This window comes from Ammodytes marinus (assembly GCF_949987685.1).
Source record: "Ammodytes marinus genome assembly, chromosome: 16".
NCBI classification, from domain to species: Eukaryota; Metazoa; Chordata; class Actinopteri; order Uranoscopiformes; family Ammodytidae; genus Ammodytes; species Ammodytes marinus.
In genome coordinates, this window is record NC_137220.1 from 24,381,198 (window position 1) to 24,448,697 (window position 67,500).

The 67,500-nt window shown below is 41.8% G+C and overlaps 7 protein-coding genes across 7 annotated transcripts in view; 3 read left to right on the forward strand and 4 right to left on the reverse strand.

Moving 5' to 3' along the window:
- sdr42e2 (short chain dehydrogenase/reductase family 42E, member 2) overlaps nucleotides 1-9,678 on the forward strand; it is a gene marked incomplete at its 3' end in the record, with an annotated part of 11,095 nt that extends 1,417 nt beyond the window's left edge. Inside the window, exons 2-12 of the mRNA XM_080043563.1 lie at nucleotides 1-271; nucleotides 2,747-2,842; nucleotides 3,106-3,163; nucleotides 3,288-3,406; nucleotides 3,590-3,665; nucleotides 4,759-4,841; nucleotides 5,871-6,008; nucleotides 6,204-6,269; nucleotides 6,698-6,761; nucleotides 6,876-6,949; nucleotides 9,430-9,678. The exon at nucleotides 1-271 is cut by the window's left edge and continues 168 nt beyond it. Of these exons, the coding sequence (XP_079899689.1) occupies nucleotides 1-271; nucleotides 2,747-2,842; nucleotides 3,106-3,163; nucleotides 3,288-3,406; nucleotides 3,590-3,665; nucleotides 4,759-4,841; nucleotides 5,871-6,008; nucleotides 6,204-6,269; nucleotides 6,698-6,761; nucleotides 6,876-6,949; nucleotides 9,430-9,678 (1,294 nt within the window). The remainder of the gene's footprint in view (nucleotides 272-2,746; nucleotides 2,843-3,105; nucleotides 3,164-3,287; nucleotides 3,407-3,589; nucleotides 3,666-4,758; nucleotides 4,842-5,870; nucleotides 6,009-6,203; nucleotides 6,270-6,697; nucleotides 6,762-6,875; nucleotides 6,950-9,429) is intronic.
- Nucleotides 9,679-13,193: 3,515 nt separating this feature from the next.
- cdr2a (cerebellar degeneration-related protein 2a) lies at nucleotides 13,194-20,497 on the reverse strand. The gene is made up of 7 exons (XM_080044787.1): nucleotides 20,349-20,497; nucleotides 18,877-18,989; nucleotides 17,259-17,407; nucleotides 16,975-17,151; nucleotides 15,547-15,849; nucleotides 15,145-15,427; nucleotides 13,194-14,662 (listed from the first exon to the last, which is right to left on the reverse strand). The coding sequence occupies exons 1-7, from the start codon at nucleotides 20,425-20,427 to the stop codon at nucleotides 14,378-14,380; spliced, it is 1,389 nt and encodes a 462-aa protein (XP_079900913.1). The 5' UTR covers nucleotides 20,428-20,497; the 3' UTR covers nucleotides 13,194-14,377.
- A 500-nt stretch (nucleotides 20,498-20,997) lies between these two features.
- mfsd13al (major facilitator superfamily domain containing 13a-like) lies at nucleotides 20,998-28,741 on the forward strand. The gene is made up of 7 exons (XM_080043379.1): nucleotides 20,998-21,522; nucleotides 22,112-22,426; nucleotides 22,531-22,941; nucleotides 23,322-23,476; nucleotides 23,580-23,663; nucleotides 23,938-24,081; nucleotides 26,624-28,741. Exons 1-7 carry the CDS (start codon nucleotides 21,319-21,321, stop codon nucleotides 26,763-26,765), a joined length of 1,455 nt encoding a protein of 484 aa, XP_079899505.1. The 5' UTR covers nucleotides 20,998-21,318; the 3' UTR covers nucleotides 26,766-28,741.
- Nucleotides 28,742-28,914: 173 nt separating this feature from the next.
- On the reverse strand, nucleotides 28,915-31,836 carry LOC307263082 (immunoglobulin superfamily member 6). The gene is made up of 6 exons (XM_080044124.1): nucleotides 31,778-31,836; nucleotides 31,263-31,586; nucleotides 31,063-31,160; nucleotides 30,936-30,968; nucleotides 30,575-30,679; nucleotides 28,915-30,439 (listed from the first exon to the last, which is right to left on the reverse strand). The coding sequence occupies exons 1-6, from the start codon at nucleotides 31,827-31,829 to the stop codon at nucleotides 30,386-30,388; spliced, it is 666 nt and encodes a 221-aa protein (XP_079900250.1). The 5' UTR covers nucleotides 31,830-31,836; the 3' UTR covers nucleotides 28,915-30,385.
- A 1,142-nt stretch (nucleotides 31,837-32,978) lies between these two features.
- Nucleotides 32,979-39,087, forward strand: LOC307262333 (ER lumen protein-retaining receptor 2-like). The gene is made up of 5 exons (XM_080043174.1): nucleotides 32,979-33,206; nucleotides 34,980-35,080; nucleotides 35,187-35,345; nucleotides 36,002-36,254; nucleotides 37,684-39,087. Exons 1-5 carry the CDS (start codon nucleotides 33,116-33,118, stop codon nucleotides 37,716-37,718), a joined length of 639 nt encoding a protein of 212 aa, XP_079899300.1. The 5' UTR covers nucleotides 32,979-33,115; the 3' UTR covers nucleotides 37,719-39,087.
- Nucleotides 39,088-39,362: 275 nt separating this feature from the next.
- Nucleotides 39,363-42,086, reverse strand: LOC307262866 (lipid droplet assembly factor 1-A-like). Its single transcript, XM_080043872.1, has 5 exons — nucleotides 41,971-42,086; nucleotides 41,229-41,331; nucleotides 40,919-41,087; nucleotides 40,664-40,809; nucleotides 39,363-40,366 (listed from the first exon to the last, which is right to left on the reverse strand). Exons 2-5 carry the CDS (start codon nucleotides 41,295-41,297, stop codon nucleotides 40,304-40,306), a joined length of 447 nt encoding a protein of 148 aa, XP_079899998.1. The 5' UTR covers nucleotides 41,298-41,331; nucleotides 41,971-42,086; the 3' UTR covers nucleotides 39,363-40,303.
- A 17,918-nt stretch (nucleotides 42,087-60,004) lies between these two features.
- gpr139 (G protein-coupled receptor 139) overlaps nucleotides 60,005-67,500 on the reverse strand; it is a gene marked incomplete at both ends in the record, with an annotated part of 11,368 nt that continues 3,872 nt past the window's right edge. The window contains one exon of the mRNA XM_080043531.1: nucleotides 60,005-60,987. Coding sequence (XP_079899657.1) covers nucleotides 60,005-60,987 — 983 coding nt within the window. The remainder of the gene's footprint in view (nucleotides 60,988-67,500) is intronic.

Below are 67,500 nucleotides of genomic sequence, written 5' to 3' on the forward strand. Positions count from 1 at the left end.
GGCCTCTACCCCCACCGGAGCCCTGCGCCACAGGCTCCACAGCGCCATGGCTTCCAGCTGCAGCAACCCAGAGTGTACGGCCTCCAGACTGGGAGAGGAGGCCGCTGTGGGCCTGGGGGAAGCTGCCTCTGGGAAGGTGGTGGTGACAGGGGGAGCGGGATACTTTGGTTTCAGACTAGGGAGAGAACTGGCCGCTCAGGGGAAGACAGTTATCCTTCTGGACCTGAACAAGCCTCCCTGGGACATCCCTGATGGAGCCATCTTTTATCAGGTACAAGACAGTGGAGAGGGACATAATTTGGGACTTGCTTGTTTTATATTCTGTTACAATTAATAATTCTCTTCTTTTTTTTCTTTTCTTTTTCCCCTACATTTCACCCAATAACAATGAATGACGATTATCATTTTGAAAAGACATGTACATACCTTCGCTTCACTGTGCCAAAGAGCACTCTGACCTCATATTGAAGGCCTAGTACCAGCCACACGGTTTGGTTGCTGCATGCTGGATCCAAAAGGGACCAGTAAGGTCTTGTAATTATTTGTTTTTTATTATCAATCAGAAAGATGCAGGACAATTACTAACATTCACATAGTTTGTGAATAGAAACAGAATCTGACAAAATTGACAATAAAATAATCTTTCAATATCAATTTTGGAGAAAAATGATTTCAGTCAGCAAAAAGGACAAACTAACAGAGTCCAGGGGCCTATTTCAGGTAGCTGGTTTTACATACTCTGAGTTTAATCCTGCGCTCTGAGTTGGTCAACTCAGAGCGCAGGGTTGATGAGTAACTCTGGGTTTTCGGTTACAGAACAGTGGATCAGCGTTGGGTTAATCAACTCTGAGCGTGTTCACTCTGGGTGGAGCGTGTGCATAAAAGCCATCGTCAATGGATCGCTGATAACATGATTCACCATGGAAACAGAAGAAACAAATGCGTGATCCTCCCACTTCTCCACTTCTCAAAAAAAGAAAAAAAAACTTCTCTGCTCCTCCCACTGGAGTTAGAAATATTAACGAATGAGTTTATGGTAGCCTATGGAGAAGAATTAACGGGTATATTGTCACATAACTCTGATCTAATCTCCTCGGCAATTCAGAAAAAAACAGAGCAATCACTTCGCTTCCGTATGAGAAGCCATAGTCTATTTTAAAAAGTTACGCATATCAGCAGTAAAGTAATAAAGCTGGCGCGGCACAGCATTTCTGACAGTGTTTTAAATTCGCTGTATTTGGGAAGCTGTAGCCTAATAGCCCACTGTGCAGTAAACAGACTGTCGCTTCTTTTAAATGGGGAGTGAAAGACATTAACGTCTGACACATAAGGTGACAGTTTCCATTGAAGAGCCTGATTGATTTATTATCAGATCCATTTTCCTCAAGTGATCACAGTTTAAATTATTATACACTTATTTATATAATTTTTATATTCATATTAGGCTATAATATGAATATAAAAAGGGCTCGTCTGTGACTTTAGGATCGCACAAGTGAACAGTAACAATCGCGTGCAGCCGCAGCGTTACATGAATCCACCTGACATAAATCTGTTCAGTGGCACAGACGTTAAAAAGCATACAATACAAATAGGTTTATTAATCTGAATGTAGAGCATGTCACGATGTGTAAGGTGGCCGCCTATATGAACGGACCGAGGGCTGAGAACAAGGCTACTGATCAGATAAATGATCGGTCAAACGTAAAATCATCAGGAAATGATAAAAACATCCCGATGGAGATTTCTGTGGAGTGATTTTGCTTCAAACTGTACAGGGACGCGTGTGACAGTGACACTCCTTCTTCAGTCGGAGCTGCAGCGTAAAGTGAAAACAAACTCAGGGTAGGTCTAACCACCTATCCAGCAGGTTAGACCCACGGCGTATGTTGCCGCAGTAACTGACTCTCGGTCGCGCTGAACCTGCTACCTGAAACGGAAAACCCATAGTTTCCACTAACTCAGAGCGAACAAACTCTGGGTTGCCTCAAAACCAGCTACCTGAAACAGGCCCCAGATACTTAACCTTTTGGAATATTTTCCCCCTTTTCTTAAATTATGTCTTAAAGACTGAAGTCACAATGAATCCTTCATCATCTTGTCATGTCATGACATTTATATTTAGGTGGAGCTCATTGAAAATTCTTAGTGGGTCCAATTTCCTCTCCCGGCTCATTAATTTTCATTCTTATTCATATCTAATGTGTTTAGAGTGTAATATGCACACATAAACAAAATGCAAATGCACACGCACAGAGACACGCTTGGAACGTCATATTTATTATCTTTCATTAAATTCAAATAAAACATTCATTATTGGCTTTGGTCTTGCAGCAATATGTTGAACTTGTTGCTCCTAATTTGGCTTTTACATTACATGGAATTCATGGTGTGCGTTTCTCTTATAACTTACACTGCTGCGTGCCAACTTCACTATCAACTCTAGTATTTCCTCCTGCCTCACACAGCCAGCATCAGAGTGTCTCACAGGTTAGTCTGCAGGCCGGCTGGAAACAGACAGGCCAGTGATCCGCCTCAGAGCACCAGATGCCGACTGGGCTCAGACAGGGTGGAGACTATAGGTTCAGGTTTCACATGCAGGCTTCATCGCACACTTACCTTAATTACCACTGTCCTTTCATGGGAAGGTTATTCACTCACACTGACAAATGTAACTGACCGAATGTAATGATGTGTGAGTGAACCTGTCAAACTGCTAGTACAGTTGATTCCCTCTTTCTTACAGAGTGACATCCGGGACTATGCGTCCCTCTACAAGGTGTGCGAAGGTGCAGGTTGTATATTCCACACGGCATCTTACGGCATGTCGGGACCAGAACAGGTGATTGCCCCTCATGAGATTGTATGCTGTGAGAGACACTTCCACAACAGAAACAGTATTTCAGGGACAAAATGAAGAATTTAAATTCAATGCATTCAATGTCAATCACTGTTTATTAAGATTTCTATCATTATCCAATAACCCAAACTGAGGTGTACTTAAGCTGCATACAGCAGACACAGGAGGTGACATAAGATAGAAATATTTTTTTTAAATGAAAAGTGACATTGCCTTTTACATTGCTTTTTCTGTCTGTCTGCCAGCTGAGGAAAGAGCAGGTGGAATCAGTCAATGTCGGAGGGACCAATAATGTAATTAACGGTGAGGATACACGCGGCAATGATTTCAACACCAAGTATCCCACATTCACTACCATTTGAAATCCATACTCAATAATTGATGGGGAAAGGCCTCTTGACATTCTGCGTGTCCTACTGTATTTCAGTGTGTAAGGAGAGGAGCATCCCCAGACTAGTGTACACTAGCACCATCAATGTGGTGTTTGATGGGAAACCCATCGAGGAGGGGGACGAGGCCTCAGTGGCCTATGTGTCCTCTGAAGTAGTGAGTGACAAAAATAACAGCTGACATACAATGAAGATTGAAATGTTACCCATGAATTCCTATAAATCTGCCTGTTTATCAACTAAACTCAAATGTGTAAACGTCCCATACATTAGCCAACAATAAGGTATTTTCAGTACTAGAGAGGTTACTTTAATGTATGTACTTGTCTTCCCGCTCCAGCACATGGACCACTACTCCAGGACTAAAGCCATCGCCGAGCAGACAGTCCTGGCCACCAACGGTTGCTCCCTGAAAGGTGTGAAGCCATCAATGAGTTTACATTACACAGCGTGATCGTAGCCTGGCATCGCCCGCCTGCCTACTTCCGCTCAATTATCATTTCCCTTCAGTAGTCAGTCTTGGCCTGTGGTATATTAGTGGGTTTTCGCCGCCAGATTTTTGGGCGGTCCAATCAGCGAACAGAGGGAGTGGCTGAGAACAATGACGTGCGGCAGTTTCAGTTGTAGTCAGAAGCCGGCGCATGACATACGTCACAACCAAACGTTATGCGATTGGTTGGCAGATCCAGAGTGGCACTGGGCAGATCCAATAGTTTTAGACTTCAACAGACACCCGCCTTCTAATGAGTTAGCGGATGTCAATTGAGTGATTCCAGACCTTCTGTACAAATGAAATGAAGTACGAGGCTAGCGTGATCACAGGATTACATGAAAAAGGGGTTTACAAACCTGGCTTTTGCTTTTCCATGGTCAAAAATGAAGGAGACACACTTAGAGCATGGCTACAGCAGTTTAAATTTAGAACTGGAAACAAAAGCACCTGTTTGTGTTGGAGAAGACACTTGACACATGCTACGAATTTTCTTTAATGGGGTCTCAAGTTCCTCTTCATTCTGTACATTAACTGGCATGGAGCCTCCCGTTGCCTCCTTCAGTGTGACCCTACTCCCTATCAGCGGTATTCATCCTATACTTTTAATCAACCTTAGAGCTACAGGCTGCCTCATTATGCTGCAGGATAAAGTTCATGTATCTGCCATCGCAGGAGTTCTTTTTATTTTATTTTGCTAATACTTCAACCTCAAAGGTCTGGCGGTGTAAAGACAACCCACCAGCATTTACTAAAGTACATAACTTCCAGTCCGGTTTTTATAATCACAGTATTGGTCATTTTACATAGAAGGTCTGAAAAATTCTTCCACCAGTGCACCTCAGTGATGAATTATTAGTGTGAACAGGCTTTTACATTGTTAACCAGAGCCATTCACTTACATACTGTATTAATTTGATATGAAATAAACTTGGCTTAACCTCTTAAAGTAGCATCATGTTTTTAAAAAAGACAAACGTGCACATATTCAATGATGGTTGAAATCCTTTCTTGTAAAGGTGGAGGTGTTCTTCGGACCTGCGTCCTGCGGCCCAGTGGAATCTATGGACCAGGGGAGAGGAGACACCTTCACAGAGTCATGGTGAGACACTCACACAAGCCAAACATATAGTAACATGGTGGAGATTCATTGCTACATCTTGCAGTGTCTGAAGCCTCCCTGGCAGTACAGTTTACATTATTGATAGAGCTCTGTAGGCATCCAGTTACAACCATATTTTCTTCCACTCTGTCCCCCCAGACGAAGCACTGGATGGGGTTGGTTATGTTCTGGGTTTATGGTTGACTTTTATATACTGCCTATTATAGGTTGCCTTCAACCCTATCCACTACTCTATATGTTGGTTTTTCCACAAAAATGTGTCTAAATTTAATATGGTCATTCATGTTTTTCCCAGAAACTATTACGTTTAATTAAAGCAGGCCAGGAGCTTCCGTTTTTAAGAGAAAAGTATAAAAATAAACCAAGTTTCTATGCATTAATGTTTGCTGTTGTTGGGATATTTTCCTTTCAGCACAAACCCAGCTATAAGTCTGGCTATAAAGATGCCAGGGACCCAAAGTGCCTATAAAAACCTGTCATAATTGGTGAAATGCATTATAAACGAACAGTTCTAGATGGTAAATAATATCCTGGTACTATTCATAGAGCAGAAAAACATAATAGATACATTTTTAATACATTATATTCAGCTTGTCACCAAGATATAACACTATATGGGACTGTAAATAAATGATTTTCAGTGTATTCACAGATCAATAGACAAGTCATACTTGCTTGGGCTACTGATCTGTACAAGGCGTTCAAAGAAGCTCCAACATTCTTTTTAAAACAGTCAGCTGCTGAAAAGCTAGGCTAACTGAACAACCCTGGATGATGTCAAAGGTTAATAATTTTTTTTGTCAATGTTGCATGGCAAGACTTTAACCAAACAGCACTGGCAATGTTAAAGAAAAACATACAAAAAAATACACTTGTGGTCTGAAAACAGAAGTGAGTAAATATACGTGAAAGGGGAACACTTACCCGTGGTGGGGCTTATGAAACCCCCCCCCCCCCCCCCCCCCAGCAGCACAGATGAAACTGTCCACTGTTCTCTCTCTATCTCAGGTGAATGTGGAGCGTCGGTTGTTCAGTTTCAGGTTCGGTGACCCCCGTGCCAGGATGAACTGGGTTCATGTGGATAACCTGGTTGTGGCGCACTCGTTGGCGGCCGAGGCGCTCACACTGCAGAGGAGCTGTGTCGCTGTGAGTCAGAACAGAGTCTTGGGATCAGACTACTTCCTGCAATCAAACCACACAGAATATATATATATATTTTTTTACAATCAGTAACAGATGTATGACTTAACCATTCATGATGATTAGTCCCGCTAATCCTGCTTTTATACAGCATTTATTTTTGCCTACGTGACCCCATTGTTTCCTGTTCCTCTTTTGCAGAGTGGACAGGCCTATTTTATTAATGATGGAGTTTCAGTCAATCTGTTTGAGTGGATGACGCCGTTGGTGAGTTAAATGGCTTTTTTTGTATAATTTTTTTTAATTTAATTCCATGACTTCCACCATAAGGATTTACATAAAATATCTTCCAAACAAATACAACCTCATCATGCTGCCGTCAATACTTACTACACCCGATGGGAATTAATCTGCACCTGGTAAACCAGGTGCAGATTAATTGTGGTGTTCAGCTCTTTTAGAAGATTTACTGCACCTTTAAAGAAAATGAAACTATACATTTTAGAGGTTTACATCTTAAGTAGGAACAAATGGGCTCTAAGGCTGTGTGCTACAGACAGGATAGATTAAACAGTAATAAGAGATATGTTGGCAAGACAGAGAATAACACCGGCCTTATCCGAGGATATTTACACTTTAATTTGTCAGACGTTAATTGTCAATAAGTTCCCACTCTTTTGGTGTTGCCATTGCAGTTTGAAGGGTTGGGCTACAGCAGACCATTGATAAGCCTGCCTGTTTCACTCGTCTATTCAGCAGGTAGCTCATCTCTCTTTCTCTAAAATGTGTACAGCTTTTATTACAAATAGACCATATATGCTTAAAAAGCTGTCACTAACACCGACTTAATGTGTGCTTTTCTTCTTTTTTCAGCCATCTTGGTGGAATACTTGCACGCAGTTCTGAGACCTGTGATAGAAGTACCTCTCCTCTTAACCAGAAGCGAGGTAATAATGTGACCCTTCTGTCTCTTTGAAAAAAATTTAAATTAATTCTGTACAACCAAACCAAAATGTTCACAACTCTGCTTAAAAAAACTAAATATTTGATAGTAGGAAAAAAAGTCTCAAAAAAATCTTAAAGTTTGAACTAAAAAGGCATCTGATTCTGAAAGCTCTGTCTGACGTGCATGAATGAATGCATTGTGGATGACGTTAACGACATCTCTATAGGGTTACTTAGTACTGACAGTGCCGAGCTGTGTGTGAACATACAGTACATGCACGATGCAGGTGTAGCTAACTAATTGAAAGAATGTGTCGTGTGTCTCGGGGATAGGTTACGTCTGACGAGCAGATCCTTGTTTACGTCTCCAGCGCAAAAGTGAAGGCAGACTTCATTAAGGGCGGGTATTCTCCTATCAGCAGCGCTTACTATGGCACCTTAAGGAGCCTGGGTCGGCCCCGTGAGGTCCTCATGAATGTGTGATGAAGCAGAAACCAAAGCTGAGCCTGTGTGCGTGGGCCTGCACCTGGAGCTCACTCTGTCACACAGCTGCTGGCCAGGGGGATCAATGTGTCTCCTGTGAATAAAACATAGGCTGTGTTCCAAAAGCCCTACTGACGTCCTACTCATACTAATTCTGACGTCAATTTCAGTATGTTGTGGTTGTGTATGCGAGTTTGTGTAGGCGAGAAATGCCCGGATGAGTACTTACTTAAGATTTTGTGTATGGATCGATAGGTTACTACTCCTACTCAACCGCCCCACAATGCATTGCGTCTTTTCAAACGACACAGAAGTTTTTTTTTACATTCTTTATTGCTTCTGTATACTTCAGTGTAAACAGTCCAACGAACCTCGCAAACACAATCAATCGTTAAGTAGAGAGTATCTTATATACATGTTGAGTATGTAGGAGGGAGGATGTTAGTAGGCCGTTTGGAACACAGCCATAAACTGCCCTGTGGGTCAGCACAGGAAGCACAAGAGGAAGTTTGACAGGAAGTGCCATTGCTAGAAGGCACATTTTACTTTGACCTTTACCCGATATACAAACAACATTATTTTTAAAAACATCATCTATGTCCTGAACTCAGTAAGGTGATGCCTGAGGCAGGGAAGGACATAAGGAACTAAGGAAGTTTAATCGTCGTTGTATTGCTACAACAAAATTTGTGTTGGCACTCAGCAATACACAAAGTTATAATCACACCAACTAAGCATGAAAAAAGCTTTTCCTCAGCATGATGATCCGGGTTCTTACAGAGGGGTAACTCTTCCCTGATGGTAGGGGAACAAACATAGGGTTGTCCTGGGTTGGTTGGACCGTGCTTCCCTCTGCAGCGTTTGTCTCAGCTGAGGAAACATTGAAGGCAGTGGAGAGGTACAGTCACCAGTGTCTCAAGTCAGACAGGATGAGCAGGGCTCAGCATTTTTGTCGTTGTTAGCATTCTAACAAAGAGGATCTTCAGGTAGCCACAGACTCTACACCGCAATACAGAGAGATAGCTTCAGGGGCCTCTTCTGAATGGCTGGTTCCTGTCTGAACTCATTCATTACTGTGTGCACTGAACATGCAGACACCTTATCCCCGGCGGTAAGAAGATGCAGTAACCAGAGGCAGCCATCAGTCACAGCCTATCAGAATGTAAAACCAAGTGTTTCCAAACTGAGGTTAATCTGAGCTATTAGCTTGACAGTGTGACCTTCACCGGCTAGAGCAGTGGTTCACAATCAGGGGTACGCGGACCCCTTGGGGTACTTAAGGGGATTGCAGGGGGTACATAGAAAAATGAGGGATTAAAATGTATTTCCACAAAAGAAAAAACAAATTAAATACCTTTTCATAAGAAACTACAAGTTACATTTTCTTTTTCACTCACAATCATTTTCATTGTCAAGTGTAAATGCTATTATATATTAAGTGAGAGTTATGCAAATGATTTACGTTAATGAGCAGTTGGATTAGATACAATTACAAATGGTTTAATATAGGCTACCGTAAGTACAAATTTAGGAGAAACATCCCACATGTGTCTGGGGGTACTTTTGGCATGGCAACCCGCTTAAAGGCCTACTTCACCGGTTGGAATATGAAGGTGTATTGAACTCGGAGATCCTATTTAGTATAAATGTGCAAAAAAAAAATTAAATCGGATCATCTTAGCCTGAGAAAAGGCAGAAAGAGTGTTTTATGGTCTCACTGTCTAACCCTACAGTGTCTTTACTGTGACATCACAGTAAGGGTCAGGAATAACAGGACAGCTGGGCCAAGGGAAGACTGAGGGAAGAAAAACCTCATTCATTATATTATAATAGTTATTCTATAATGATAGAACGCTGGTTCCGTATGGGTGAAGTGTTCCTTTAAGGAGTACACAAGACAAAAAGGGTTGGCAACCACTGGTCTAAAAGAGAGGATTTCTGTTCCAATGCAGAAGTTTGTGAAGTGCACTTAACACAAACGCCTCATTCTCCAATGCAGGTGAGGAACATAGCTGTGAGTCACACCTTCAAGATCGACAAGGCCCGTCGAGAGCTGGGCTACTGTCCCAAGGCCTACAGCCTGTCAGACTCTGTGGAGCAGTACCTGAAGTCCAGAAAGCCTCGTCGCAGCTTGCCTCCTTTCAACCTCTCCTGGAGTTCCCAGCTGCCCCGTCACCTCATCCTGCTGCTGCTCATGGGTCTGGGTCTGGTGCTGCTCATGTTCTCCTGCGTACTCTGTCAGAGCTGAGCAGTTTATTATTTGGAAGAAGAAAAAACATTTGATGGACAGCTGCACAATAAGCCTTCTCAAGCAAAATTCAGGATCAGACACTTTGTCTGTTTGTTAGGAAATTAAATGTTGTGCTTGACCATGGCAAGTATGTGCCAGATTAAATAAAATGAAGCCGTCGGAAAATACGGCCTACAAATAAGTCTTCACTATGTCAAGTTGTGTCATTTCTGTGCTTCATTCTTTCAGACAGGGATTTCTTCCTCCGTTTTAGTGTAGGTAAATGTGTATAAGGCTGCTGAAAAGTATTACATCTGAGTTGTGTGAATGTACTCTATTTAGATATGGTCTGAATTTACTATGAAATTTCATTTAAAGTAAAAATATATCTAACTTTGTATTTTAACTATAATCATTTTGGATGGATTGTATTTAAAGCATGCTTCCAGGTTCTAAAATATACATTGTCTTCAGTGTTTCATTAGTAGCCTATTTAATTGGAAAAATGTATACAATTTAGAAATAAAAGCATTAACAATAAATGCCACTGACCCTGACCATTTCATAACTACAATAACCATTCATTTATAAGTTCCATTTCTCCTCTACTTTAATAAAAAAAAAAACGTTTATAGGGAGAAAAAGAAAATGCAGACATCTGAAATTAATTAGATAGCCTTTACTAAACTGGTGCTTCTTTGAGTATGCGCGTTGCCACAAGAGGGCGCACTTGTACTGCCAAAGTTTTTTCCCCAGCCGAGTGTAGTAATATGCTGCAGCAAAATAAGCAATACACGCGCATGGAGCATGTACATAGTGTTTTCTTATTACAAAGTGTTTGCTTGTGTTGTTAACTTTTAAATAGGCTACTATTTTATGGTTGGGACCCATGAGTGATCCACAAAAGGTAAAACCATTGGCAGCGGTGGGATTCGAACCCACGCCATCGAAATGACTGGAGCCTAAATCCAGCGCCTTAGACCACTCGGCCACGCTACCACGAGCCTGAACGTGCACGATGGAGATTTATATTTCTAGGATAAATATTAATAGGATTTGATTATATTTTCCTATTACATTTGTATCTGCTGACGGAGAGAAAAACATAACGTTGCATATCTGCATCACCATCCGGTGGCGGAAACAGGCCTTCATGCTTCTGAGGGGCAGGGACGGAATAAATAAAGAGGACAACATTTGCATGCTGAGAAACCAACCCACATGAAGTCATGATGGAATAGCCTAATGGAGAAACAGTTCCAAACCCTTGGTATTCAAATGCCAATGTTATTGATGAAAACAACACGAAGAACTCACTGTTTCAACCAGGCACAACTTTTCTAGCGTGTAGGGCAACTCACATGGCCTTTCGTCACATTGTCTCCACTGGAGGGTTACCCAGTTTTTAGAAAGGAGCAGAAGTAGCAACAAAATAGCCCATAGGTAGAACACTGACAAAGTTCCAAAGTACTTGCTGCTTAAAGCTAGACAGAGGCGAGTACTGGCTGTCCGGGGCTGTTGCTAGTAGTAGGCTAGTAGTAGGTACCACATGCTAAATACTTGTTAGCTAGCATTCATTTACTGTGCGGAACTTGCGAAGGATAGTCTGTTTAAGCTATTGGAATTGCCCCTCCCGCTTCCAATCAGTGTACAAGTTCTCCATTTGCTTATTGGATTTCGGCGAATTAGGGAACACCTGTCCATTAAGGAAAGGAGATTTCGGCCAATCAGTCAAGGCCTGCATTTCAAGTATGTGGGACCAACCTGCAGTCCCGCGGGCATTCAGTGTAGCTTACTGAAGCATCCAGCCACAGTTATCTACTTCAGTTTACATAATGTTATAATGTAATATTAATAGGCCTAATGTTAATATTATGCTATTATGGTGGTTATTGCTATATTAGTGTGATACCATCTCAGTGTAGTTAATAGCATGTTTACATCCAGTGTTTACTTGTTCACAAGAGCTACTGTAGGTTCCCTTGAAGGCAATTATGTAAACATTAGCTCATTATGTGTGTCTGACTTAGTGATCAAATGACATGCATTGTAAGGCAATAATTAAATGTATTAGCCCACCTAAAGCCTAGGGCTGATGACAGCTGCTAATGGTTGTAATAACAATGCAGGTGCCTGGCTGTGTGAATGAGTGAAAGTGAAAACATGTATGTGCATAATATTTGCACACAGTATTTTATTATGTATATTTTTACATCTTGTTTTTACTGTGTAAATCTAAGCTGGAGTCGTCTGCAGACATTTCATTGTGTGCAAAACATACAATGACAGTAAAGTATTCTTGAATCTTGATTCAAAACTGACTCTAAAATGACTGCACAATGTGGGCCTCTACGTCAAGACGCTTTACTGATATGTGCAAGAATAAAAGTTATTGTTGAAAGTTAAAGATGGTTGCTCTTATCTCCCTTTGTGGTTAAGGTGTGAGGAATCATTGAAATATGAAGAGGCAAGCTTTTCATTGTTTGTTTTTTTAATAATTTATTTTATATTAATTTATTTGACTAATTTGTACATATACCTGAGTCTCTTTTGGTCCTTTTATTAATGGTGTATCCTGATACTTGTATTTTGATAAATATACTTAATTATCTGTTCCCCAGCTTCTGTGCTAACATAGGCCTACGTGACTGTCTTTTGTGTATTTTTTAGCCTAAATGGATTGACTAGAATAGAAATTAACTAATTTGACAGATAATCTATAGATTTTTGTGAATTCAGTTTTCTTGTGACTATTCTAATTCATTTCTACAATATTTTCGACTACACCTTTGCTGACTGTTTTGCAGATTGGCTTTGTAAGATGTCTGTGAATGCTTATGACTTAGTCTCTTTAGGCAAACTTGGTATGCAATCCCCTTGTTTGGAGATTTAAGGGATTGGAGGCGAGTTTAAGGTTAGGTGGGGAAATCTGTTACGTAAATCCTAATTGCACAGAGACAAAGCCCTGTTAATTGTGCTCTGGACCACTGAGACTGAGTACACTGTGGGACGGAGGCCTTGAGGAATGGGAAGCCCTCTGTTTTCTGTAGGAGGGAAAATACTTCACTGCTGTTGTGTTTTGATTTGATAGTTTGTACAGTAGCAGCAAACTCACCATTTCATTTCTTTCCCATCTGATTAAAAGTTGTGATGTTGCATGTGACGGGAGGACAGGTTTAAACATCTCTGGTCACACAAACTATGCAGTGATGCTATCTATCTTGCAACAGCCTCTTAACGTTGGCTTTTAATTTAGATGCATGTCTAAAATTATTATGCTATATATGAGTTTAAGAGATGAGGACAAACAAAGTAGACAACAGGCTTCTGCAATAATGTGTTTACTTGTTAGTTGCAAGAAAAACATGTTAGTCTTCATGGAGGACACCTATGATCATACAGCCATGCTGTCTGCAGCAGTATACGTTTCACAGCTTCTAAACAGCACAATTTGCCAATATTGTATAAAGCATCTTTTTTTCACATGAGAAAATGAAAGTATAATTACAAGAATCATCAGAATGTCTGCACAATAGTTTTTTGAATTAGATTAAAAGTGTTATAAGAATAAACTGCTATTTATTTTATTTTTTTGGTGATAACACTGACCTGATCAACACAATTTTTTGTTCCAGACTAAGAGCAGGAAACTTACTCATACATAACATACATAGTCATAGGAAATAGTCAGAGCATTTGAGCTCAAGGAAGTTATAACAAATTGCATTTATCTTTTCAATCTTCCATGTCGGACTGACTATCCACAACCGCAAAAAACATGCACCTCTGTGTACTGTTAATCTCACTTCCAGTTACTCTCAGTGAAACCAAATTGCTCTGAACATTAAACCCCAAAGACAATAAATAGAATTGAATCTTCTTTCAAAGAAAATAAATAAAACTGAAAACGTGATAGTCATAAATAGTGCAGAGTTTTTTTTTTGGCGTGTCCTGCCGTCATGAATGAAATGAGAAAGCACAGACTTGAAAGAACAGTTTCCCAGTGTCCACTGATAAATATCTGGTGACATGCCAATTACCCTCGACTGGTGAACCAGCGATGGCCAACTTACATAAAAAGCTTACGCTAGCCGTAAAGCTAATTATCATAAACTCATAAAGTCTTTAGTTGGCTATAATCTTTCATCCTATTACAACATTTCTCCTCACATAATTCATACATAACAGCTACATCTCCTACTTACATCAACACACAAACAATATTCGACGGCACCTTTCTCTCCCAAGCACCAACTGATTAAGTGGACACAAGGTTCATATTACATAAACCCCAAATACTGTTTAGGATGGACATAATACTTTTTACTAGCCAAGGATCTGCTAATACATCTTTATCAAACTCTAAATATCTTCCAATATCAGAACCATTACCATCCATAGTTTTCTGTATATTTGTCGTTGAACTTTGGAATATATTCTTACAAATCAAAAAGCTGCTTTATTTGAAAAGTTGGATAACAATTAATTTTTGATAAGGACGGAATAATAAAGGAAACAGCGCTGACTAAACAAAAGCATAGGTGTGTCAGACTAGAGATAAGAGGATAGCAGCATGTATAAGACCTACAGGGACTGATTGTACATATTGCATCTGCACCCTCTGCATAATGTTTTTATAGCAAAGCCACCTCAAAGTTTCTCTTTTTTTCAGAACAGACACAATCGAGCGCAAGTCCCACAATGGAAAGAGACACAATCATTTGGCCGAACCCTGGGAATCACTGTCCGCGACTGGACGTCTGTTCTGGCTGAGGTCCTCTTTGGTCTTTTGGATGCGGGTGAAGATCTGGTTGAACAGGGTCTTGTACTCAGGCTGGTGGGCGTCTACCAGAACAGCTGTGGGGTCGGTGAGGGAAGTGGAGCTGGACTGGTGGCGGCAGGTCCTGATGCTCGCTAATGGACCGTTGGCCGTTTGGACGGCTTTATGGCTGAGCTCATCTGTTACCTGCTGGCACCGCCGCAGTAGCTCATCATACTTCACCTAGACAACAGACAGGCATCTTAGGACAGTGTAAAAATTCTGTTTTAAAGGTTACCTTTTATGCCAAATGCACTTCTTCATTATTTTCCAACAATAATATGGCACCCTTGTGTGACAAGAAAATCCCAAAGAATGAGAGAAAAACGCTCTCTCTTTCTCCACCTTTCTGAAAACTGTGTTCAAGATCCCTATTCTCCTTCTGATGTCCTCTCCCCCCTAATCAACTACCTCCACCTGTGATAAGCACAAACCCAGATACCAGTGAATCTAACTAGCACTTAGATTCAAACCGGCACTTTGAGCAGACAGGACCAAAAAGAGCAGACGGCCAATAAGAGCATAGCCTACAGGATTTATTTGGACATTACACCATGAAAACAGTTTCTAGTGGAAACCCAAATCATAATTTTTAACCTGAAAATTAGCACAATATGTGACCTTTAACTGCTGTGTAGTTCTTTACAGTCTACAGAATACACTACCTGCAGGGCGCTGTACTGTGCATCCACCTCGTTGAGCAGGGAGATGCCCCTTTGTTTCACCGCCTCCGATCGCCTTATACACAGCTGCTCGTGACCACGGCGGATCTCGTCTGGGTTTGTGGCTTTCAGCACGCTGTCGCTGTTACTCCTCTGGCGGCCGTATCTGGTCTGCTCCTCATCCTTCTCTACCTTCTCCTCCATCTCCTCCTGACCCACGCTGGGTCTGTCCTCTGAGGCAAAGAATACCGTATCAGGCAACAGCAACTGTTGTGGCCTTCTGCAGCTGTTGGGAGTGGAGGGAACACAAAGGCATATAGTTGTATGACCAATTGTTCATCATAAAAACAAAGCCAAAGCTAATTTGCCAACATTAATCTAGTCCATACATAAAATCCGGCCTACCTGTTGGCACAGTCGGCGCGCCACAGAAGCCTCAGTTGTTCCACCTCGTCCTCCAGCTCCTTCAGTCTGACCAGTGAGCCGCTCAGCATGTCCAGCCGCTGCTCCAGACCTCTGTTCTCCTGCACTGTCAGCTGACTCTCCCGCTCTGCGTTCTCCCTGCGGCTTCTCTCCACAGCTATCTGGCTCTGGAGGGTCTGGACTGAGCGCTGCAGAGCTGCATTCTCCACCTCTGGGTCATGGAGTCTGTCTCGTTCATAGAAAGAGCCCCGCGGTGACCAGGGTCCATCCACGTGGGTTATATGCCTGAAGACAGGAGGACAGGTCAATGAATGAAGGTGGGAAAAATATCATTTTAGAATCAAATACATAGGTGAGAGTCACAGGCACTTCCTTCCATTATGTATTTGATTTTAAAAAGACATAATGTGAGAAAATATAGAGCGCAACATAACATGGTAAATAAACAAGTCCCAACAAGCACACAGGAGTGTTTGGTGATTTTGTGAAGTGTATCTTCTGACCTGCTCCCCTTGACTACCAGTGTTTGAGCTAAGCTAACCTGGATGAGCAACCGTTGCCCATTTCTATACAAAAAAATGCACGCAGATAAAAGAACAATTTCTTGTGCTTTTTCTTGAGCCAGAGAGTGAGGCAAAAAGCAAAAAAATTATCATAATTCACACATTTTCTGGTCATAAAAATCTAAAAGGCAGACGGATTTATTTCTGGAACACAATAAACAGGATTCCACAGTTAATCAAATAATCAGCTTCCCATAAGAATGTCCACTGGATTTGTACTAGTGATCCGTGTAAAGCATTTACCATGAGAAAGGGGATTTAAGAGGCTTATTTTACCACGTAATTTATGTTACTTTATTTAACTTTAAGGTGACACTTGTTTTGTTGACTTAAAAACAAAAAGTTGCGCTACAGCTTTCTCCACAGCAAATCAAACAAGTGCTATGATGTGTAGCAAGCTTATAACAACAGTAATGTGTGTGTGTGTGTGTGTGTGTGTGTGTGTGTGTGCATGTATATTAGTACGCTGCTGACAATGGATTAACCTTCTCCACCTTTAGATTATGTCTAGAGGAGGTCTAGATCTGGTCTGGCTCTTGGTGTCCAGTCAGCATACAAGTGGCTGAGACAGCAGTGTGCTCAGTGTAAGAGCAGATAAGACAACAGGCAGAAAAGGAGCTCTCACTATTCAGAATCCTTTAACCGCCTCCTTGGGCTCATTTAAACCCAATCTAACCACATTGACCTGGGTAGACCGGAGCAGGTATATCAATATGTTTTTGCTAAATACGAGCCACACTTACGTTGACTTCATCTTACTATACTGTCATGCTGAGAGTAGTTCCTCTCCCCACACAGTGTAATTATTTTACAACGTGAGCAGTGAAACATGCCCACATGCGTTTACCTGTCCTGTTGCAGGTCATACAGCTCTTTGAGACAGGACACACTCTGTGCTCCCAGGTTGCGTCGCTGCTCTGCCAGCTCTCTCTTCCTCCTCTCTGCCTGGGCCGTTTGTAGCTCCTCTACCTGAGTCTGCAGCTCCCCCATGTAGTTCTGAAGCCCTTCAACGGCCTCCGTTAGACTGGAAGGGGAAAGCAGAGAAGGAAGAACGTGGCATTTATATTCTCTCCTTACATTTTGTCCTTTAAATACTTGGGTCAATGATGGTGTGATGAGGAGCAGACCTACCTATGGATCTTCTGCTGGGCCAGGCGCTTGTCCCTCACCAGTCTCTGGTTGTCTTGCTCCAGGCCCCTGGCAGCCACATCCAGCTGCTCATACACTTTGGCATGCTGCTCGTTGGTCTGACGCAGCAGCTCCACCTGCTTCGTCATGTACTGGTGAGCAAGAAGGAGAAGGCCCCAAAGATTAAGCTTCATTCTATCCTTTTGTTTTTATTGTATCTAAATGAATTACACATGTAGAGATGAAACAATTAGTTGATTAATCAGCTGAAAATATTCGGATGGTATATCGGATCCTCTCCAATGCGAGGCTGCTCTTCTTTTTTTAAGGACCGTAAACTGAATTTTTTTTTTTATTGTTTCTTATCTGAACTAATCACGAAAATAATTGTTAGTTGCAGCTATCAGCAAACTGAACTTGAATTTCTTTATGCATATTCAGAACAGACAAACATACCAGAGTCTTAAGTTCCTAATCCTATATCAGGCTTTTGATTTTCATGCATTAAAACATTAGAATGCAACACCAACATTAAATTATTTAAAATCTTATTTAAAACACAGAAGGAAAGAAGAGAAAGCGAGTCAAATCCTACACGTTTGTTTTAATTTTTTCCCAATACATTTTATTACCATCATGCAGACAAAGGCTTCTTTAAAGTGCAGAGGTGCCTGCAAAAAAGGGACTATAGATAAGACTGCACTGCGAACAAGAATGTACTGATCATTATCTACAACTACTTTTTTTTAAAGATTGTAGTTGTACATTTTACATTTCTGACTTCAACTAAAAGACAGCGTTTCAGAAAACTGCACAAGGAGGAGGGTCTAGAGATACGTATGGGGATAACCATAATCACCTCGATAAATCCTTTAGCCATTGTCCTTCTCGCTGCCGTTATCAAATTAAGACTCTTATCTTTACTGACCCGCTGCATGCTACGCACTCCAACTCAAATAGATCAGCGCTGTCTTCATATCCTGAATGAAATGTCTGCCTACTGAAATAAAAGGCCTCTGTTTGTTTATTTATGAACTTTACCTGAAAACCCACGTAACCCAAGTAATCCAAAATCCATGCTCTGCTGTATTAAGGTGGACTCATGTAACAGCCACAATATTTGCACAACTTTTGTAATCCAGGATTTAGTTAGGGGATGTGTGGACACACAACAAATAAAATATGTTGTAGATAGAGTGAATACCCAAAACATTAACTGAGATATTTGCAATTTGAACAATGTCCAATGTGAAAGGTGTAAGATGGCAAGGAAGACGGTGAAAGCTTTCCTAGAATTAGGTAGACCAACATCCTGCCGAGAAGAGGAAGCACCAGGCCCAAGGCTCACCAGTTAATACTGCTCAATTTGAGCTCTTACTGCATTCTATTAAAAATTGACAGGAATTCACAATAACATTCTAAAATCTCTATATCGAAGCAGCAGCGACAATTTGTTTTCGACTTCCTAGACTGCAAAAGGATTTACTGTATAGACGTGTTTTGCGTGTAGGAATGGATGTGGCTGGCTCCCACACACACACTCTGTCCCTAGGGAGAGTTTAGTGCAGCTGGGGCCTCAAGACATCATGAGCAGTTCCCTTCCTTAAAAATCATGTTTCACCTCAATCTCCTGCAGCTGCTCCTGGTTGGTGGAGTACATCTGCTGCAGGGCCTGCTCCAGCTCATGGTTCCTGGCCAGGAGGGTTTTCCCCAGCGCCGCCGCCAAATGGAGGTCTGTCAAAACAAAGGAGGAAAAACATGTAAACACCAGTCACAAGACCACTGCAATGCCCAAACACAGGCAGCTGATAGAATAGAGTTGTGTTCAAAGGGTAAAACACACACACACACACACACACACACACACACACACACACCTTGTTATTATATTATTAATAGATCATTAGTATCTGGGACTGAATAATCACGTGGGATTTAAGGCACGCCCAGGGATCTCCTTGTGACCCATTCTACCACAAAGTTTTCTTATTAAATTCCGGGTCTGGTCCAGTAGCAGTGTTGTTGAGTAGCCCTCTGAGGTGAAGCGAAGCACTTCTTATGTGGGCCTGCTTTAAGTACAGTCGGTAACAGGGCAATAAGACACCAAAGCAGACATGTTTCACGCTTTAAGCTTCCTGTGTCTTCTGGGATTTCAAACTCAAACGTATGTGACAAGAAAATAACAAATAGAGCCCGACTCTGAAGTTATGAGATTTGGTAGCGCGGAGGAGGATGTTGCACTGCTATCCATCACGGATGAAAACTTCACATCCCGTCCTGTCCTAATCCAACAAACAGCAGAGCCTAGTCAATGGTGTTTAGCTCCACTGTGGAATGCAACAGGAAGTCTCTGCTGCCTGTATAACGAGCCTGTGTGTGGACTGTGGCTCCTCTGTGAGCATGTATTCATTTTGATATAGTAAATCATAAGAGCTGCAACTAAGAAACTATTTTCATAATCAATCCATCTGACTATTTATTTTCTTGCCTGTTTTTTGCACTAGAGACACTCTTGTTTAATATAATTTAATTGTATTCCTGTAAAGTAATTTGTTCTTAGTTTGATAAAAAGTGCTATAAAAATAAAGCTTATTATTATTACAATGTAGGCTATATTGCATAAGAAAATTATTCATTGTTTTATCATTCAGTAAGGCAAGCACAAACCAAGAGCTCACCCTACAGTGCATATTATTATGTAGCCTACAGTAGCCTATACTGTAAAGGCAAAAAAAATCTGATTCACAAGAGGGACATTTTCAAAAAGTTAAAAAGGTTTGTCCAAACCAAACACACCTTACAGAAACATCGTGCATACATGGAATTTGATGTAAAGCAGCACGGGACCACTGACAACCTCCGGATGTCTCGGCTCCTATCCCATGACTAGCATACTGTGATTTTGTGTCATACGAGTGGACTACACAACTGAAAAGCAACCACAATTGTATAGGCTATTTGTAATAAATAATATTTAATTTAATTATTATGCTATGCAACTGTCTCTGGAGTAATAACATATTATAGGCTATAACAGCCAACCAAGTCTGACAGAGTTTAGGGTGCCGACCCCTGGAGCTGCGCAGCTCTTACCGTGTTCCAGGTCCTGCGGGTCGTACCACGGCTCTCCATTCTTCTCAAACTCTTCCTCCAAAATAATGTCAGTCAACATATTCACAGCCGCAGGGCGAGGACTCGGTCTGACAAAAACCTGACAGACCGGTGTGTGTGTGTGTGTCTGTGTGTGTTGGTTGGTTCAACAGCGTCAAGTTGTCCCAGCTGAGCTCACCCCGGCTCAACCCCGGGCGTGGAGAGATGAAAACTACATCCTCCAGAGTAGCAAGAGGCGTTAACGCTGTTAAGGCGGTTGTCTACGGCAACGTGGCAACTCGCTCTACTACACCCCAACATCCGGCAGGTGGCAGATATAGCCCATATACAGTCTATGATATGGCCGCAACTACGATACAATGCATGTACTTTTAATTCTCAATCGACGAACATTAAAGTTAACTTTAAAAACATGGGCACACATCTACAAGAAAGACTAATAATGGGCTAATATATATTTTATATTTTCATCGGAACTTCCTGCTTCCGTTGACAGGCCTCTTTGTCGACCAATCACGAATCAGCAAGAACTCTTCAGGCCAATCAGACGTTTGTTTTTATGGCTGAAGCCCGCCTCCCCCGTCGTGCAGGGAAAATCGAGTTTGACAGACGTTTGTCTTCAGTTGGAGGAAGTGTTTTGTCAGTATGATACACTGTACACATTCAGTGCACATTTATGAAGCCGTTTTTAACTGGTAGTAAGATCATAACATGTGGACATCACGGAAATGAGGCATCTGGAACTAGAACAAGCTCAGCACTAAATGCCTTTGTGCTCCGGAAGATTGAATATTTTCACTATTTTTGCCTATTGCTGTCATTTTATTTCAGCAATGCTAAACAACAACAACAACAACAACAGCGTAAACTAGTTATTGCACGGGACAGCATTCCCTCGCTCCAGCTGGTTTTGAGCGACAGGTAACTCGGTTGGTAAGTTACCTGAGCTGCCATGGCCGTACCTGCGTCAGGTGTGCACCCCGGAAGACTGAATGTAGGCCTTTACCTGATCAACTTTGGGATCAATCCTGCGGCTCTGGCTTATGCCATGACTACGCTGGGATCCAGCATGATAAATAACATATTCAGCTTCTACTATGTCAAACTCTTCGTCAATACGTACAAGACATCGGAGTCAGATTTCCACCAATCACAAGTGAGTGCATTGATATTTTGATTGTCTTTATAGGCTACAAATGTTTAACTAGCCTATATATATCTGAAGAACACTAATGTACTTTATTCAAGAGTAGAAGCAGGGGCGATTCTAGGCTCCGAGCGTAAGGGGTGCCTTTTGTTTCTTTTACATTAATTTACAAAATAATGCATTGCATCTTTATTAGGCCTATTTATATGCCATATCTTCAATACAATTAGAAAATTAAAAATGTCTGCAATTTTAACTAATGGATGAAAGCTCTATTTTCTGAAAATGGCTCAGAAATTATTTCTGAATGTTCAAATTGTCTTGATTCTAGGTCTAGAGATTCACGAGGGTGTGATTAGCATGGCTCCTCGGCTCACAATAGATTAGCTCTGGGGCGATTTTAGTCTTGTTTGACAACTCCCCAGAGTTCAGAAGGGATGTCATCAGACCAACTTAATGCTTCATTTACAATAATGCATATTGGAGAAAGCAGCCAATCCTCACATTATAGAAGCTGGAAAGAGCAATTGTTGACCATTTGTGCATGTCAACACATCTTAAAACATCATTTCTGATAAACTATTGTGTATCTCCACAGGTGGTGTACATGGTGTGGAATGCAATCAATGACCCTCTCTTTGGCTACTTGCAAGACAACTCCAAGGTTCCCTGCTGCTCTCAGCGACGGCTCTCCATCCTGTATGGCGCTCCCCTCTACTCCCTGACCTTTCTCCTGGCCTGGTTCCCATGGCGCTCATACTACCCAGGCGACTGGCTGAGTGGCTTACACTTGATGGTGGCGCTGTGTGCCTTTGATGCGTTGTTGACTTTTGTTCTTCTGGCTCAATGCGCGCTGTTTGCAGAAATATCCAGCCACCATCAGAGCCGACTCCGACTTATAAAGTACAGCCAGGTAAGGGCTTCATTTATACACTGAAAAACATTGCCTGCATCTATCTTTCTTCTTTGTGTCCTTAAAGCCAACAGGATGAAGCTGTACTCCTTCTCATTTCCCAGGTGGCGTCTCTCATTGGCTCCTCCAGCGTCCTCTTCTGTGGCCTGGTGTCCAGAAACATGGAGGACTTTGCGTCTTTCCAAAGCTTCACAGTGCTGATTGCTGTGCTGAGCTGTGTCTGCATGCTCTACACGGGCTTCCACAGCGAGAGCCGCTTTGATAAAAAAGACTGTGGATCAACCGACGCATCACAACCGTCGGATCTTTCCTTCTCCGTTTTGAGAACTCAGACGTGGCAGATCCTGACCAACAGGGACTTCCAGCTTTTTGTCATCATGAACTTCTTCCAGGTTTTCATGTTGAATTTCTTCACTAATTTCACCATGATCTTTACCGAGCACCTGATTCCTCCAGATGTGCTCCCATCACTGGCCAAGAGCATCATGTACGGAGCGGGATTCATCTGCCCACAGGTATGGTCCTGCAGTGGCTTCATTTGTTATTTATTATATTTTATGAAGGGAAAAAATTAAAAACCTATTAACTTTCTTCCTCCCTTCTTGGAAGTTCTTGTTTTTTTTTCCCTATCTCCCCTATTGGTGCAGTGCAACTCCATCATCCTGGCCTTGTTGCGTGATCATTTACACCACCACATTCTTGGCTTATTGTTTTTCTCCAGGGTTTATGTTACCTACAACCAAGCTCGGGGCTTTATTGTCAACACACAATACTCACATTTCAGAGCTCCATACAAGCACCTGAATGCACCAACAAGGAAATGCTTCATGATGCTTCATGCTACTGTGTATTAACGTGTTGTTCCTGAACCCCCCCCTCCCCACCCCCATCCCAGCTGTTAGTGTTGAGCTGTCAGAAGCTGCTGCATGATCTTGGCTACTACAAGATCATCCTCTTGACTTTCTACCTGGAGGCTGGAATGGGGGCTGTCATGATAGCACTCGGTCCTAAGCAGTACTATGCACTGGCATGTTTTCTCACTGTTAATATGTAAGGAGTAAAAGATTACTAATATTAGTTTTAACTTTTGTAATCATGCCCCACAGTGATTCAATCCTATGCCTAAACCTTCTCTCCTTTACATTCTGTGCAGGTGCATAATCCAAGCATCTTTCAGTCTCTTTGGCCTGCCGTTGGCTGATATCATTGACACGGACTTGCAGAAATACAAGCGCAGGTAAATATAATTTAAAAAATAAATAATTTAATCACCCCTTTCATTAAATTCTTCATGTGAATGCACTTTGATGCAGCATCACATGCACATAAACCTTTGTTTTTTATAATACTACATAAAAAAAACATTAGGAATGAGTACACTTTTGTAATCCATGTTGAAAATATAGATTTACCTAAAAAATAATGTTTAATATTTAAAAAACTAAATGTGTAAAGAAATTCATGTTATTTGACTGTTGATATAATAGTTTTTTCATGCTTTCTTGTTACAGTTCCCCCCTCTCGTCCATGGTGTTTGGGACCAATGCTCTGTTCACAAAGCCGGCTCAGTCTCTGGCTCCTATGATGGTGCTTACTATCCTCAACCAGTTTGGATATGAGCAGCTGAAGGAAAAAATTGGGGAGGCAGATCAAAGGTACGGAACGTTTATTGATTCTTATCTTAAGTTAAAGTCTAACTGAAATAGATGGCACTGTTGGACTGATTGTAATGGCACGCAACATCTAGGATTAGGACACCAACACCTTTTATCTATCATAGTATATTTTTATAGATTGTTAATAATAAGTATGAAATTCGACTTGAAAAATGAACCTTTTGGTCAGCGTGATGGATTGAAAGCAACTTTTAAACGATTGGTTTATGATTTTTATAAAGTCTGTCTTGAAGAAATATTCAGATCCCCATGTATCCTCCTCAAACAGGTTTTTCTTGCTGTTCATACTGGCCAATCAGTCATGTGGAACAAAATCAACTGTCATCGCTTTGTGCAAAACTAAAGTTAATCTTAAATGACTATGTAGCTTCAGCTGTCTTAGTTATTCAAGTGGGTATTTTTGGTACAAAGCTCTCTCCATGTGTTTCTATTATTTTACCAGAGCTCTCTACGTTTGCATGACGTTAGAGAAAAACGTTTTATTGTGTTAGTTCGACTGAAACCAGACTTTCAAAATGCATGTTAACATGTTAGTCGGACTGAAATGTACTAAATCTGATTTCTCAAAACCGAGCGAACACACCCAGATAATGCTGTTGGGAGCCAGGCTTCTCCTGCATATCAGTCAATCAGACTGTGACAGGCCTAGGCGCTCTAAGCATGCTCCACAGTGTCCTGCCCTGAGCTTTCACCTGGAAGTCGAAAAGCATTCAAGCATATACGCAATGTGCAGAGCTGTACGGTTATCCATATCACCGCTCAACATGGTACCAGTTTGCCGCTCGCTAAACGTTAGCAGCCTGCTAAACATTAGCTGCGTGCTAGCAAGTTAGGTCAACCGGAAAAAGTGTCCAATATGACATAAATCGATTCCCCTCTTGTGCTTGTATATTGGGACAAGGACAGTAGACCAACTAAATGTCCTAGTGAACGCTATAACCTTTACATGAGTAAACTGTGCATGTAAACGTACTGAGTGAAACACAAGAATTAATTTTATGTTGGAAATACTTTTTATTTTTGGGAGATGACCTCTCCATTTGATCATCTCAAACTGCTGAAGCCTATAGTAACTTCTGATCAAGTTTAGAATACATAACCTTCATACACTGGATGTACTGTATAGGGCCTGATCTCTAAAAATGTTTTGTCAAGTTTAAACGCTCATACTGAAATAACAACTTGCACACATTTCAAAGCACTTTTCCTTTTCCCATCAAGTTTATCTTCAACTGAATAGCTACATGTCAATGATTAAGAGAGGGCCATCTAACACTGTGTTTTATTACAAAGGTCACTGGTTATATCATTTCATTCAGAGCCAATTAAATGTTTATTTTGTCAAATAGTTTTCCTGCTCTGCATGTTGTGTACTGAGAGCACACATATTAACGCACACATCTAAGCATGTGTTCAAAATGTTTAAATAGGTTTCAGACTTCCACTGTGTTGTTTTGAATCACAGTCAACACACACGCAGAAGGGTGTGGTGAGGAAAAGCAACAATGAAAGCAAAAAGGTTTATTTTCAATCAATAGCAAGAAACTCTGCGGAGGGTCATTAGTTCCAACACAGTATGTTACAAGGAGTGACCACCTTTCCTTAAATCGTCACATATGAACATTTACTCCCCCAGGGGGGGAGGCGTCTAACAGTGGGTTTGGAGGAGAGACAGGCTGAGAGGCAGACAGTTCTAATATACATACATTGTTATTGTAAAACATGGGAGGGGTCAGGTTGATCTGAGTGGGAGAGACAGGCAATGGAGGGGGACGTAGGAGACAGGTAGACAGGTAAGCTGGGTGGGGGAAGAGGAGGGGGAGACAGGTTGGGAGGCAGACAGGTTGAGATATAGGTTGCGTTCCGAATCGCATACTTTCTACTATATAGTATGTAGAAAAAAGATTTAGGATGTCCCGATTCTTGTGGCCAGATTTAGGATGGTTAGAAGTACCCGGATGTCCTACTTCATGCGACCAAGATTGTTAGTGTTGAAAAGTGCATCCTATTTGGGCGATTCTGACCCACAATCCAGTGCGCACGTGAAGTGACGTCACATCGACGAAGCCTCCATATGAAAACAAACGGGGATGCGACGGATATAAAAGCAAGAGGCAAGATCAAGGCGCAATGTTATGATGAAATAAGAGAGTAAAGTATGTCCCAATAGTATGCCTACTGCATCCTAACTAGATTATTTTTATCGTCGGATGTAGTATGTAGAATAGAAAAAAGAAAGAGTATGCGATTCGGAACGCAACCATACATTCATATTATAATCGTGGGTGGGGCAGGCTGACCCAGAACAGCAGGAGGCTGTCTGCAGGAACATTGTCCTCTTTCAAATGTATAGTCAGGCTGACTAATCTCCCTCCACAAGGGTTATTACATTTACAGTTTCAAATAACATAAACACATAATAAATAACTGTGCAACAGGTCAAACGATGGAGGCTAAATGACTGCAGTTCTACAGGAATTCAAACACCTTATGTCTTAACACAATCCCTCTTTGTCTGCAGTGCCTTGGACAGCCTCCACAGTGTCATGTTCCACCTGGTGTGTCTGGTGCCCATGTGTGTCGCTGCTCTGCAGGCTTTGGCTTGGAGGCCGTTTTCAATACGCACCAGTCACACAGTCGACACAAAGTACATTGACGGTTAACCTTTTTTAGGAATCAAAGATAGCTGACGGCTGTTATTTTTCTTTAGTTGGGAATTTCGGGGACATTCTTTATTTGTAATTGAGATTCCCTTTTCTCACACTGTCCATTCACTGACCTCAGCAGATCATTAGAAGGAACATATTGTAAAATGGCTGTGATGTGCATAAAAGGGACCATTTCACTCTTAAAGCATTTGGGAAAAGGCTGTTTTGTTCTACGTAGAGGAACCGTACATTGAAAATGAATGTAAGTTTGATAATAGGGGTATAGGCTAGTCCAGTTTCTAATGTGATTGTATAAATGAATGGCAATGTTTTTTTTTGTAAACATATTCTTTTATATGCATCTGTACGGTCGATTGTGGAGAAAAACTAAAAGCACTGCATTTACCCTGGTTACACTCTATATTTGATGCAGATAGCAAATACTCGCAGCATCACATTGTGGCTCAACATGAGCCCTTCAAGGCTAGTATATGCTAGTGTAAACTTCAGGTCTGGCAAGTGTGACTTGTTTTGAGAAGTGAAACATTCCAACTGAGATCTAACTGCATCATTTACCAGAAGAAACAAGCTAGAAAGAAATGTCACAAACATTTGACTTTATTATCAGAACGTTTTCCTAATAATGTGTCTTGCATCCAGAGACTAACATTGATTCACAGGCAGAACAAAACACATTCCACCAAACATTAAAAAAAACAAATACTTAAAAAATATATCACATCAGACACTATAAGTAAAAATAGTTTTGCTACAAACATGGGCATAGTTACTGTGTAAGTGCAGCTTTAACTCCAGCCAAGCTGCCGATGCAGGAGTTCAATTTGACGCTCTGACATACAGTCATATGAAAAAGTTTGGGAACCCCTCTCAGCCGGCATTATAATTGACTCTGCTTTCACACAAAAAAGATAAAAGTGGTATGTCTTGAATTTACCAGGAACAGCTAAGTACTGGGATGTTTTCCAAACAAAGATTTTTTGAAAAGCAGTATTTAGTTTTATGAAATTAAATAAAATGTGAAAAACTGGCTGTGCAAAAATATGGGAACCCCTGTGGTCTTGCTGATTTTAATGCATGTAACAGCATGTAAAACTGAGGACTTTAAACACAAAATTGGTTGGATTATGTTGTTAAGCCTTGAACCTCATATAAAGGTCTGTTTAATCATGATAAAAGGTATTTTAGGTGCCTAAATGCAAGTTCCACTTCTCTTTGACTCTCTGCAGAAGTGAGACAGAATGCGATCATCAAAACAGCTCCCAAAAGATCTTAGAAACAAAGATTATTCATTGTCATGGTTTAGGGGAAGGCTACAAGAAGCTTTCCCAAAGGTTTCAATTGTCAATTTCTACTGTAAGGAACGTTGTCAGGGAATGGAAGGACACAGGCACAGTTGCAGTTAAACCCAGGTCTAGCAGACCAAGAAAAGTACAAGAGCGGCATATGCGGCGGATTGTGAGAATGGTTGCACACAACCCAAAGATCACCTCCAAAGACCTGCAAGAATATCTGGCTGCAGATTGTGTATCTGTACATGGTTCTACAATTCAGTGCAATTTGTCCAAAACATCTGTATGGCCGGGTGATGAGAAGGAAGCCCTTTCTGCGCCCACGCCACAGATACAGTTGCATGGAGTATGCGAAAGCTCATTTAGAAAAGCCAGATTCATATTGGAAGAAAATGCTTTGGACTGATGAGACAAAAATTAAGTTATTTGGTCTTTATAAAAAGCAGATGTTTTGGTGCAAATTGCGCTGAATTGTTGAACGATGTACAGATACACAATCTGCAGCCAGATGTTCTTGCAGGTCTTTGGAGGTGATCTGTGGGTTGTGTGCAACCATTCTCACAATCCTCCACCTATGCCGCTCCTGTTTTTTTCTTGGTCTGCCATGCCTGGGTTTATCTGCCACTATGCCTGTGTCCTTCCATTTCCTGACAACGTTCCCTACAGTCGAAATTGACAATTGAAACCTTTGGGAAAGCTTCTTGTAGCCTTCCCCTAAACCATGACAATGAACAATCTTTGTTTTTCAGATCTTTTGGGAGCTGTTTTGATGATCCCATTCTGTCTCACTTCAGCAGAGAGTCAAAGAGAAGTGCAACTTGCATTTAGGCACCTAAAATACATTTTCTCATGATTAAACAGACATTTCTATGAGGTTCAAGGCTTAACAACATAATCCAACCAACTTTGTGTTTAAAGTCATCAGTTTTACATGCTGTTACAGGCATTAAAATCAACAAAACCACAAGGGTTCCTATATTTTTGCACAGCCAGTTGTTCACATTTTATTTTATTTCATACAACCAAATACTGCTTTTCAAAAAATCTTTGTTTGGAAAACATCCCAGTACTTAGCTGTTCCTAGTAAATTAAAGACATACCACTTTTATATTTTTTTTTGTGAAAGCAGAGTCAATTATAATGCCGGCTGAGAGGGGTTCCCAAACTTTTTCATATGACTGTACATCTGTGGGACCTTAAACAGACTTTGACTGGAGATTATAACCAGCTATGGTAAGCAACAGAGCATAAATAAAGGGAATGCTCAAAGATAGGATTTACCTCATGTGAAGGTTTATAATGAAGGAGAGGAGATGGAAAGGGAGGAAGACTGTGACTGAATGGCTTTCACCCCAGTCTGCCAGAAGATTGTATCACAGATTTTAAAATTGTAAAAAAAAATGTAAATGCATTTAGACATCCACTGTTTGTTGTGGATACAATGGGCAAGCAAGCCGTTCCTTTAGCCATGTTAAAAGGTTTGGGATTTAGGAGTGACTGGAAGGATGCAGCTCCTCCTTCAATCAACATATTGAGAGTATGTTCACAATACTCACGATACAAATCTTATATCCGCCAACAACTAACAATTTTCATTTGAAAAGCTTGACCGTATTTTTTATTGTAGTTGATGAATTTTCAGAAAAAAGCCACTGCAACTTTAATAAAAAAATTCAACCATTTCTCTTGCGTTAGCATTGTCTACTGTAAACTGTACTGTATTACATGCAAAGTCATGTGTATATGGGCCTTGTTGTCTTGACATTGTTGTTAGTTTTAGTCAAATTACATCTGAATGTGAAGTTTCTTTGATTGTGTGTCTGTACACAAACCTGCCCAGATTGGTGATAATACTTTTGTTTACAAGTTAGTGTGGAGACTGTGTTGGTTCATAATTAGATCGGGATAGAGTTAGCATCTTCTCCTCCCATCAGCCTTACTTGCACTGCTGCACACTTGCTCTTTATGATCAGTAGACACTGTGATCTCTGTGCCCTGAAAATGTTCATCCTGTGTATGCTACTTTTTTACTCTTTCCGTAACAATTCACAAATGATGTTTTTCGTATACAGAAGAATGAATTAAAATCACGTGACTGCCACGTCTCTGAATTGAATTTGACTTTCTTCATTTTATTTATAGCCATCACTGCTGAGTTGAGAAAAACGATCGCTGACTAAGGACCTTTTGGTTGTGAACATGCAAACAACAGCTCTGCAGAAGGCGACGATTTGTTCATTTCCTCAGTCACATCCTCTGTCAGATTTTTCGCGCCCTTGGAATTACTCTTGTCTGACTCTGTCTCTTAATATTCTTCAGTGACCCTTAGACGTTTTGATAAATGTCATCAGCCGAGCTTCTGAAATCAGCATGTTCAGCCTGCAAGGAGATTAGATTTCATATGTTAATGACAATATAACAGCAACAGTTTTACATGCGCTGTGCAGAAAAGACAGGCTTATGCAATCCGTGCATTGACCAAATCTGTCCGTAACATGCTGCAACAAGGTTTACCTCAGCTTGAGAACGGTTGCTGCTCTGTTGTCGTCTATCAAAGGTCCTCCTGTTGTACATTTCTTGCAGCACGCTCCGGAATTGTCTGTTTTTTGTTGAGTCATCCTGTTCAGAAAGTTGAAAAGAAATGTGTCAGAAAAAAATGAATATCTGGAGTTATGTTGAATAATTTTTGTATTTAAATTCACAAGAAAAGCTGGTGAACCACTTTTGTTATCTGTTGTGTTGTAAGAGGCTTTTTCTGGCCTTGGTTCCTGTTCCTCTTTTAACTTTTGTCCCCCCCCCACCCCCCCTCACCCCGTAATACAGCAAAAACAACAAATAGAAAGAGAAAACTAGACAGTTAACAGTTATCTACAACCTTGACTGTTTTCCGCGTCCATTTGAGGCCATGCTAGAAGAGAGAGGAACATTTCATATCAGTGTATTTTCACAGGGTGATAGATCTTGAACACAACAGCCGACTAAAATAAGTCTGAGTTATTTACCTTCTTCAGGATAAGTGTCACTATTGCCACACTGTAGATGGCCAAGAGGGCAAAGGATAGCCATAGAAGAATATGCCTCACCATCATTTTAACCCTTTCTAAAAAAAAAAAAAAGAAAAGCTGTCCTTCTGAATTCCTCTTAATCAACACATACAGTCTTTACTTTTTGAAAATCAGTTTTCCACTCAAATGACTCTTACCCCTCACTACGAGTGGTGTGCCTGTCCCTACATGGTGGGCACCGAATGCTGCTTCTCCATGCGTTATCGCAGCACAGTGGTATATCCCGCTGTCGTTAAGACCCAGGGACCTGATGTGTAGAGACGCTCCCTCCAGGCTGTACTTGTCACGATGGTTCAGGTTTACACGTTCAGAGTTGCCTTTGAAATAGTACCACTCATACCGCACGGCTTTGGCTGAACAGGGTGAAGTGACTTTACAGGGCAGGGTGACACTTTGTCCTGTTTTCCTCAAGATGGCCCTGTCTGGCTGTGATAAGCAGGTCTCGGCTTGGGCCATCATTTCTGGAAGGACAGAGGAATCAATCAACACAGATATATCATATATTATCGTTACAGCCTAAATGTCCTAAGGAGAAACCACTGAGCTATTGTTGAACATGATATTTGCTATTTCTACCAGTGGAACAATGACGTTAGTATTCCCTAGAGTGCATAAGGAGAGTGAGGTAAAGGAGAGTGTTAATACATCTTACCTGTTATTTGCAGGTAGGTGAACAGGAGTGAAAACCGTAACAACCCGTCCATGTCTATGGCTTGCTTGACTCCTTGTGAATGATCTCATTATTTCTGGCAAAGGGGGCTGTCTAAATAGTTGACAACATGAGAAGTGGTAACATACCTCACTTCCTCATCACTTAGTTCCTTCTTATTTTCCTGTCCGGTAACGGTAACACTGTATGGGTTTCCATGAACAAGAGGAATTTCAGTGTGTTTGTGGTAACGTGACATGATAAAGAATGACATTAAAAATATTGATTTAACAGTTGAGATTTAACTGATAAATGTAGGGTGAGAGAAGTGAGAACTTTGTGTCATTGCAGACGGGAAGCCAGAAAAAGCCTGTTATTGCTTAATATGAGCAGAATTTCTGCAAATGCACGTTTAACACCATCTCTTGACTCTTTGCATCGCTGGAGCAATTTAGGAAAGAAGTAACATTTCTGATATGTGCTAAGAAATTCTGAAGATACTGAACATGTTCACTAGAAATCTTACAGGCGATGGCATGAGATGCTATTGAAATGGTAAGAGGAAGCAATGCAGTTCTGTTTTATATAAAAAAATATATACACATAAAACTGAATGAGAAATATTAGGATAATACAAATCCATAAGTGATAGTGTAATACAATAGTGTAAGTATATTAAATGCACTATATTAAGACATATGAGGTGGTCCCACATTTTTTCAGTTAATAACTAAACACGTTAGTTTCTTTTATTTATGTTATATAATCTTATTTGTCTACTTTTTCCCTGCCCTGTTTTTAAGATTTTTTTGTGATCAATATGACTAAGCTGCTATTACTCATTATATCTACTAATTTATGGGACATTTTCAGACAGATTTACACAAGGATTGGATATGTAGATTAAACTACCCAGCAGTTAGCCATACAGTTACTCCACCTCAGCCAGCTTCAACAAGAGATATCTGCTCACATTGTAATGCATCAGTAGTAACACATTAATTATATAAGATAAGATTCATTTCCAGTGGAATTTGTGTTTGTTTTTGCTTATATCAGAAAAAAATTAAAGGTTTTGATTTCCTGTAGGCGGGCCTTGCCATGCCGTCGCTCAGGCTGTGGTCCAATCCAAACCTTCCTGCGTGTTTTCCCACGCCCCCTTCCACGTCGACCTGCACTCTCGCCATATTTTCAATCCTGTGGATCCCGCAGCCCGGTTTGCCACCAAGTTCAGGAGCGTCCGCGGCGTTCAAGACAGACTGAAACTATTTACTTCGAGAGGGGAAAACAGGGAAAACCCGTGTTAGCTTCCTCCCGTCTGTGTGTTTAAACTCTGCAACAATGAACGTCTTCAGACTGACAGGGGACCTCTCTCACCTAGCTGCTATCATCATCCTTCTGCTCAAAATATGGAAGACCAGGTCGTGTGCAGGTAATTTGTTTTTATAAGGAATGCTACAATACGTTCTTCCCAACGTTATTGATTAACCTTGCATTTTTCTTTAGTCTTATAAAGCTTTGTCTCTTTCCCAGAGAGCTCCAAGAAGCGAGCTCCAAGCTAGCTCACGTTAGCTATCTGCTACGTCTCATTCATTTGCACCAAGGGCTACCGTTACCAGCCAATTGGCTAACTTTCCGATAACAACAAGTGACTGCGGTCCACACCCACTACTATTAATCTTTTGACTTGAAGTACATGGTTGAATAATTCAAGTTGGTGGCAATAATATCCAAATATAAAGCATAGCATTAGCTATGTATAGCTTGCTATAGTAAGTTGTAGCTAAACTACGGTTTGAGGGTCTTCTTAGTAGATGAATAAGAACATCAATACAACATTTATCAGACTTGTATTTATTTTTGGATGTGGGGGTGTATAACTTGTCCCAGTTTCACCTTTGCTCTCTCCACACTGCACCCATCTATGTTCTCGTGCTCTGTTGTTCAGTTATGTTCGGTGCTCGACTCTTTTGGCCTGGCTTCTGACGTGGCGTTCAGAAGGCACTACGGAAGTAGCTCAGTTTACTTCTAGTCAACTTTAGTTGTGATGATGATAAGTGCCGTCATTGGCCAAGGAAACTGGAGGGTTGACTGTGTAGGTTGACAGCCAATTGTGTAGATAAAGTGCATGCACATTTGTAGAATAAGAATATGAGAAGATGTTAAGTAACTTCAATGAAGACCGATTAGAAAAAAAGACTGAAATATTCACTGAAGATGCAAAACTAAATCCATTTACATAAAGGCAGGAGAAGAAGAGGCAGACACACAGGGAGGATGAGGATGATGTGAGTGAGAACAAGTGTGTGAGGCAAGATGGAGGAAGCACTAGCTCAGGAGGACCAGGACCTCTGCAGGCTCAGTCACTATCCCAACATGAATTGGGATAAAAACCAGGGATACATCTCACTCAAACTACACCTCACTCCTTTTTAGAGTTTACGATTCAACTAACCAGCATGTCTTTACACCGTGAGAGGTAACCCATACAGACGCAAGCCAGTGCAACTCGGTGTACACACAAAAAAGCCAGAAGGATTGAACTGAGATTGAACTTTTTTTTGCTGCCCTTTGTGGATCTGTATGAATAAAGGTGGAGAAAGCAATTCTGGAGAACGCTTGTCAAAATCGTTAAATAACTCCTCACTGTGTATCAACACTGGATTTTTTTTCAGCACGCACACACAGCAGACAGGTATTGGATTATGGGGAGATATTCACTGATTTTGACAAATAGTCATTTTGATAACTAGCGTTCTCCAGAATCGCTGACTCTATCTTTAAAAGGCAAATAATCTTAATGTTTAGGCATGTAAAAGGTCATGGAGAGATTTAGGAGGAATATCTATCTACACTTGTAACTTTCCTTACTCCTTGGAACCTAAATAATGTTGCAAAAGGCTGTGATCTGGTCAGAAATGCATTCAGCCTCGGCAATAAACATGCACAAACCTATTTTTTCACGTGATTTAGTTATTTCTGCCTATTAAAACAAGTCCAGTAGGGAGACAATATTTTGTGATTGGGACTCAATGGGCTAAATATGCACAGTGTTTCCAGTAGATGTCACTGTCCAATAGGGGGGAAACATGTTGATTCATGTCCTGTCTTGACTACTTGTTGTGAAGTCGTTCTGAAGTTGCAGATGGCTTTGACTCAACCTCCGCCTCTAACCTGTAAATCTGTTTTGATGTTTCTGTCGAAGGTATCTCTGGAAAGAGCCAAATCCTGTTTGCCATAGTGTTCACCACGCGCTACTTGGATCTGCTCAGCTCCTTCATCTCCCTCTATAACACAACCATGAAGGTAAGAAGACAGCGGCTCACGTCTCAGCCCTTTTATCTATACAGTCCACATGTTGCTCCTCCCACCCACTACCCTCAGTGATGAGCCGTTGTGTGTGGTTTACCAGGTGATCTACATCGGCTGTGCGTACGCCACAGTCTATCTGATCTATGCCAAGTTCAGGGCCACCTACGACGGCAACCACGACAGCTTCAGAGTGGAGTTCCTCGTCGTTCCTGTCGGAGGTCTTGCTGTTCTCGTCAATCACGACTTCTCTTTCCTAGAGGTGGGTTCGGCCTTTTTTTTTTTAAACTAATTAAAATGTCTTTACTTTTACAGGGACAGCACACAATTTAAAAACAATAGCACCGGAGTTAGCAAGTAGCTTCTTTGCATCTGTACTCCCTGGGCAGGCAGATATAACAATACAGAATAAATACATTACATCAACATTTTGGTTATCATTATAAAATGATATAATAGAATGTAATCAATGCATATGTCAATGAAAACATGACAAGTATACAGCAATGCAAATAATCTTTCACTCTCAGTAAATACATACCTACTACATCTGTTCTACTTATCAGCTCCTGCAAACATTGGCCTTGGCATGTTTGTTTAGACTCCAGCCAAGACTTGAGGCTGGTTTTAAATAAAGCAAAACTTCCTGAGTGAGGAAGCTGGTTGACCAAAAGAAGCATTTTATTTGAACTCTGGTGTCCAGTCCACCCCTAGAGGATGCTCTAATCCTACCAGCACTGTTACTTCAAGTGAATGTCAGACATCCTCTCAGAGTAGAGGAGCCACATTATGACTCATTTTGAACATTACTCACATGTGTCAGAATAAAATAAGTGGACCTCCTGTTTGTTGGTCAAAGCGTCAGTGGGAAATATTGTATTCATGTACATTAAAGCGTAAATGCAATCTGTCCATCAGATCCTATGGACCTTCTCAATCTACCTGGAGTCTGTGGCCATCCTGCCTCAGCTCTTCATGATCAGTAAGACGGGCGAGGCAGAGACCATCACCACCCACTACCTGTTCTGCCTGGGCCTGTACCGAGCCCTCTATCTCTTCAACTGGATCTGGCGTTTCTACTTCGAGGGCTTCTTTGACATGATCGCCATTGTGTCCGGTGTGGTCCAGACTGTCCTCTACTGTGACTTCTTCTACCTTTACGTCACCAAAGGTGGGTTTTCTCACTTGTATCATCCAATATGGCAACACTGCATTAAACAATTTAACTTTTTTTATTGTAGCCTATAAGGACACTTATTTAGTTGTTTCCTTATTTGGGAACATAACGGTATAAAGCTTTCTAGTCAGTCTTAATACAGTACTCGCATGTCTTATGTCCGTGGAAAGTCTAATTGGTGAATGTGATCATTCCCCCCTGTCCACACCGGCCCTGAAGCTATTAAGAAGACCTTTGGGACAAAACCTACAGTCCTCGTTACCAGGAAAACCATTAAAAAGTTCATCTGAAGCTAATTTGAGGCTTTGGCAGTGTGGTATTTCTAAATCAACTGGTTATTTCCCAGAGTCATGGTCTTTTTAGAACAAAATTCCCTCTTTGTGTCTCTGTCCCTCGAGCTCTTCAAGGAAGCACTGTCCCAGCAAACACACAAAGTGAAATTTGTGTAAAATATATTTGAAGGTACAAATGGCTAATCGACATTTCTGAAGCCTCCATATTGGAATTCGCTGAACTGAACTCAACTGAAAATAATCTAATTTCATTATAAAATCAGCGCCAAGGGTTTCGTCCCCCATTATTAACGGTCGCATTACGAAGACATTTCTTGTTAGTGAAGTCAGTAGTGTTCAAGACATTTCCTTCAGTACCGTAATTAGAGCCTCCTGAGTCCATACCACAGTGCTTTTAAAACTGCAACTGTTCTCACAAGTGCACTGTTTGTTTTGAAACAAGTTCCTTGTTGAGGAAATGTATCTTTTGACCTTTGGTTGTTACTTGCAGCCTGTTACCACTGCATGAAAGTCTTCACTGTCTATAAAAAAAAAAGCAGGCACCTTTCTTTGCATTTCCATCTCAGAAACCAGTCCGAGTTTATTTCCTCTTAGTTATTTCTCTTAAAAATGTATGTGTCTACTTTCTGACGGCTCAGGAACTGTAGCAGTGTGCACTTAATTCACATTAATATGCCAGTAGTACAAATATCAGAATGAGGAAGAGGCTTTTTCTTGTTAACATGAGCAGTAAAAGGGTTGGCTTTGTGGCTGAAAGAGCCAGATAAGGAAAGATGGGGTACAAACGAAAGAAACGACACTTTTATGTTGTAAAGCAGGAATATATATATATATATATATATATGCATATGCGCTAGCCAACACATATATATATATAGATAGAACAACACATCTATGTGTTATTTCCTCTGGGTCTCAAAGAAGTCATTCCTTTATTTTAATCTTCACAGTAGATGAGCTGGAAACTTTGAATTTCGCGGTTTAGTTCCTGGGGCTCTAAAGTTCCAGGAAGTATTTCAAAGTGCCGTGAATCATCTCTGGCAGCATGAGCTTATTGAAGATTTTTTACACTAGTTGACTGTTAAAAAAAAATAATTAATTACAAAAATGTGTATCTCGTATACCCACAGTGTTGAAAGGGAAGAAGCTGAGCCTGCCGGCGTAAAGACGCAACAGGAGACTGCGACTCCCAGCAGACTCAGGGGGGTGTGGAGATGACATCATGGATTCTCGTGACCTAAAGCAAAAAGATGCCTGAGACAAGGAGCCAACTGTCATGGGGGGGGGGGAAAAACACTAGTCTTCTTGATGATTGCGGATGGAACTGGTAAATGCCAACAAACACCAGAGCTGAACAAAGATGATCCCACTACATCAACCTTTTGGATTTCTGTGTTCAGCGTCTTGCCTTAAACTCCTTTACATTGCTGTTCAAATAGGAGAAAAGGCTCTTTTTTTTTGGTTTAGTTTTTTTTTTCTACATGTGAGGTGCATACGCTTAATTTTTTAATTTTTTTTTATAACGTCACAAATAAGGTCGACTCTGAGAAGTACCTTGCTTGGCTTGGTAATGAAATGCACAATTGTACAGTCTTATTAAAAGAGTGAGATCAAGAGTAATGGACCCGAGTGCCTGATGAGGATGATGTCTGGTTTCTCACAGCATTTTTGTTCTTTGTTTACCGTCAGTTTTTCCTGTTTTGTCTAGATATCGATATGCATATACGGTGTTATACTTGTACACATTTAAAGAGGCCAACACACGCATCCATTGTGTAGAAACATTGCTTTCTAGCATCGCTATAAGAAACATTTTAACAGTTTTGCTCTTGTCTAAAAAAATCTGAACTTTTTTATAAGCAGAGAACCCATGAGAGTATTTGTAGATTTATGTTAAATTTAAGAAGTAACCCATACAATAGTTTACTTTAATGCCAGTAATCTTGGATGTCAGTATTTTCAATTGGTGGCCATTTTTTTTCAAAATTCAACTTCATGTTCGTGTTCTTTTGATCTTCTTTGATTATAGATTTCATACCATCTTAAAACACGGCTACACAGTTTGGATGTAGATAAAGCGTACACTTTGTTTCTACTATTACTACACCCCAGTAACAATCTCATGTCCACCTTACAACAGAAACCCACAACAGAAATTGCTTTACTCAGACGTCACTGATTTCAATGTTGAAATCAGTGACGGGTCTGAGTAAAGCGATACAAATGAACCGAATGATGACTGCACTGTTCAATGTAGGGATGGGAAGTGTGCAGATATTTGTGAATTCTTCCAGAACTTTGACATTTCAATTGTAACCTGTATGTCTGGAGTTTTACCAATTTAAACACATTCGACATTGTGCTGCTCAGTAATGGGAGTAGGGGTGATCATGGTATTCAACTGGTGCATTTCTATGAAATCTAAAGGCCTCTTGTTAACTTTTTCAAATTAGTCATTCCAAACGCATTATTTCAATCTTTTTATTTTCTTTTTTTGCATGATATCACCTCCATTAAAGATTTTATGAGAATCACTTTCCAGTGTTGCTGTTTTATTATAAAAGTCATGAATAGTGCACTTTTTTTCTTATATGGTTCTGTGTGAATCATTTGACCACTACTAGAGTCATGGGTGCCACACGATACACATTCTTGCAAATGGTTTTACACTCACGGAGGGGCGTGGCAGTAATGCTAAAAAGAAACGCAGCTTTAAACCAGCAAAGAGCATAGAAGATGACTGGATGAAACAGTAGGCTTTGTTTTTGGTGAGTAATGTTTAATGAAAACAAACTCTACAGGACACATTTTAGTATTGAACACTTACATTTATTTTCAATTTAAAAACAAGATGTCATGACAATGGGAAGGAACAATAACATGTATTTCCAATTCTTTGGCGTATTTTTCTATCCCAGCATCTAAACAAGTGTAGAAAATAAACAACATTTCATATCCATCATCCCACTCACTTACTCCAACAGCAGGGATCCTTTGTAAACTTCCCCTATGATACACACAACATGATGTAGTAAGGAAGCTTCATTTTTCCTGAGCACAGACCGATATTTCCACCAAATTCTTCTAAAGATACTTGTAATACACGAAATATTCTCTTCTGTAGTCTTACCACATTGATAAACATTCAGAGGACATGCAACTGATTGCATTTTGACAAGAAAAGAAGTAACATAAAGTATATATTCTAGATTCATTTCAAATCTGAGACATTTCTCCATACAGTGTTATTGACGTACCATGAAGCTGCATTACAACTTCACATTGTGCTCTTTCAATGTAACAGAAAAAAAAATGAACACAGTAACAGTTCATTTGTAGTGCACTTGTTTGCTTAATAGGCCATGTGCATTAGACATCTGCTGAAATACACAACATGCACAAGCATACCTGAATTTTGAAATAAGCTTCAAAAATAAATGTATTATACCAAAGTTGCTCTCTATGTATATATTCATATACATATAAATATGTTACTTAAAAAAAAAAGTTTAATGATATTCAAGCTTTAGATACAGTAACCAGTTAAAAGTTACATTTGCACATGCCAGATTTGAGACACCGTACAGGACATTCAAGGGTCTGAATCCCCCCTGACTCTCAACCATCAAGCTTCAGTTGTTCTGATGTAAGGCCCCTGGTACATTCAGTGATTATTAAAAAAAAAAAAAAAAAAAAAAAACTCTTCCACTTGACAGTTGAAAAATCGAGAGAGGAGAAGAAGAAATGGTGCTACTCCATTTCCTCCAGCTTTGAAGGGTCACATTCACTCTCCTTCCCGGGGACTTGACCTCGCTGGTAAAGGAATGAAAAAAAAATCACAGCACAAGAGGAGAGAATGAATACAATGTTAAAACAATGTCACAGTTTTGAATATGAAGGGGTGTACAGTACGATATAGATTTCCATTTTTTCGAAGGAGAGGATGACTAAAACTTAATTGACATTTAATGTGTTGCTGATGCCTAAGTGTGGTCAAAATGTGGGTTCTTCACAAAAATAATTGGAGCTCATAGTGTGCTGAAATACACTGTTACAATCCTTGGTGTCAATCACCAAACAACATTTTCTGAGTGTACTACAGGCCATTACCTTTGTCTGGTTCAGGTTATAATAGTTGAGGGTGTTGGAGCCGACGACATAAAAGACATTAAAGATGACTGAGACCACGCCGGAGAAGAAGGCAATGCCTGAGAGCACGGTCAGCAGAGTGAACCCTCCTGCACACAACAGGAACACTGTGACAGACACGGACAGAAAGAAACCACATGTTTTTTTTCCCGTTAGTGCTGCCAGATGTGTATATTTGGCTTATAAGCAATTGATTTTTGACATTACTACACCTACCCTCAAAGAGAACAAAACCCACTGCACACATAATGAAGGTTGAAAGAGCAAAAACGAAGAAAACTCCAACAGGCACCGCAGCCAAGGCGCTGAACATCAACACAGACAGGGACAAGACAGGGTGGCTGCTGAGGTACTGCCCGGCCCTCGTACTCATCATCCGTGTGACCTGTTCAGGAGAGAAAAGACACAATGCCACTGTCAGCTTGAGTTAGCCAGGAGGAGGCCTATACACCTCCTCTGATTCCCTGATGGAAAAGGGGAAATGTGTTGAGACTCATAAAACAGAGGCAGGAGTTTTAAGTGTTACCTTGGGGTCATCATACAAGCTTTTGAACATGTTGGAACCAGTCCCCCACAGCTGCTGGAACTCAGTCATGTTGCTGCTGTATATATTCACAGATCTGACCACACTGAGAGCACAAGGAAAACAGAGTTAAAAGGTGAAGTAAGCCATTTATTTATGTTAATCCATACAGTGATCACTTTCATAATGTGCGCTTTTCATAAAGCCGATTTCTCAGTCAGCTGCTTTGCATGCTATCTGCTAAAAAACTTTTCGGGGTATCCCGAAATTAATACTAAATCCCAAGAGAGAAGGATACAAACCGACACCAGTCTCACTCATGGTCTCACTGCCAGTCCACGCCAGAGCGACATATGGGTGAATGCTCATGCGCCTACATTGGCGGAGCAGGTAATGTCTGTTTTGATGGTTTTTAATCACACTTATGGGTCTGAGAGGATGCTAGATAACTCCCTGCTTGAAGACCGCAGTGCATTAATGTGGTGATGTAGGGACGAGCGAGGGGACTGCTAACTGCAGTAACTGATAGGAAGTTAGCTAAAAGAACCATTCCGCTTACAGCACCTTTAAAATCACACAAGCTTGTAGGAAGTGAATCCGAAAACTTCACTTCACAGAAAGTTGTTGCAGATCTAAATATCAGGCAGCTGTTCTCTATCACAGCTCTTTTGTATGACACACTATAGCCTACATTACTCTGGAACATTTCTGAAAACATAACATAGTTAAGTCGATGACTACTAACCTGAATCAAGTGGGTAAACCTTGTTGGATCTTCAGTTAAGCACTGCACTCTGTATATGAAACTGTGTCCTGTAGTTGCTTTTAGACACTACACCAGTATCAACCATGGTATCAACACACCCTTTGTTTAAAACCAATAAACCACACCTTCTTCTTCTTCCTCCTCCTACTCCTCCTCCACCTCCTTCTTCCTCTTCTGGATTCCCGATGAGAGAGGGTCGAAAAGGCTTGTTGCTGCCATCTACTGATACAGCGCGGAACTGCAGTCAAAGGCATGTTGGTGCCTATTGGTGGAAAAGGGTTACAAGTGGAAAGGATAGTTTACTGCTGCTGGTGTGTGTGTGTGTGTGTGTGTGTGTGTGTGTGTGTGTGTGTGTGTGCCTGCGTGTGTGTGAGAGACTGTTGGTGTGTTGGTGGCCCCTGACAAAAGTGTGGTTGGCCTGTAGGCTATTCCTCATGAGCTGGTATAAAGGATTTGATTTACATCCATCTACAGACTGCAGACATTTGGTTAAACAAGCAAGATGCTGTAAGACCTCAGGAGCCTGCACTGCATCAAGTTCTGCAGAGCAAAGATGATACACACACACACACACACACACACACACACACACACACACAGAGTGGGGAAACTTTAAGCAACATGAACCCTGTCGGTGTGAAAAGCAGAGCTTTAGTAAGAAACACCAACCCTTTTAAACATGCAAGGTTCGATGCTGTGATTGATTGTTATGCTGCTGCTGTGACAGGTTCTGATATGAGGAAAATCACAAGTAGTTCCCCAGAGATCCCTACGACAGGGGTTCCCAGGTTACTCCACAGCTGTCAGACTGAAACAGCCCTTAAGAATAATGACCGCACGTTCTGCCTCTCTATAAGACGGACACAGCCAGACAGATTTTTCGCTTTCAGTGAAGATGCAGACAGATAAAAACACTAAACGACTGAACTTCACCACAAGCATCAGTGATTACTTCCTCAATCAAAAGGCAGCAATACTCTCCACAGCTGCCCTCAAGTGAAATTCAGCCCCTTGAGTTTTGCGTGGCACAAAATATATGTGGGTACATTACTGCAAAGTCTTCGCCAGGGAAATAGCAGTGTGATCTGTTTTGAACTACACCAAAGAGAGACACCCCCAGTGATGACAACTTATTTGGACCCTGGATTGCTGCCGGCAATACTAATTAATCACACTGTTGTATCGAGTACAGGGGGAATGATGTGGTGAGAGAGAGGAGAGACTGCGTCTAGCTCTCCAGAATGCTAAACTCAATGAACCCAGTGAACTGAGCATTGAGGAAGTTGCAGAGAGGCGAAATGTGTATGTGTGTGTGTGTGTGTGTGTGTGTGTGTGTGTGTGTGTGTGTGTGTGTGTGTGTGTGTGTTTGTGTGTATGTGTGTGTGTGTGTGTGTGTGTGTGTGTGTGTGTGTGTGTGTGTGTGTGTGTGTGTGTGTGTTTGTGTGTGTGTGTGTGTGTGTGTGTGTGTGTGTGTGTGTGTGTGTGTGTGTGTGTGTGGGTGTGCACACCCAAGGAAGAATTACCAATTATTGAGCACAATTGTTTCTTCTGCTGTGCCTTTTGCACTGCAGGCGTTCCTTTCTCAGCTCGTCCCTATCAGATTATTCACTTTCACTGGTCTTTGGTGTCCTGTTGAGTTCACACCTCGGCCCACCACATCCCTCCATAACGAGGCCTGGCTGGCAGTTGGACGTCAGTCTGTACACCTTGTCACAGCTGGAATACGTATGTCTGGGAGAGCAAATAGCCTGAGCCCAGATAGTCAGTAATTGTACATTTCTGCTCTGTCCCAATACTGTCCTACACTACTCACGTATGTTCCATTTACACAAGTGCATACTGCTTTTGGATTTTTTACAATGGCATTGGTCCTTTTCTGTCATTTTAGTGCATAATAATCTTAAGTATCTTAACGATATCAAACTACAAAATCTTTAACATAAACATAACTGCTTTTTAGAATCAATATTTTTTGTTGAGCTTTCCTCTTCTGTTAATCTCACTGCAACCATAACATATTAATCATCAGACCCCTCGTGGGGGCACAAACCCCTTAATTGGAAACCACACTGTTTTCCTAGCGGTCTCACCACCTTTTATTTTTAATGTGTGAGCAGCTCCTCCATTTCCTGTGTGCATTGTCTTGTGAGACAATAACTTGCATGAACACATCTTCTCAGCAAAGAAAATGTCAGCATTCAAAAGACACCATAACTCTTTTTCAAGCTCCACCATTTTTAAAATGGTGTTTGTTTACCATAGTGCAGAAAGGCTGAACAACCTGAAGATTAAAGGCTAGTTGCGACAGTTTTATTGTGTTTTTACTGCTATCTCCTTCAAGCAGTCTGATTTTCCACTCTAAGTTTAATGAAATAAAAAAGTTATTGGTTCTACCACACTTAAATACCACCATGGATTTTATCTAAACACCATCCTTAAAAATAATTTACTGTCCCTGTTACATTTTTTTCCCTTCAGTGTGAACTGTGCTGCCACAATTGCAACTAAAGTAACTGAATGATCCTTTCACACACATTTACAAATACCTTTCTTTGGCCATCAAGAAAGGCCCATACATTTTGACCTCATGAAGCACAATTCCTAAATGTTTCAAATATACCATGACTCCTGAGGCAAATTACTTTTGAGACAATCATCCTTCTCTCCTACTCGAGGACAGATGAAAATTGAATGTCCTTATACTGTGTCCCCTTTACCTGATGTGTCTTAGGGTCTGTGTGTACACACCCAGCCACTCAACAAATTGCAGCTGTAGAAGGTGATTGATGGGCTGTCAGTGAAATCCAATTTGCATCCGCTGATTGAGAAAAAAAAACTAATGACTGCTGGAGGAGGAGCATATAGAACAGTCAGATTTCTCCCATGCTACCTTGTGCATGTCCGTCTCCTGTGTGGCCCCCTAGAAATATATCATGTGATACATTATTGACGTCTGTGGCTCACTGACACGCTGCAGCCAGAGCCTGCTGTGTTTTATGAGAAAATGAGATGGGCCTGGGGTCTTTTTTCTCTGCTTTCGATTTGTCACGCTCGATACTAACACCTCTTCATTACACTATCCACCTCTGACCGCGGTCCCCTCTCCCCAGTTCACCTCCCTTTGAAGGTGCACAGGAGTGTTCGGCCAACAGCTGGCCACAGGAGAACAAATTGTCTTTGGAGTCTGCCCCGTGTCAAATGGGATAGTTTTCATTCTCAGAGGCTGTCATTTTGCCAGATGAAGGGGGCCATTTTTCCGATTCCTACCCCTCCGACAGGGGCTCAAAGCCAGCACCGTGGTGGGTGGTACAGGGCTGTGGAGGATTGAGTCAGGCCCTCACCAACACCAGCAGCAGCACCCCAACCACACACACACACACACGCACACGCACACGCACACGCAAACGCACACACACACACGCACGCACGCACGCACGCACGCACACACACACACACACACACACACAAACAAACACAATGGTCAGTTATCATGTTAAGTTTTTGAGGCGGCCTGCTTGATTTAGGACGTCCACTCATGCGTAACATGAAAGAAAACACAAATGTCTGGCAGCTGTCACATAGAGGCCAACAGCGCCGCACAGTGATTCTTCTCCAGTCTATGTTTTCATTTCGTAAAGATGAAAAGACAAGAAATAAAGCAGCCACTTTTTTATTTTTTAGTTTGTCTAAAAACTACTTAGCCTTCTTATTTTAGTGTTATTGTCATAAGCCCCTTGTTCCCACATTTCTAAGTAATCTAACTTTATAATAGAGAAATGTATGTGTGTATGTGTGTGTGTGTTGGTCTCAGTCATATTCTAACCTCTCCCTGTACCCTTACCCTAACCACCCAGCTGTGGTGACTGAACCTACTCGCCAATTTCAGTAACATAGGGCTGTGGGAATATAGGGCCCAATTTTGTTAGCAGCTGTCGTGTCTCGCTTCATATTATCCCCTACAAACTCATTGTCGAAAAATCCTGGCAAGAAAGTCGATAAGTGTCCTCATGTTAATCTATTCCTTTAAGCATTAAATGAACCCATTCACTTACAAGTTGTCATGTTTAAAAAGTCCCTTTCTGCTATTTTCTCATCGTACATCTCTGTTGCTATCTCCCAACATCAGGCTTTCGGTTCGTCATTCACTTCGTTATGGACAGTCATTGAATTTGCGATATTTAATCAGCGTGCTTCCCACGTTCAATTATAATAAATCAACACAGCCGCTGCAGTCCATCACAAGAAAAACAAACCTTTTCACCAGTTAGATGCAAAATCTATGAGGCGCCGTTGAATAAAGATAGTGCTTTTGTTTGCAGGAGCTGGGTCAGTGGGTTTAAAGTTTTGAAAAAAACAAGTTGCCTGAAAGAAAAATGGACCTGATCAGCAAAATGTTATTGCATTGTGTTGTTCCCTGCTTCTCATCAGATATGCAATTTTCCTCTCGGCTCCGAGTATTTTGATTGATCGCCTTCGCTGGCATTATGTTCTTGTATTTTGATAACACCGCTGGAGTTGTGATTAATGAGGGAGATGACCAAAGGCTGATGCAGGATTAGTGACAGATAGCCCTTGAGAAAGTATAGAATACAAGGGAGTAGGAGGAGGAGGAGGAGGAGGAGAAGTGGTTGGAGATGTCATCATTAGAGAAAGGTGATGGTAGTGTAATACACCCTCATCCATTATTTGCTGCGAGTCTGACCTGGTGGAGCCCTCTGGACAGGAGGGAGAGGGGGGAGGGATGGGGCGGGCTGGTGGAGACATGGGGCTGCAAGAGGAATTCCTCTGTCTCATTAAACCTGTGGCCGTACCTTTTTGACTTCACAAAGTGTCCCAGAGGAAGTCAGTGATTCTCTCCTGCCGGTGTGTCAGCTGCTGGACTCACTCATTAAGCCCGGCTTGATTGTCTGGATCTCAAGGGGAGTAGGGATGGCAATTGATAAGAATTGAATGATTCCGATTCTGCTTATCGATCCGATTCCTCATCGATTCTCTTATCGATTCTCATTGGGTGAGAGAATAAGTACAAATTAGGTTGTTTGTATTAGCTCTCTTTAATATCTGATCAGAAGTGTGTCTAGTGTGTGCCTTGAAAGATTATCAAGAGTAGGCTACTTGAGGATTAGGAAATTGTCAATTTTCACATTAATTGGTCCAGACAAAACAGTAAATGTTTGGCTTTTAAGCCTAAATGCCATTATGTGCCCCAAAAACTAAATACACAGACTTAAAACAGTCAAGGAAGAGCTTGTTCCTTTTGGAATATTAACAGTGCTCATTTGCACTTGAAACAAAATTCAACTGACATAAAAAAATACAAACACGTCTTTTGAAAAGATAAGACCAACTACCAACTTTGGCAAATTAACCATTTTTGTGCAGAAAAATCATCATGTTTGCCCTCTCAGGAAGGATACGAGATCTTTAATGTATGTTAAGTGTTATTATATGATTGCGCCCTTACTCTGAAAGGGCAACGTGATGATGTCACTTCGTTAACGCCTCAGGTGTACGTTGTTGTTTAACTGACTGCACAGTAGTCAGTCATGTAGGCTATTCAAGAAGAGAATAAATACGCCATAAAGGCTAAAAGAGAATGTATCGCTTTGCTTATTCTTCACCACCCCAGCGACGAGTAGTCACCGATCCATCTCAGCTGTACACTGCATTCCAAATTATAAGGAAAATTAGATTTTCCCAGATTTTCCTAAATAGTCGATGCAAATCACAATCAGTATAATTTTCAAGTCATCAACCGTTAGAGTATATTTCGAATTTTATTGAACAAACCTCCCAATAATAAAAGTATTTTTTTCAAAAATAAAAAACTCCAAATGCACCGTTCCAAATTATTATGTACAAGTTTCAAAACATTTTATAGATTGTAAACAACTAAAAATGGTCATTTGTTGAATTTGCAGCATTAGGAGGTCATATTTAGTGAAATCAAAAGCTATTTCAATCAAAAATATCTTAACAGGCCAAGTTACATGTTTACATAGGACCCCTTCTTTGATATCACCTTCACAATTCTTGCATCCATTGAACTTGTGAGTTCTTGGAGAGTTTCTGCTTGAATATCTTTGCAGGATGCCAGACTAGCCTCCCATAGCTGCTGTTTTGATGTGAACTGCCTCCCAACCTCATAGATCTTTTGCTCGAGGATGCTCCAAAGGTTCTCAATGGGGTTGAGGTCAGGGGAAGATGGGGGCCACTCCATGAGTTTCCCTCCTTTTATGCCCAAATCAGCCAGTCACACAGAGGTATTCTTTGCAGCATGAGATGGTGCATTGTCATGCATGAAGATGATTTTACTACGGAAGGCACTGTCCTTCTTTTTGTACCACGGAAGAAAGTGGTGAATCAGAAACTCTATATACTTTGCCGAGGTCATTTTCACACCGTCAGGGATCCTGAAGGTGCCAACCAGCTCTCTCCCCATGATTCCGGCCCAAAACATGACTCCGCCACCTCCTGTCTGCCGTCACAGCCTTGTTGGGACATTGTGGCCATTCACCAACCATCCACTACTCCATCCATCCGACCATCCAGGGTTGCACGGCACTCATCAGTAAACAAGACTGTTTGAAGATGAGTCTTCATGTATTCCTGAGCCCACTGCAACTGTTTCAGCTTGTGATCATTGTTTAGGGGTGGCCGAATAATAGGTTTATGCACAACTGCAAACTTCTGGATCCTACACCTTGAGGTTCGCGGGACTCCAGAGGCACTAGAAGCTTCAAATAGCTGTATGCTGCGTTGTGATGGCATTTTAGCAGCTGCTCTCCTATTCCGATGAATTTGTCTGGCAGAAACCTTCCTCATATTACCTTTATCCAAACAAACCCGTCTGTGCTCTGAATCAGCCACAAATCTCTTCACAGTACGATGATCACACTTAAGTTTTCGTGAAATATCTAATGTTTTCATACCTTGTCCAAGGTATTTGACGCTTTTAGGCAGCAGAGAGATCCTTTTACTTTCCCATATTGCTTGAAACATGTGGCCTGCTTAATCATGTGGAACGTCCTTGTTAAGTAGATTTCCTTTGATTGGGCTTACTTAGCAAACTGATTATCACAGGTGTATGAGATTGATCCAAAGTGCCCTGAGACACGATACCATCCATGAGTTTAAATAAAATACAAAAAATTAAATGTTTATGACAGTTAATTCCAATTTGTATAATAATTTGTGACAGACTATACATTGTACATGCTGTTCGTATGAGCAGCGCGCTGTTTATTGTTAATATAATGGCCCATCATCAGACACACGTAGCGGAAAGTTCACATCGATCGCCCTATCAAGTAATCCAGGGCAGAGCTTTTTGTATGGGCAGAGATCGTTATTTTAAGTGTGTCTTACTGTCTTGTTAAACGTTTCCTTATCACCGGACCGCCGAGTCTCGCTGTGTGTTGTTTTGGGTTTGTCTCCACCGCCGTGCGTAAAGGCAGCAAAAACAGCTGATGAACGAGAGTAAACAGCGGGCCTTAAGGCAGCGGTCAAGAAATCCGTTTTGCTTTGCTTTATGCTGCTCTCGCCTTTTTATGTATCTCCCTCTTTTATCAGCCCACACCTAGGCCTACACACACGTTAATTCTCATATATTTTATGTTCAAATCCTAGTGATGGCCAATTCTGGTGCCGACTAGTAAAACAGCGGACGTTTAAACGTTTAACCGTCAGGATCGCAGTCTGCGCGCTTGCTTGTGCGTGTGTCGTTTGACGATGGCCATATTGTCGCTTTTAGCTTGAATTACAACCAACATTTAGAGCGCTTCTGCCTCGACACCATGTTTGCTGCGTTCTGAACCAAAACTAAGCAGAGCGAATGTCAAGTCATGACGCATTTGCAACGAGCGGAACCGTCAAGCAGAACCGTTAAGCAGGCACGTTAACGATTCCAAGGAATTGGTTCACTAGGCACCGGTTCTGAAAAGAACTGGTTCTCGATTCCCATCCCTACAGGGTAGACATTTTGTGCATCGGAAAAGAGATCTGCTCTATCTGTCATCTCCGGTGGTTTTGGGGGTTTACTGCAGTTCCATTTATTTTTTTTATTTTTATTTTTTTTTTGATAGTTGAAAAGGTACAGAGTGGAAATGAAGAGAGAGAGAGAGAGAGAAATGACATGCAGTAAATGGTCCAGGCTGGAATGGGTTTGCTCGCGAGTCGCGACATGGACTTAGCTTTAATGGTAGATGCTCTGCCGGTGAGCCACCACCGCCCCCGCTAAAAAATCTTTTATGATGCAAAATTTGACAAATCGAATAATATGGCAACCGCACAATTGCAGACATGCAGACATCGACAAAAAAAGGAAGAAAGAAAGAAAGAAAGCAATTCAGCCGTAAACTTCACAGGTGATCTTTTGTGCCTGTTGATGTTTGTACTTGCAGATTTTCTTTTGATGTTCTAACCACCTTGAATTAAGCCCTACTTCTACATCAAGGTGGTGTGGTTATAGCTAGATCAAAAACTGAGGGTGTTGCATGGTGGGTAATACATACAAACAAGCAAGCATTCACTGCCACAGGCGAGGCAACTGAGAGAGAAGGACGAGGTGTGATGCAAGGGGGATTAGCATACATTCATCACCTCTCTCTATCACAGGAGCCATAAGTGCTACATGAGGCTACTCTGTGGTTGTCAGGAGAGGAGCTCAGCAGGATTGTTTTTTGAAGTGGCAACAAAGCATAATTGCCTCGATGGTAGACATTTTAGACCTATGAGCAGCAATTTACCGGTGCTTATAAAATGCATGTTAAGTGCAGAATCTAGGACTTAAATCTATGTGACGTTTCAATGACTGTCAGAAGGTTAAATGGGAGGCAGTAGTCTTGGTGAAATGTAACAAAAGTGTTCAAATACAGATCATACAAACGTCTCTCACGTTCATCGTCAAAAAATGAAAATGAAGCTGATTTGGATTGATTTATTGTTTCAGGTCCCGACTAAATCATTAGAAGAAGTTTCAAGCCCTCAAAACTTACAAGGGCTGTTTAATGTTTAATAACATTACATCATTATGATTGAATGAGCAGCTAAGTTTGATCAAGGACAATAAAGCTTCCTTTAAGTACTCTTGAGATATTTTATGACCACTAGCTATGGAGCAACGTTTTGTTTCAGAGTTTCTGCTGATTGACAGGTGGTGGTAGCAATGTGCAGAGTGTACACAATGTTAACATAGGGAATGTAAACTGGCCCACTTTGTTTACATTCTCTTTGTTTCCGTACCAGTTTACAGAGCCTAGGCTCTGTATTAACACCAGATTTGTTTCAGCACGCACACAGTATGGACAGGTAGCAGATTGTCAACAAACATTCTCCAGAATGACTATGCCCTTCATGCCTTGCCTTCACTGAGCGGCGCGGTCCGGGTCAGTCGAAACGAGGCATAAGGTTGGAAATCCATTCGACTGCACATCATGTGCTGGGGCAAAACACATTTTGCTTTTAACCTCCTGGAACATTACTGAACATTGCTTGCTGCTTGTGTCACAGTGTCCCTGAATACACAACTCGTGTCAAAGAAGCACTTTGAAGCTTCATCACTCTAGGGTGTAATTATGTCACTCTGAGGGCGTCATCTTCCACCAGCTGCAGTCCCGGGCAAAAATAGGCTCAGGTGTGGCACAGTTGTGACTTTAATTTGGCAGATACAACATAAAAACAGTTATTGATGTCTTCTGCTGTGCCTGTGATCGAGGATCCATACACGCTTAGAATTCAATCGATTGTTGCTCATATTTCCAAAGAACTCGAACCTCATTCAGTTCTTTCATTTTGGTTTTCATTTTTCATTGAATTATCCCACCCTCCCAGTCCTAAACAGGAACATGATTGCAGTTATTGAACCGTAGAGAAGATGAGCTGAGTATTTTGGAGAAAGCCTGGAGCAGTTACAGACACAAACAACAACATCACAGCCTGATACGAGGCAGGCATCACAACAACCACATAATGAAACATGAATGAATAGGGGAGCTCTGAATAGAGGAGCTCTACAATGTAATCATCCCTTTGTGCAGAAAATAACAGAAACAATCAGATGGCCCATGAGTTAGGAAACACAATGCAGTCCAATACAACAGCACCACAATCTCTGCAACCCACAAGGTAACATTTATTTTTGCACAGTATGGTTTAAAAAATAAATAATGATAATTGCGAGGCCACTATGTTGAACTATTGATGTGTCCAGCAGTGTGTAAACAAGCCTCATTTTACATTAGCAGGTTACGATTTAATGACACAAAGAGCTTCTCAGGATGCCTCAGGAAGGTTAAGTGCATACTGTGTACTCAATTAATACAAAGTGCCAAGCTCATGTGGAAAAAAATATAACCTAAAAAAGTGTTTGCGTCTGCTATTGAAAGACCTCTTAATATGGTACAGAGCTGCAGTAAAGTCTGCAAGAGCAAAATGTTATCAATTATGAATATCGTAATCTGGAACTTATTTTATTTGAATCCATAAACCTCACCATGTGCTCAGACTGACATTTAAAAAGCTCTTTGCTGAAGATCCATTATTAGGCAGATTGGAGGTATAGCAGAAGTATGAAATCAAGTGACTCATTGTACTGCAAAGTATTTTAATAAAGACTTCTCAGGTGGCTCTGTTCTGTTGAAATGTACCAGTAAAGCCAATGAAGGTGCCACAGTGAAACCAGCATGCACAAATACCACGACCCTGAAACTGAAGCAGCCAAATGGAATTCAGAGATCGTTCATTTTACTCTTTTTAGATGTGACAACAACTACGGCGGGCTTTCCAGCTTGGAATGAAAAGAAAATAGAATTTATATTGGATGCCTTTTGGAATGATTTACAGCAGCACATGAATGATGATGGTGACATATAGATTGGGGGGGGGGGGGGGGAATGGGCGAAACACCCTTTGTTCTTTGGTTAACGTTAAATTGAGCAGCAACTGAATGAATGTGATCTGTTTTTTTCTGAGCTTCTCAATGAAAAAAAAGAAATGACCAAAAAAAAAACTGTTCTAGAGTTGGTGTGTAAATCTGTAAACTCTTTGTCTCCACATTGCAAGCTGTATAGTCCCTACGTTGGATATTGACAGACACATATATGAAAAATAGCCTTGACATGAATTTAGATGTTACTTTTCTTGCTGTGACACTGGGTTTAATGTTGTTGTTTTTCTTCCTTTTTTATTTTTTTTTCAGTCTTTCTTGCACACATGCACGGGTACACACAGTTGTGCGCGCACACTCACAGTCAGCAGCCGCCGCAGACAGGCTCATCCATCTTTATTACTGCAGCAACTCATTTGAACAACACACAAAAACACACACGCATGTGCAAGTGAACACACACACACACACACACACACACACACACACACACACACACACACACACTTCTCCCTGTTCTTCCATCTTTCTCTCTATGTTCCCTCCTGCCTTCTCCCTGTGTGTACCCCTTATCTGCGATGAGCTTCAAATGTGAGATGGTGAAGGTGCCGACAGGACATTTATCAGATGGACCTACTTTAGTTAACAGTATGGATGAGATGTATGGTGACCTCAGCCTATACAATGTAGTTACGTCTATTTATTGAAAGAAGCCAGCTGCAGGTTGTCTCACTGACACAGATTCTTTTGTTCAGCTGTTAGGGATTTATGCTGGGAAATGTCACTTAACAGTGAGCTTATTTGTGTGTGTGTGTGTGTGTGTGTGTGTGTGTGTGTGTGTGTGTGTGTGTGTGTGTGTGTGTGTGTGTGTGTGTGTGAGAGGGAGGTGTTAATTGGCATGTGATGAAGTCTTTGGTATACTGTGAACATAGGCGAAACTGTGATTGGCTGACTAAACTCCCATGGAACCATGGGAGTTTAAAAGCAGACACAAATGTGTTGAACAACTCCAATCAGAGGATGAGTGGTTAAACACCAATAAAACCCCATCTCCACGTGTGTGTGTGTGTGTGTGTGTGTGTGTGTGTGTGTGTGTGTGTGTGTGTGTGTGTGTGTGTGTGTGTGTGCTCTGCTCTGTTTCTCGCAGACAGGGACAAAGTTTCGGCTGAGTCAGCGCTGCTGTCAAGACTTTATTTGGACACACACAAACACACACACACACACACACACACACAGACACACACACACACACACACACACACACACACACACACACACACACACACACACACACACACACACACACACACACACACACACACACACACACATTCACACTGTGAAGCAGGTGTTTTGAGGTGTTTTGAGGTGTTTGTGTTTTGAGGTGTTTGATGATCACTGATTCTATTGACATCTGTTTAAATTTCCAAAGTTTCTCCAACATGCTTATATAGGTTAACTTATATGAATATCAATTCAAAATGGAATAGTACTGTAATGATGATAATTGACAAGACATTTTAGTTTCAACTCAATTTGTGAGCAGGACTGCAGGTGTCAATGGAAAATGAATAGATTTCAGTAAGTGTTGGTGCTAAAATCAGTTAATGTACTAGATATGCAGATATGTCCAAAACAAACTTGACACTGTTAAATACTGTAGGAGTTGCTTACTGTAACTTTATCGGCTTATACTCCCCCCCTCCCCCCCCCCCCCTTTTTGCTTTTCTTGATATTATTTCTCTTTCTCTGAGTTTGATGGAGAGGGCAGAAAAAAAAGACACCGATTTTTTATTTATTTCTTTAATTAAAAATATTGATATCGTCAGCCAATACTTTTCTGCATACTTTCTCACGGCACAGAAATACATAGTCTTTATATCGATGAGTCAATACATTCATTAGGAGGAAACAACTGAAATATGCAAGCCTATATAATCACTCCAGTACAATCAAAATACACAGTTTTGAAACACTGTCATGGAGAAAGGTAAAAGACTGCTCAAAAAAGGTTCTCGTGTAGAAAATCACACAAAATACCAACAGAGATGCCGGAAGCGTCAGTTGTACATTCATTGATAAATAAATCGTTATAATACTGTCCTGTATGTTATTATATTCATCATGATTAAGAATAAATACATCTTTTTTAATTTGCACATTACAGGTCCTATTGCACAAGCACTTTTTTCTTTCTGTCTAACACACACACACACACACACACACACACACCATCACACACACGCTCATGCACTTTAGAGCTAAGCAGGCGGAGAGAGACAAAGAGGAAAAAGAGCAGAGCAGGATGTGTGAGGGAGAATATATTATTTTATCCTCTGATTGATTTATGTTTGGTTATCTTTTTAATATCTGGTTGAAGAAAATAAAAATAATTGTTGTTTTTCTCATCCTAATTGGGGAGATTACTGGGCACTAACCCCCCTCCGACCGCCCCCTGTCACGGGCCTCACGTGGGCGACAGAGTGACACTTGCATGTGAGTCTCTTTAAAGCCCCCCCTCCCAACACAGACACAGACACACACGCAGACACACACAGACACACACACACACACACACGCACACACACACTCAGCCCTTAGCTTTGATTTTCCCAGTATGCCTGCCAGGTTCCCGGGAGGCAGGGACTAGGCATCGGTTCTCGCACAAATGTCACATTAATATGCCTGAAACACTGGGTGGGGTTAACCCTTGAAGTGAATGTCATGGCAACATTGATGTGAGCTCCTCAGGATGAATCCCAAACCATTTATTGCGAGCTCACTTTCGTAATGATCTTTGTCTGCTCATTAGGCTGTATTGATTGGTATTGAAGCACATATTCCAGTGCCTTTACACTGAATGGAATGTAACGTCCTGCTAAGCATGGTTTTAATGGACTGTGTGTCAAAGAGCTCGCCGGGTGACCCCTGTTGCTGTCCGTCTCCGTCACATTAAGCTTGACATCAACCAACCTCTACTCAAGGTCCCGAACCACATAGATCAATGTTCTACTGAGAAATGACAGAGCCAGACGCTCAGTATGCACATGTAGCAGCAAAGTCTTCAAGGTAATCGGTTATCAAGTAAAACGGTCACACAATTTACTTTGACCGAGTGCATTCTGGACGTAAGAGGGATGAATGGGAGAGGCGTGTGGAGTGGCAATCAGTAGTCCCCAATTCTCTTTGCAATTTTGAAGATAATCAATTTGTGTTTTAAGGAAATAAGGAAATGGAAATTTAGAGTGGAGGAGCCATGTGTGGCATGAGAGCACGGATGAACTGAAAAAAGGCAGGTTAAAAAAATGTAAGAATCAAGTTAACTCTGGTTGGACCAGACTTTGATGGGAAATAAATTGGAAAGACAATCATGTATGTGGAATAAGAGTTAGACTCTGTGCAAAGGCAGTTCCTTTAAGGTAGGCTAGATCTCAAATTGTTGAAAACGTTCCCTTCTTTGGCTGAGAATTGACCTGCTGGTGTATGGAGAATTGACAGCTGTCTTGAAGAGTCAAACCTTCAACAACAACTGTATAAATGAGGGCTTTTTAATGAATGACTGTCATGTTATAGTGTTTACTGCAATAATCCAATTGTCGTAATGAAAGACAAAAATAGTTGCTGACATGATGTGTTATATGTTGTTATATTTTGTAGTATGATAAACCACTTTGGCCTCTCAGAGACATAATTTAAATATTACTGACACTGGACTGCCTGGATTTTATTACATTTCTCACTGTTACCTGAAGAGACAACTAGAGGTGGTAGGATGGCCTAAATGAAAGGTGACCGTCCAGATACCATGAGGTCACTGGTTCAATCACCGGCACCCAGCAGGAGGGTGTTATTTGTAACACTAGTGGTGGCTGGTATAATAACTACGGTTGCCATATCTACCATTCTGTCCTTGAGCAAGGCACTTGACCTCAAAACTGCTCCAGGAGCGCTGTACTATGGCTATGACCCCCTCCGAAATGGAAAAACATAAAAACTGTGGTAAACTTGAGAGGGGATATGTGAAAAGACATATTTCAATGTGCCTTGTGTACAAATGACTAAAATGTAACTAACTTAACTTAATCTTACTATATAGACCCCTTACCAGTCTACGTCACACAGCGTCACTCCCCGCTCTACTGCGCATGTCCGTTGCAGAAAGAGACAAGAGCGACACGAGCCACAATCATGTCTTGTTGTGCTGTTGGATGCACAAACCGTTTATTTTTAGTTTGAATGGTGATAAAGCTAGTAAATGCCCAAATGCACCGCTGTATAATTACATAAATGAGTTGTGAAATGTTTACAATAAGGACAGTGACCGGAGACGAGGCTATAGCAATGGAAAGCAATGGAGGCTTATTTACAATGACCCACGTTATACATCTCCGTCCTCTTCCCTTGTGTTTGACTCTATGGTTTGACTAGGCAGTAGGGGTTTGCACGTGTAGGCCTACACGTGTAGCCGGTAAGTAGGCTAAATCATACCATTTAGGAAAAATCAATAAACGAAAACCGAGTGGGGTCGACATGTGCTAGCCTACTGTAGGCTACTAAAGCAGATAACACAACACATTATTGTGTTTGGTTATAATATTTATTCATTTAACTAGGCTATTTAACTGCTCCACCATAAGTTTCACTTTCCTTTTCATCTCCGTCTCAAACAGCTGGTCTGATAAGCTGGTCGGCTCGTGAGCCCAACGGCCCCGAAAGCAGGAGTCAGTCTAAAAACAGATGATCACGGCTAGTTATGATCACTTTTAAATCGAAAAGCTAAATTATGAAATAAAGGCATCTCTGCCTCTCTCTGTCTATCTGTCTGCCGGTCTTTACTGTCACTCTCCAACAGCAGTCCGGCCACTGAAGTCGTCGGGGCCATTTCTTCTCATCATTTATCTACTCAACTGCCGGCAACGCGTATGGGTCATTAAGACGTATCTCGTTTAATAGTGTTAATGTTTACGCATAGGCCTAACCAATGTTATCACTCGCTGATAAACTGTTTTTAGTAAGATGACAACATCGCTATTTAGCACCATGGACCTATAAAGAAACACCGCAACTGCAATATAACCAAACGGGTAACCATGGCAACCAGCCAAACAATTTTTCTTTCTGCAACTATGCAGCGCGCGCATCCGCCGTGTTGATAAACAGGTAAGGGGTCTATATAATTAGTTCAATATATTTGCATGAACAAAAAGCCACCAGACATTCTTTAACAAATTCCCAATTTAACCAATTAAACAAGAAAATAATGACCATATGCTAAATTTAATTAAAATGGTCTGTTGGCTCCTCGCCCTACAGGAATTATTAAATCATTCCTTGTCTCTCAGCTCTGCCTGAAGTTGGTACATTAAATGTTATTACAGTCTAACTGAAGTGAAAAATGGCCCAAATTATAAAACCCTTTGCCCCTGATTTTGCGCTGCAGCAAATGCTTTAATAGTTGCTATGGTGAGGAAAAGAGACATGACCCACCTGCAGTCTAAGACTTTTAAGTGTCAAGAAAAGAGATTTGAGGGCATGACTTTATCAGCTATGACGGACAAAACCAACATCAATCAGAGTTAAAGCCATATCCTTTAAAAAAAAAAAAAAAAATAGGCCTGATGTATCTGATCCCCCCAGGCAGGTATTAGCAGAAATCTGCCCTTTGGCACAGCTCCACTCTTGCTAGATAGATGAACACTGCTGATGCCCCAAGGTGTCTGCAGAAAAGAAATGCATTGATCTCAATGTGCTCTTTCTGTGGGTATTACAGAACACAGTGTGTGTGTGTGTGTGTGTGTGTGTGTGTGTGTGTGTGTGTGTGTGTGTGTGTGTGTGTGTGTGTGTGTGTGTGTGTGTGTGTGTTCACATTTATGGTTTGTTACTGGGCAGAACTGAGACAGGGTTGATGTACCCTACTCTGTTTTCAGTGTAAAAACGAGATGAGCTAAAATGTGTCATTGTGGCCCTGAGACCAAATTCAACTCTGCATCGTGGGACAGAAAAAACCCTAATCCCTCTGTCTCTCTCTCTCTTGCTGTCTGTCTCACTCCCTCGCTCTCTCTCTCTCTCTGTCTGTCTCTCTCTCTCATTCTTTCTTTTGCATTCTCTCAGAAAGCTAAAGGGCTAAAGAGATACATTCATTATTTTGTTCAACAGTAAATCATCACAGACCATTTAAAGTGAATAGAGGACTATCTACTCACAGCAGAAATCCTAATATTGGCAATGTGATCATGAGGTCAATGGCTCCTTGGAACAAAATAAACCCAAGGTCATTTTTTTTGTCTTGTATTTTTTGCAAAGCTACAATAACAGTCAAGTCTACCATTAATACATATTAAACCACCAATAAGCAAAGTGTCCATCATCCTATACGACAACCTGTCAGCTTGGCTGTAGGATAATGTGTTCTTCCAAAGCAAGCGCCGACCTGCACTGCTAGGATGAACACAGCACAACACAAAAGAAATGTCAGGAGAGGCTGTTCAATTTTTAAAAGCTCAAATTAACATGCCTTGGAGCCTCCTCTGCATATTAAATCTGGAAATGACTGCGTCTGAACTGCAGACAGTGGTTGTTGGCTCTGCCTTGAGGTAAGATGTTAAGTTCTCAGACTCTCACTGGATCAGGAGATGACTCCCAATGGTAAAAGAAGCAGCTGTTCACATTGGTGGTGGTGTGCAACAGAGAGCATTCTTAAAGAAACCACTGAGGATTTATACAGTCAACAATTATATATTTGAGTCCTTTTACAAACAGTGTCTGATAACAGCCAGTGATAGATGGTAGTGATATCCCTTTATCAGTCTCTGATTCGCTCACACAAGCAACAGTCCGTCACTAACAGTAGATTATTTTTTTGCATGGTGAAACAATCAGCATCTAGTTGATGCTGGTCACTGCTTTTTGAACACTGTGAATACCTGCTGTTTGCTTTTCCAATTTCCTTGCCTGCCACTTTGTTATCACTCAAAGCTAGCTAAACCGTCGCCTCTGTGCTCTTCAGGCGTGTTGACATTTTCGTGCCTCAAAGAGTCCCATGGAGGCCAACCTTGTCACCATGGAGACAAAGCCTAAATATTTTCCCCCAGCCATTGAGGGTGGTCACTGCTGTTGTTGACTGAGCACTCAAGAGGAAATACAAATGGGCTTTCCAGTTTTGTCATACTGGTACACCAGCATCTTGATGCAGTGGGAGTTGGCTGGTGAGATCCAGGGGCTGCTTGTGATGGAGAAGTTGTGGCTGGCATAGAACGGCGGCGGCTGCTTCCGGCAGTGGACCAGGGCTCTCAGCACGTTGGCCGCCATGCCCCGGAAACGCTTGCTGATGAAGCAGTAAAGAAAGAAGTTGACGCCGGTGTTGAGCAACGCTAGCATGTTAGCTAGATCGGTGAGCGTGTGGAGCAGTCGCCCGGCGCCTCGTGAGGCCGGAGGAGGGGAGTAGAAGTGGTAGAGGATCATGAGGGTGCGCGGCGCCCACAGAACGGCGAAAATGGATGTGATGGCAAGGAGAATGGCGGTGGTCTTGCCGGTGGAGTATCCGCGCAGACGGAAACAGCTGCGGCGTCTGCGCAGCTTACGCACAATGCCGGCGTTGAGGGTGAAGAAGACGGTGCAGGGGAGGAGGTAGATGGTGGCGCAGTGGGCCCACACCAGGACGTGCTGGGCCGCGGTTCTCCTGTTTCCTTCTCCTCCACCTCCACCACTGCCCACCCCGTGCAAGCTGTGCCACAGCTCAGGCCACCAGTAAAACGGAGCAGCCGAGAGCAGGCACCCAATATACACAGCAAAGATCACCCTTCGAGTGCGGGCCGGGTAGGAGACAGTGTGGTAGCGCAGCGGGTGGCAAACGGCGATGTAACGGTCAATGGTGAGAGGCACTGTGATCCAGATGGAGGTGTGGATGGAGGAGAACTCCAGAACCTGCACTGCATTGTTGAGCGACGGAGGCAGTGGCGCGGCCAAGATGAAATCCTCCAGAATGAAGTCAACAAAAACAATGAGGAATAGGACCAGGATGTCGGCGGCTGCCAGGGCCAGGAGATAGTTGTAAGAGGACTTCTGACGGCGCAGCACCAGCTGGGACAGGATGACCACAGTCAGGATGTTAGCTAGAGGAGGGGGGAGGAGGTGGGGAGGTAGGAGGTGGTTTAAAGTAAATAGAGAGAGGAAATAGGGAATGAGGGGAAAAGGAAAGAGTAGTATGAGATTGAAAAAAAATGGAATGGGCAAAGGTTAGGGCAGGGAAGGAAACAGAAAAATCGAGTGTTAGTAGGGGGGCAATTGAAAAGGCTGCATTGGACATTTACTATAGGTGCAGTTAAAACTCAAGTGCAACAACACAAACACAAGATGAAGAAAAACATTTAAATTATGAGGACAACTAGCTATAGCAAAGAGACTCTTTGCCACATTTTCTTTGAGTTTCTGCCTGTGTTTTGCAAAATAAAAATTCTATCTGTTATCGTCCCTACTCAGTATTTATTTATCATGTTCAACAAGCTCTCCCATTCTGTAATCCTTGTCACGTTTGTTGCTCCCTTCCCTTTACATCCTTCATCTACACCTGCTGTGCAGTACCAGCATCACCTGCCTGTGCCAGTGGCCAAATTGTTATCTCTAATGAAGAATAAAGCCGCAACAAAAACAGGAAGGTAACGTGCAGCCTCGCAGCCACGGCAATCGGCTGAGTTCACTTCAGCCTGGCCCCTGGCAAATTAGCTCCAAAACATAACACAAGGACTCCCCATCTCTCTCTGTCTGTCGTTATTTTTCAATCTTTACTCCATATCCACAATATGTATTTCACCTTGTCTCAATTCCAAACTAAATTTTTTCCTATTTCTTTCTTTTTTCTTTCACATTACATTTAAATAGCCCACGCTGGGGAGAACTACTGTTATATTTTGTGCTAAAAAGGAACGTGAACACAAATGCCTGGCTGTGATTTATCCCACTGTTGCATGACCTCGGTGCACAGCAAGAGCATTGCTTTTTGCCTCTTACGTGGAACTGCAGTTTGGAAATTGAATTGAGCCAGCTTGTTGTCTTCTTTCTTTATTGTCCTACTCTGTTCCCTGTCCGTTCCCCCTTCTGTCATCACATACTGTATGTTTATACCTTCTCCAAACCTTAAGAAGAGAGAAAAGAAGTATTTCAGAAGGACCCGTTGGCGTACAGTGATGATGTCTCATACAAAGTGTGAGTCCTGTGACAGCTTTTCAATTACTTTAGACATATTACTCAGAACTGAAACCTCAATCAGCTTGTAGTTGTAGATGTCCAAAGGATTGCTTCTGTCCTTGAAAAATCTCTCCCATTTTAATGCCCACTTGTTGTACTGTCGATATATGATACACACCAGTCAAGCTGTGATATTAGTAAGTTATTGCTATAAAATCTGAAGTTAAGGTCGTATTTTGCCCGCCCGTCACTAGGTGTAGGATTTACGCACGGCCTTGTCTCACTAGAAAAGAATGCTTAAGCCAAGTTAGTGCAACTGGCGTAACTGTTAGGTCGGACTTAGAATACCAAGTTACGAACAATCTTAGCAAAGACCAGGCTTACGCCCTGTCACTGTAACCGCCCCGTGGTTACAGTGACAGGACGGGTTACACATACACACCTATCACAAGGTCAGGAATGACCAATATTCAATATAATTCAAAATTCTATACAAATTAAACATTTGGAAAATAAAAAGTCTCTAAGAAAATAATGCTTCATTACAAGAATCCAATAAAACCCTTTTACACAGTATGCCAGCATTTCTAAAGGAGATAGTGTTTATGCACATTCGACACACGTGTGACAAATTTAAAATTCAGAGGCATTGTTTGAGAAAAACAGTGGGGTCTGCTTTTCCAACTAGTCCCAACATTCCCTTTTCATGCTTCAAAGGTTCTATTACGTAAACTAACCGCGAACGACACATGATAATGGACCCATCCTTCACTGTTGCTAACTAACCCCTGTTTAGAGAAAGATTGCTGGTGTAGCATGAAGCCATGTCCAATCTGTCTCCTTGGATGAAGACGCCAGTGACGTTGATTTACAACGCAGCGTCACTGAGACATCAATGCACTTAGCAGCCATCAATGTCTGTACAACATGTGTGTGTGTGTGTGTGTGTGTGTGTGTGTGTGTGTGTGTGTGTGTGTGTGTGTGTGTGTGTGTGTGTGTGTGTGTGTGTGTGTGTGTTCTGTGGTCGTGTTCCCCCTCTGCAGTAATAGATCTGGGATTGGATTAAATATGGCAGCCTGGAGTCTGGTACATCACACTTCACAGCCTCAGCCACTATCAGCCGATTACAAATTACAAAGCCGGCTCCAGATAATGACTAAAGATGTCCTTGCCAGACTGGAGGATGTGCAGCAGAACACACACGCACACACACACACACACACACACACACACACACACACACACGTCTGCACACATACACGCAAACACACATATAATTAAGGATTAACCAATTTATTAACATTCAATATATCAATAAATGAGATGTCAAAGCCGTTTACAGGGCTTGACAAGGCAATATACGTGTAGATGTAGAGGTGCTGGGTTACACACCACCCCACACCTTCTCCGTCACCCCTGCTTGTACGCCACACTAACCTCTGCACAGGCATGTTAGATTGCTTTCTTGTTCAATCTTAGTTTTATTGATTTTTTGGCTTTAGCTACTGACCATTCACTTTCTGTCTGTTGTTTCTTCTTCTCTGATTGTCAGTTTGACCACTATCCTATCAAATTCCTTCAGAAATATGTTACTTTTGGGGCGCTGCGGTGGCGTAGTGGATAGAGCGCGTACCATATTGGCTCCGGCCTCCTTTACTGCAGGTCATCCCCCCTCTCTCTCCCCATTTCAACTCTGTACTGTCAAATAAAGCTTGAAAATGCCAAAGAAAAAATACGTTACATTTTATCTAAGCTTGTACCTGATAATATAAGTCTTCACAAATAAGCATTGTGCCGTTTTTAATATCTCTCAGTGTAATACATGTTCCAAGACTGTGTACTATACGTTTGGAGATCAAGATGATGAGTGAAATGGTAAATTGGTTTGATGGTTTCTTCTAGACGCTCCATCAGCCGCTAGTAGCGTAACAAACCAGAATCTCAGACAGAACGGTCAGAGGTTGAGTTGCATTGTGGCTTTTAGAAGATACACAAGCCAGATCTAGGGTAACGGTTCAGTACCGCACCAAACCGTACCATACCAAACTGTACCGCTCAATGGAAACAAGGCATTCAAAGATGTCCTCTTCATCTTGGAAAATTAATACGTTTATTTCAGTATTTTCTGAAATACTTCATAGAAAATCATGATTTGAAAGAATCATGTCGGTTCCAACCCCTTAGTCAGTTTCTTCTAATTCCATAAACCTCCTCAAGGGGTTAAATTGGGGCGACCGTGGCTCAGGTGGTTAAGCGGGTTGGCCAATGATCCAAGGGTTGGCTGTTCGATCCCCGCTCTGCCACCTGTGTCATGGTTGTTGTGTCCTTGGGCAAGACACTTCACCCACCTTGCCTCGTGTGAATGTGTATGACTGCTGTATGTTTGAGGTGGTGGTCGGAGGGGCCGTAGGCGCTGCATGGCAGCCACGCTTCCGTCAGTCTGCCCCAGGGCAGCTGTGGCTACTATGGTAGTTTACCACCACCAGTATGACTGTGTGTGAATGAATGGAACCTGGAACCCTGTAAAGCGTCTTTGAGTGCCTTGAAAAGCGCTATATAAATCCAATCCATTATTATAAACTTTGCTCTGCTGCTTGTCTGCTGAACTTCATTTCATGTTGCTTTACTGTTTGTTGTTTTGATCTACAGTTTATTGTGTGCTGGAGAGACACACCTGCAGCTTCTCCCCTGATTTATCCAAGAGGGGGGTATCTTATCAGTGTTTCCAGAAAAAAGTTTGCTGCTAAGCTCTGAGCTGCTCAAACATTTCCCGATAAGAGCCAGTTCAAATCCTGCACAGTGCATCTCACCTTTAATCCATCACCTCACTATCTCCATTGTACCTCTGCCAGTCAATTCTCTCACTGTCACTGCTCCCCTTTTAGCATATCACTAAAAAGAGAGCTGGGACAGTGAGGTGTTGACTGTCACAGGCTGGGTATTATTCTGTGTGGGTCTCCCCAGGCGAGCCGCGGACCTTCTACACACAAACAAAAGGGCTCCAAAGGCGAGCTTGACATTTCCATTTAGCTCTAAAGCCAGCTTTCACTGGGTTGCCCATTCCTTTCAATTGACTCCTGCTCTTTAGTTTGAGAGAGCTGGAGCCGGGTGGATCTGATTCTGCATTCTGCAGGGATGAGGTGGGACACGCGTTGGAGGGGTTCACACTCACACACTCACAGATAGGGAAACAGATTCACATAGGCATCTAGCAGCACACACTCAGAGGCATGTGCATCTCGTGCCTGGTCCAGACTCATGGACATTCAGGCACATGCAAAATGTCCAGTCCACCCTCTTTTCTGTCTTCAGGGAATACATAAGTGTTCCCCGCTGTGAGGGGATTAGAATGACCTGTAGGACAGATGCAGGGTCCTTTCTTTTAGTCTGTCTGTCCACATTTGCTTGTGTTTGATTTTCAGTCTTTTTGTGTAGGAGTGCTTTTGTGTTTCCGCTCCCCCCTGCTGCTCCTGTAATATAACGAGGGCCATTGACGTTGTTTAGCGGCAAAGGAGAAGGCACATGCTCCCTGAGGTGTGTAACGAGGCTGACTCATCCCATCACTAAAGGGACATGTTGAAGACGGGCAGTCGACAAGCGACAACCCCACGGAACTGATGGCAAAACAAGAGATGCTGAACACTTGCCGTTGGTCTTTCTCATGGGCTTTGTATAATACAGACACACATGCATGCACACACGCATGCGCGCACACACACACACACGCACGCGCACACACACACACACACACACACACACACACACACACACACACACACACACACACACACACACACAAGAAACAGTATGAAATGGACATTGTGCACCCAAAAAACAGAACGATAGCGAGCATTTGCAATTAAGGATTTTTTTTCTTTTTTCACATTTGGAGGAAATTGAGTTTTGGCTTTTGCAGCATATCTAGAGGCTAATAAGACTAGAGGAGTGGAGAAGAGAGGGATAAGGAAATAGAAGAGGGATTATAGAGAGTGTGGTCCAAGGAAGGTCACAGAGACTTAGAAAGAAAGAATGGTTATTGAGAGGGTAGGATAAGATGAAAAGACAGAATGAGATACAGGTACAGAGGAGAGCAGTGAGGGATGCGAGGGACATGGGGGGGGGGGGTATCAATGCTCGCTTGAAAGGTCACAAGCACTTTGTTCCTGATGACAACCATTTCCCTCTTGCCTTGTCTAAGTGTCAGACCGGACATAAAGCAGGGTGATTCCTTAATTCCCCACAGAGACCAAAGACCAGGAGCACATGCTACAAAGTCACATTAAAAAGAAAAAGAAAATTTGGAAAATATGATTTTGCCTGACACGTTTTAAAAACCTGACTTCTGCTTGAAAAGAAAACCGAGCAATTATGAGAAAAAAGAAAACGAGATATATTTTTGGAACAGGATTATTTTAGTTAACTGGTCAACATTAGGAGGAAGAGTTGCTGTTATTGATATTGATGCCACTGCAGTGCTCTTCCTCCTCTGCTCTCCTCCACAGCCATTCGTTTGGCAGACAGGCCACAGTGAGCCAAAGTTTGCTGGGAATGACTGTCCTCACGTCAAGGCTACGGCTGCTGGCTGTGACGGGGCAATGGGCGACTGAAGCTTATGGCGCTTAAGGAGGTTCATAAACACTGTGGATGATTATAATGAATATAATTTTTTATGAGGTTTCTGCTTCTGAAAAAGTAAGGTGAAAAATTCAGTTGGAGTGAAATAGAAGGTATGAGGAAATAGATGGATGGTGTTGAATGGAAGCAGGAAACCTTCAGATGGATGTGTTGGCAAAGGACGCCAAACAACATGCAGCAGCAGCTTCAACAGCGTTTTGTCGTCAGCTGGTCAAACAAAGTTGGCTCTGTCACTTTGGCAACGACATGATGTATTGCCTCCAACAGCCCCCCACCCCCCCCCCCCCCCCCCCCGCACACACACACACACTCCTCTCTTGCCTTCTTCTCCTTCCTCAAACCGCAACCTGGAGACAAACCAGAGCTCAAAATATTTACCTCCTCTTTATAATTTTTCTGACCTTTCACTATCTTTTCCTCACTGCTTCCACACCAACCTTCCCATCCACTTTACACAGCCTGAATCTCAAATTCCACTTTTAGAGTGAAAGTATTTCATTAACAACTATTAAAAAAAACCCTGCTCACAACAGATCCCCCTATTGCCAGCGTGGGAATGACAGATCAATAGTCCAAACTGGAAATCGATGGGGCCCACCTCTTCATTATGCAGCGGCTGACACCTAGGCCTACATTGCGAGGTGGAACAGGGGTTGTTAACGCTGAACGTCCCCCATCCCCTTGAGTGGGTGGACAAGTGGGAGTGGGAAGAGATGTTGTCACACTCTCACGTGTGCCAGTCACACTCCCGATTTATAAACCACAAGATGCTTCGAGGAAGAGATGGAAGGCTCAGCATGCTGTGG

Coding starts and splice junctions, on each gene's coding strand:
- cdr2a (XM_080044787.1), bottom strand. CDS start 20,427: ATGTTGACTGACATTATTTTGGAGGAAGAGTTTGAGAAGAATGGAGAG. Junction 17,152..17,258: donor GCCCAGCAGAAGATCCATAG/GTAGGTCTGCTC, acceptor TTCCCCTTCCAG/TCTAACGGAGGCCGTTGAAG. Junction 15,428..15,546: donor CGCGCCGACTGTGCCAACAG/GTAGGCCGGATT, acceptor CACTCCCAACAG/CTGCAGAAGGCCACAACAGT.
- LOC307262333 (XM_080043174.1), top strand. CDS start 33,116: ATGAACGTCTTCAGACTGACAGGGGACCTCTCTCACCTAGCTGCTATC. Junction 35,081..35,186: donor TCTATAACACAACCATGAAG/GTAAGAAGACAG, acceptor GTGGTTTACCAG/GTGATCTACATCGGCTGTGC. Junction 36,255..37,683: donor CTACCTTTACGTCACCAAAG/GTGGGTTTTCTC, acceptor GTATACCCACAG/TGTTGAAAGGGAAGAAGCTG.
- LOC307263082 (XM_080044124.1), bottom strand. CDS start 31,829: ATGGACGGGTTGTTACGGTTTTCACTCCTGTTCACCTACCTGCAAATA. Junction 31,161..31,262: donor CACACCACTCGTAGTGAGGG/GTAAGAGTCATT, acceptor TTTTTTTTTTAG/AAAGGGTTAAAATGATGGTG. Junction 30,680..30,935: donor GGACGCGGAAAACAGTCAAG/GTTGTAGATAAC, acceptor CTTTCTGAACAG/GATGACTCAACAAAAAACAG.
- LOC307262866 (XM_080043872.1), bottom strand. CDS start 41,297: ATGACTGAGTTCCAGCAGCTGTGGGGGACTGGTTCCAACATGTTCAAA. Junction 40,810..40,918: donor GGGTTTTGTTCTCTTTGAGG/GTAGGTGTAGTA, acceptor TGTCTGTCACAG/TGTTCCTGTTGTGTGCAGGA. Junction 40,367..40,663: donor ATAACCTGAACCAGACAAAG/GTAATGGCCTGT, acceptor TTCCTTTACCAG/CGAGGTCAAGTCCCCGGGAA.
- mfsd13al (XM_080043379.1), top strand. CDS start 21,319: ATGGCCGTACCTGCGTCAGGTGTGCACCCCGGAAGACTGAATGTAGGC. Junction 22,427..22,530: donor GACTTATAAAGTACAGCCAG/GTAAGGGCTTCA, acceptor CTCATTTCCCAG/GTGGCGTCTCTCATTGGCTC. Junction 23,664..23,937: donor TTGCAGAAATACAAGCGCAG/GTAAATATAATT, acceptor TTCTTGTTACAG/TTCCCCCCTCTCGTCCATGG.